This window comes from Channa argus, chromosome 7 (assembly GCF_033026475.1).
Source record: "Channa argus isolate prfri chromosome 7, Channa argus male v1.0, whole genome shotgun sequence".
Taxonomy (NCBI): Eukaryota; Metazoa; Chordata; class Actinopteri; order Anabantiformes; family Channidae; genus Channa; species Channa argus.
Window position 1 is genome coordinate 20546140 of NC_090203.1, and position 72089 is coordinate 20618228.

Genomic DNA, 72089 nt, shown 5'->3' on the forward strand with positions numbered 1-72089 from the left:
TGTTATGTTGGGCTGAATCCTGTCATCTTCATTAAAGAAAAATAAGGTTGCATCTCTTAAACCAAGATCCTTGAGCGATAGCACACTTGCATCACCCCCGTGTCAGTTTTTTGTTTTAAAGAGAAGTGGCATGGTTTGCGATTACAGGAGGTGCATATGATGCTAGAGTGCATCTGAACATTGTCCTGGCACAGGACAGAGCATTCAAACAAACTGGACTTTGGGGATCAAACATACTTGAACATGGTATGGAATGCCATGTGACTATGCCCTATATGTTCAACCCCCTTCACCACATCAATACTTTTCATGCTGTAACTTACCAACAACATCCCTATGTCCTCCTAGCCTTACTATAGTGCACAATAATCAAAAACCCAGCAATTGTTCTTCAATGACACATGAACATGTGCACTTCGGTGTAATGTGAGTTGTGTGCTTGCATTTTCTTTTCAAGGAATAATACTTGTTATTACTCAATATTGAATTAGGGAGCAGCAGGAAAAATATAAAAATCTTCATTGGCACAAGCAAAGCCATAAGCCTTCTCAAATAAGTAAAATACCACAGACTAAATCCAAAATAACAAGAAATCATGTGTTTTAAACACTGATATGAAGGCCAAATTGCATTGGTTTCTCTTCTTTCAGCCAGTCAATCCTCATAAAAAAAGGTGCTCGGGAGTTAGCATTTTGGAAAAATGTATCCCCTACTTCTGATTTAGTTTCAGCTGTTTTTCCAAACGCCACATAAATGCTATTTTGCTGATAACATGCTGAACTCAGCAAAGCATAAATATTTGCTCTGGCATGTCTTCTCCTTTACAGAATGGAATGTTTAGGTAATTTTGTAGATGCCGTTATCTTTCCACTCCAAAATGATCCTTGATCAGTCTAAAGAAATTTTTACATATAGTTGATGTAAAACAATTCAAACTGCTGAACCTTAATGGCTTGAACTATGTCAACCCTTGTTTTTTAAAGGTGCGGTGCCAGTTTGGTTAGTCATCCTATAAAAAGGCAAAGCCATGAATTGCAAAGGAAACTGGGATGGGGTGAGTGAGACAAGCAATAAAGTAATTCAAGGTGGATGGATGAAAGCGGTTTCTTGTTGGACATCTTTCTAGCAATATCTTGAGCATCAGCTATATTAATTAAATGTTAATAAACTGCGTATAGCAGCATCTGGGGTGGGGGTGGTGTAGAATTCCTGTAAATCAATCAATTTAAAGTGTAAAAACTTAGCATTGATACTGTCAGGGAGTAGATGAGTTTAGACTTAAAAAAAAAAAAAAAAACTTTTATCAAACCAAGCCAAACATTCCCACTGCTTAAAGAAATAGTTTGACATTTTGGAAATCTGCAAAAAGTTAGATGAGTAGATCAATAGGCCGAACAGTCATATTTGTCCTTTCAAAACAGATATGTTGGAGCCTGCAGGAGTCATTTTGGAATAAACGGTCTAGAAACTGCATGGGAAAAGCAGCTAATCTCACTTTTGTGCAAAAACATAACTATAAAAACAGCAAAGTTTACATTAAACAAAGGATTATGTGCAGAATATTTCACGCAGTGGATGAATAAATTCTTGTTTTTAACTTGTGGTTGGCAGGAATTCAGTGCTCCCAGTCAAGAAGTAGTTTGAGGTAAGTCTGAAACCTTCAGACGTGGGTTTTTGCATGAATTAAACAGACAGTACTTGGTGGTCATCAGAGGGGCTGGTAGGTGGATGTTTCCAGACTTTATGCTAAGCTAAATTAATGAGCTACTCACTGTAGGTTACATGTAGCTCTCAAGAATGAAGGCGGTATCAATCTTCTCATTTCCCTCTTGGCAGCGAAGCGAGGGCATGTTCCAAAATTTCAAGCTATTCCATTAAGGCCAATGCTGTGCTATTATGCACAGTTATTGCAACTGCGAGTCTAATCTCACTTTCCTTTGATTTTTGTTTGTCAGATTCAGCCTCTGTGTGGATACATTTCATGGTGGTCTGTTCACTAACATAGCTATGTTCTGGCAATGTTTTTGCAACTTTTGTGATGTCTGTTTGCCAGTGTGCTTCACGGTCCCACCAACCAAGAAGCTGAATGTTACCAGGGATTTGTTCCTAGCAAGTCCCACAGTAGGGGCAAGCGAGTGAATGAAGAAGTTTGGGCTAAAGGCTTATCAAAACTTTAAACAAAGCTCTTAAAAAATTAACAAATGCAAACAGTCATCCACCTTTTCTGTCTCTGTAAATCAATGCATGTGTTCCGTGATGGATTTGGCCACACGAGATATCCAGGTTTAATACTGGGATGCTTTTGGCAAGACCAATACATTTCAGAATACAAAACAGTTACCCATCATTCAATGTGTTTGTCTTGCAGAACATACTCTTCAACCTTAATGGGATAAACTAAAAGGGCACTGGACTGAAAAGCCAAATATTCCATGAAGAACCTCAGCTCTTGGTTCCCTGAAAGCCTTTTTGGTCAACAAATGAATCCAAGAAGGGGAGAGGAGATGACACTGCCAAAGACACCCACCACTGGCCTGAGTCTAATATCTGTCAAAATATAAATCAATAAGATCTGAAGACAAATGACTCTGTGCTGGACGTTGCAAAGCCAAGCATCCCTGCTCTGAATTCCAGCATCTCATATGAATTTCAATGATTCTTCGGTAAACTTGCATCACCTCGCTCTGAGTGCGTGTCAGGTTATAAATCAGCAGCCCACACTTCTGATCTAGAGCCCACTGCTGACTTCAGCACTGTCACACTCGATGGCAAAGGGATGAAGGTTATCGACCAGGCCTGTGGGCCAGAAAACAATTACAGACTCCCAGCGAGCACCCAATAGCATCAAGCATGGCAGAACATATGCATAACACATGTCCGCTGCGTAAACCAGGAGTGAGTTCTTTCTACACACATAAGCAATATCAGAGATGGCACAAAGGGGAGTTGATCAATATTTGACCCCACTAATCCTTCCTCAACAAACTCAGCTCCAATGCGTGCTCCGTTATGCATAACTTCACTTTTCCTCTGCAATTTTCTTTGAAAACATGACATTACAGAGAACACGGAGAGGACATCTCCAAAGCTGTGGTCAGGAGCATTCTTAACAGAAAAGAAAGTGAAATCTGATAATTCTAGATTTTGTTGTTTAGTAACAAGACTTCCACTGCATTGGGATGAGGGTCTAATATATTCTTCTTCTTGTGTATTTTACATTTCTGTAATATTTGTTATTGTGTGTATTCACAGAGCTAAGTGAAGGCCTCTTGAAGGAATATGATCACTGTTGAAACATTTGAACGAAAATAAGACTAGGAAACAGTAGCTGTAACTTCCATGAAAGTCAAACCACAACTTAGAAGCCCTGGTATGCTGTAGCAGTGCTTAATATTTCAAAGTGTACAGATACAAAAACTTCACCAGCTGCCAGAATAGAATGAAGACAGTGTAATTGTTGGACACAACAAAAATTTTGATATTTGGCTCAGAGGTGTCGAGATTGTCACTTTTCTGCCAAATTATCTCTTAAAGAGTAGATTTTCACTAGATAAAATCTGGCTCAAATGCAACAACAATGAGGAGCTAAACTTACAATAATGTAATTTTCCAAATCCTGAATTATCATAATTTCTAATGATAAATGTGGCAGATCACCTACATTCTGTTCTAAAGTTGGTTTGGAGGTTGTCTCATACCTACTGATGTTAAAATCTTGTTTTAATTTAGTGAGATCAGACAATTGGCTATTGAAACCAATCCAGCAACTCTAAATGTGCTAGTACTCCAATTCACAGTAAGCAGTCACTCCACTGCACAACGTGTCAGGGGAGCGATATATCCTAAGCTTCAGACTGTGTGAGTAATGTCAATTACCAGCATGGTGCTGCTTTGACATGAGTTTTAATATTGTTCTTGGAACTGAAGGCAAGAGAGAGACAAGCAAGAGAGTGAAGAAGCCTAATTGTGATGTGCTATAATTCCCTGCTCAGGGCCTCACACTCAGGATATGGCTGAGGTCAAAGGCGCAATAGAGGGAATCCATCAAAGGCAAAGCCTACTGAAGTCATCTTTACAGAGGGAATCGCGGTGAAGTGAAAGCAACTTGGTCAGACAGGGGACCTAATCAGATTTCAAAGTAAACATAGTTTTGCCGGCTCCAGAAGACCGAGTCCAAACATTGTTGCTAATTGCATCTGTCTTCATTTTCCGCTACTCACTGTACAACACCATCAAAAAAAAAATCTAGATGGAACAGGAACTATTACAAAACTATGGAGAGCACCTCAACCTTACCTCAATGTTTGGCCCACAACTGTTCATGTTGGAGATTGCCAAGTCTGATTGGTTCTGTCAGAAACCAAAATATAATGCCTATGAAGTGTTTCTACTGGAATATTTCTTTTATTTTTAAGGAAAATATATGCTGGTACCATGTGCCATATGTGTGGGATTCCAGAGTATGGAAACCTATGTAAGTCCCAGGCTAGTTGTACATTTTGGCTTTTCAGATGGCTGCAACTGATCTCCTTTATTGTGACATTTTAATATGGGAGTCGCTCCAATTTTCACAGATGCCTGATGTCAAGATGGTTTTTGTCATCACAATATTCGGCTGCATCTCAAAGTTATAGACAGGTTGTTCTCAGAGAGTGTTTATCATCATGTTTTAAAATCCTAAGAGTCACACTAACTGCATGGTGTTTATTGCAGTTCACTATTAGCGCCCTGGCCTTCAGTGGCACCTTGGCAGACAGGGGAAATCCCTTTACCCCAGAGCACAGTGTATGATTGTTTTAATGTGGTTTCTTCTGTACTTCATGTTCCAGCAGAAACCCAACCACAAATCAACTGACTGCTGTGTGCAGACTTGAAAATTACATGCGTTCATATTGCCAGAGCTGAGTGTAACTTAAACCATATACAGTGTTATAATTTGTATTCCTGACAAAGCTTGTGCACTTGCCTATTACTGATGATGCTAGGCTGTTACAATATCAATGTCTTGAAAAGAAAATCTCAGTGTTCCCCTTTCATCATTGAACATCAGGAAAGTATGCATAACAGTAGGGTATGTGCAGTGAGCAGCACTGGATATGACATCAGATCTTTGAAATGTCTCTGTAAACAGGTTTGTGCTGAGTCCCCTTCAACACGTGTGTAATGTGGTCGGAGAGAAGTGTGTAAGTAAGCATACACAGCGAGGGGATGAGATTCACAGAGACTCCTGAGGGAAATCAGGATAAAATGGTGTGTTTGGAAAGTACATTTCACATTTTTCAGAGGAAACTGATTCTAGGTTCAGCTGACTATCCTACCCAATACTTAGAGAGGAATTATATAAAAATAGAAATTAATCATCATCTGGATTGAAAATGTCTGATCTAGTCTACTAACTGTCACGCTGCATGATGCTGACTGCTTCACAATGCAGTGAGTTTGCAAATGTGGGTTCATAGTAAGCTGGTATTATATTTGCCTTGTACCTATGCCCAAGAGTGTACAATTTAAGAATCAGAATTACCAGCCTCAACAAAGCCTGAATGCTTTTGTCATATATATATATATATATATATATATATATATATATATATATATATATATATATATATATATATGACAAATCGTAATAATAATGATAATAATATCAGCAGTAGTAGTGATATTAAAAGTAGTAGTAATACTAACGTGTCCGCATGTCGGCCCCCTCCTACACATGACATGTGACGTAGAGGGCACGGTGTGTGTTGTCAAAAAAAAAAAAGATGGCGTCGGTTGCAGAAATGTATGATGTAGGTTGGGAAGGTAAGACACATATTACTGTGGATTTTCCTCAGATCTATATTTGTGTGCTTGAAAGCGTTTGCTGTTTATTGTCCGTGTTAGAGTCGCTGTCCAAGGATGAATATGATGAATATACCGTTACAGCGCACACTCAACGTGTAGAGACGTTACTTGGCTAATGCTAGTTAGCGTTGGGTAGCTCCTAAGCTATATGGTTTAATTTATGCACGTTGCAGCAAACACCGAATTAATAGCTATCCGCTTTAACTTTTCACTAACTTTCAGTGTTGTAGCTGTGGGTTAACGTTTGATAGAAAGTTATATCTGCTAGTATAAGAGACCACCGGCCTTAGTATCGTTTGTAGTATGAAAACCTGCTCATATTGTTAGCTTAGTGATGCCTAACCTTACAGCCAACTAGAGCTACGTTGCAGTAACGTTAGCTTTGTTGTTATGTAAAACACAGTTGTTTAATGTAGAAATTTCATATATTCTCCACTTTGCTTGTGTCTTGTTTTGCTCTAGCTGCATTGCTAATAGTGGCAGAATGTTGTATCTTTTGAAGTCTGCCGTTTAAAGTTAAGCTAAATGCATTCAAAGTTTGCCTAACGGTAGAAGAAATGAAGATGCCCCATTCTCCGTGTTATTTATACATTACAGTGTAGCGTTAGCTTATCATTTGTTTCCCTGCGGTGTGATTTACAGTCCTACAACTGAATGTTTAGACAGAGAAGATGGTGGTAATGCTGATAATCATCTCAGATCAAAAGTGTCCAGATTGCCTTTGTCCACAGAGATGAGAGACAAGCTGCGTAAGTGGAGAGAGGATAACTGCAGAAATAGCGAACAGATAGTGGATGTGGGTGAAGAGCTCATCGGTGAACATGCATCAAAACTGGGAGATGACAGTAAGTGTGCCTACACAAAATCCAGTACATCATATCGTTTTACACAGATTTTTAATATGAGGTGTTTTGTTATGTTTTATGTTAACCATTACATTTGAGATTAGATCACTAGTTGAGACTATACAGTTTGTAATGTAGGATTAAAACGGTACTAAAAGTTTGGGTATAGCACAATGGTCCTGTCCTTGTGGCAGCTCTAAATTCACTTTGTCAAAGTAAAATATACGCTCTAGTTGTGTTCAAACTTTTAAAAACGTTTTTAAACTTCTGTTGTTGGGTTCCTTTAAAAAATCATGGGTCATGATACATATTAAATATAAATTAATATGACACATGTAATCAATCGAATTGATTCATGTACTGAGGTATGAACGCCAAGAACAGCCATGTTTTTTTTTTTATGCATTTTTGTGAGAATGGGACAGTTTTCTCGTCATCTTGAAAAAACTAAGCTAAGTTTCTCTTAATAAAGACATAATTTATGAAATTCCAAATTAGTTTCTCTGCTTCCATAGTTTGTGTAATAAAATTATATTTTATTTTTAACTTTGGTAAAAACAGCCTACTTGGGTTTTTTGCATAATGTGTCAATGTTTTACGATAGTTGTCACTGTTTCCCCTAGAAAATTTCTTAGGCATGGCGGCAATACAATGATTAAGATTGGGCATGCACACACAGAAATGTTTGGTTATTTATTTCTGATGCAGCACTTTTGTAAGCTTAAAGTAAAACAAAGTGAGCATTAATACATTTTTTTTAATCTCTCAGCAAAACCCAACCCTGTTGTGTGATTGATGCAATGGTTCACAAAGGTGTCACTTACTCAAGGAGATTTTTGAGGTGTTTTCATCAGCCCCTCTCAGCGGTCTTAGCTCTCACCAAACCTTATTGGTGTGTTCAGAAAAGTGTTAACTACCTAAAACTCGCAAAAGTTTTTGTGAGACTTCCTTTAACTTATGTTGCAGGTCTTGCTTTATTGGTATATGGTAGATTATAACACACACTTTCACTGTGTTTTCTGCGTGGCATATTTTCAACACATTAATGTGTGCATGATCTTGGCATTGTCTAACTGACCATCTAGGGCAATCAAGTGGAATGATGGTCAAGATGTTTAGTATAAGAAATTCATCGGTATCCAGGGCTGTTCTTGGCTACCGTACTGAAAGACTTGACTCAAAAATATTCTGTTTTGCAGATAAGGGCGCCTTTGAACAATGTAATAAAAGATGCATACAGGCAGGAGTATTATTCTACCGGTTCATTACTTTAAAATTCAATTCAGCCCACACTGTGACATTGTGAATTTAAGTTAGTTTGCACTTTAAAGGGAAGAGGTTTAAAATCTGTCTGTCGACACACCTTTGTCGAAAATGCTAAAATGCGTTGTTTTAAAGAAGGACAAATGAAAATATGTATCTTTGGTTTTGTATTGAATTGGTGAGGAGTAAGCAAATAGAATATAAATTTGAAACATGACTATGTTTCAGATATTCAATAAAAACGACACAGTTGTAAAGAGAGGCAATGCTATTGTGTGAAAAGTGCATTGGTAGTTTTTGTTTGTTGCCTATTAAATATGCCCTAATATAGTACAGTGTTCTATTCTTCAGATTTTATTTTTGAAGTAGCAGTGAACTTAACCTACCATAAACATATTGAAGGTCATGGTTTCCTATATAACAGTGCTGTCCTGCTGCATTACCCCATAAAACTCCCCTTCATTCCCTGGTCATTATGATTCATACACTCCTTAAAAGACTTAAAATGCCATGGTTTATTGAAGCCAGCTCTTAAACTGGCTGTAAACTGGAATGGCAATCATCAAAATAAGAGTTTGCAATCATTAAAGTCAAGAAAAACTTTAGGCAATTGTTTGTTTTGGAATAGTTTTACAGTTTTTGAGTAGTGCTGGATTTTATAATTCTTTTCAATTGACAGGATTTTCATTTGGGTGGATATGTTTGCTTGACAAAGTTATCTGTCTGACATGTTTTATTAATTATATTTAACGGCTTCATTAGCCAGGCTATTGGTCAGTCTGTCATTATGTTAGTTGAATCAGTAAAAAGCAAAAAGCAAAAACAAATCAACATTTTCCTTTTTATAGTTAACCACCGAAAGAAAAATGGTAAAGCACTAAGTGGTTGTGATCTGATGGTGCTCAACATGCTTTTCTCTATGTTACAGTATGGAGGTATATGAAAAAGTACTGTCTATACAGTTACAACCTGGTGCACTGCCTGTTGTGTTGTAGTCAGTTTAAGTTGAAATTAATAAGACTGACCTCAATCCACACTCAGTGACCCAAAATGAAAAATGGAAAACATGGCTATAGAAAGTTTTGTACTTTTGTTATTTCAAATCAAAAAACGATTCGTCGTAATCATATAATAAATATATTAAAAACACAATATGATTTTTATAAAGATATTAACTAATTAATGTTGATGTGTCATCATGAGTTAAACACCTGTCAATACATACGGTTAAAATCAGCTCCAACTTTACCAACAGTAATCTCTTACCCATATTTTTTATTAAGTACTGCACATGTATTGCCATAACCAGTATTGTTTAAAATACATTGTATCCCCAGTGAAGTACTTTTACTTCTGTACTTGTAGTAGTAAAATGTAAAATTCTGCTAGAGATTAAATCTACTATTTAGATTGAGGTGAAAATATGAGGAATAAAGAAACATGCTTCCACTTCAAAATAAATACACAGCCGCTCTCAACTCTCAATCAGCATTGAACCACATATAAGCTACTGAAATTGCCTACAGCTGCCCAACAAACATTTAGTATCCAAGATTTGGACACTTTGTGTCGAGAGCTACACCTCCTCACACAGTTGTTCATACAGTATATTAATGTCAACCCTAGACTGTATGAAAAAAGAGTAAATTTAAATGGAGAACTGCTATATTATTGTATTTTACAATATTTCATTTTAAAACCAGAGTTTGGTTTTAATAAAAACAAAAAGCTACAGCTACCCATCACTGTGAAGGATGAGAAACAGGTCATTGTGACATTACGCAAATGTTTATTCAGGATTGTTCTTAACAATGTTAGCAATGTTTATCCACTGAAAGGTCGTTCTAACACATGTAACTACTTATTTTTTCAGTATTACACTTTATTTACTTTAATTCAACTTTATTACTGAAATTCATTATTTATAACCAACTCAATGCTGCAAATAAATAACACAATTTTAAAGTTTTACACATTTTATGTTACACAAAACAAGTGCTAAAGTTGTGTTTTAATAAAATTCTGGTTTTCAAAAAGTAACAGGATCTTTGTTGTCCGCTATACAGACAATAATAAAAGTGCCATCATAACATAAAATGAGAAGGTTCCTTAAATCAACTCGTAAGTTGTTAATTCATGTCAAGGATGGTTATGTACATTAAAAACATGAGGTGCAGCTGTTTGGGACAGATACAAGTTTGAACATATACTGTACAGTCCAATATCTTATTTTGTTCATGTGACAGAAGACAGTGGAATGAAAAGGGTTTTAACAGTCTTTTTTTTTTTTTTGTCTATTTCTCTTCTACCCAGTATGGATTATTTATGAGCAGGTGATGATCGCAGCACTGGATTGCAGTCGGGATGACTTGGCTCTGGTAAGTTTTTGCCCCGCTTCCTCACACACCCAAGAGCTTCATAAGCCATCGTTCACTCTTTCACAGCTATCCCTATTTTGCAGTTCCCTCTCTGCCAAATTTGAAAATCTGATTCTTATACGACCAAATGGTATTACTCTTTCTGTACTTTGGAAAAACAGTTTGCCAAGAATTAGAAGGAGAGGGTGTAGCAAATGAGTGGAGAAGCATACTTCTGCAAGTGTAAGTTCAACTTGGCCATCATTTATGGAGTTCATCTAGTTTTCCCCTCAGGAGTTATTTGCTATCCTAAAGCCTTATGTGATTTTTATAATTTCATGTTTTGAAATACTCACAGCTCTGAAAATGCTAAAAACTGCACGGGACAAAGCAAGACAAGGGATCATGGTAAATGAAATGGTTCATCTGCAAACAGTGTGGACATGATGGCTCCTTTAGCAAAAAGAATGACTCCTTAACTACAGAAAACACAGAACTCAGTCATTAGAAATATTTGCCTGTTGGCTGTCCTTTCAGCCCCGCTGCCAGAATTAGGGGAGGGGGCAGATGGTCCAAACTTAGGTTGATGGATTACCTAATGAGTCAGATTACACTGCAGGCTTTGCTGTCTCATTCAGGATAATGTTAAGGATAATTATAACTATTTCTCACCTTTTTACTCTATGATTAAAATAATAATTCAGCTATGGATAGAGAGTGTCAGAAAGCATTCTTACTTGCCTTTTGGATGATAGCTACCATTTGGCCAAGTGATTTAATGTAAAACCAGCCAATTATGTTGTATATGTTTTTCTATCAGTGTATTAGGTTTAAATAACTGACACATCTGGCATTTTTAAAACAGGTGGTTCATATCTGAAAATCAAGAGTGTCTGTAAAAGTCTGTGAGAGCAACAGCATAACACAAAGTTTAGTTGTGACTATAATTGGTCTCTCTCCTCTGCCCACATCCTTGCAGACCTGTCTACAGGAACTGAGGAAGCAGTTTCCAGATAGCCACAGAGTGAAGCGATTATCAGGCATGAGGCTTGAAGCTTTGGAAAGGTAAGCATCAAGTACCAATGCTCCTTAGAGAGAGAGGCGGGGAGAGAAAAAGAGGGGAGGCCACAAAAAAGCTTAACCTCACTGTTATGTATGGTACTCTGGGAGGCTTGGGGGCGAGAAACTGTTAGCAGATCCTAAGTGGTACAATGATCTGGGTGTTTGTAAGTACAGTATGTGTATGTTGGGTAGGGTGTGTTTATGTTGGATCAGCCAGCTTTCCTCTGGAGAAGAGACAGAGAGACGAAAAGGTTCAGCGCAGCATAGTCCTGTGGCCCTTTAGCCTGAGTTAGGGATTCCCGGGAAGGAAGTGGTCAGATCCCACTGGTATTCTGGGGGTCCCTCAATCTTCTCTGGTTTCTATTTCTGCTTATTGTTTCTCCACATCTCTCTGTATTTTCCCCTCCCCATTTTCATGTTTTCTTTCCTTTCCTGTTATGGTCTCTGTACAACTTGGTCCTGTAAATATTGACATGTGACCACAATCTCAACTTTGTTTCCCCCCTTCCTCAATGATGTTTTATTCTTGAAAGTGTAGTTTATTAAAAAAAGTAAGCAGAATGGTAAGTGTGAGCAAGGAAGATAAACAAGGAGTATTTTTTTTATGTACTGAGTTGAAGTAAGGGTAATTCAATCTGTTTACTGCCTCGTTCAAATTTCCCACCCTGATCATCGAGGCTGGTTTATCTTTTATGTCAGAGTTTATGTGATAATTAAGAGTGATTGCTTCTGCGCCGTCAGATTAAATAAACTGCACACTGGGATCTAATTGGCAGCAGACAGAGCTGCACAAGAATGACACAGCTTGAAACAACGAGCCCCTTCCCCTCCACACATGCACACACACGAACAAAGTTGTTCCTAAATAAATAAATAAAGCAAATCAAAGTCATGGCACGTGAGTCGTTCCCTAATGTCATCTGAAATCTACCAAAGTGTGGCTGAGTAATAAAGTGAATGTTAGGAAAGCAGCAGTGCTGAAAGGAGGGCAACCCTGGGCTAATGTAAACCAGAGTTGCTTTTGTCAGTTGCAGAAACAAATCCGGTTTGAAGGTGGACAGTTTCTGATCACTGAACCTCACTTTCCCCATTAGCTGCTAAAACATTAGGATTGGAAATTGTTCCAAAAAAAAAAAAAAAGTCTGGACATAACAGGTTGAGTGCACATGCCTCTTACTCCCAGATTTCTTTAACATACGATTGAACATATGATTACAGCTTCTAAATTTCCCTTTAAACAGAATCACATGGGCTAAGTCCAATAATGTGAGTTTTGCTGCTTTAAAAATAGTTTTTTAATTTAGGTTATATGTGTGTATTTTGTAATTATGTATGAGCCAAGAGAGGGACAATTGAACCAACAACCTAGCTGCACATCTGGGCACATGTAAAAGCACCTGTTTAATTTTGTTTAAAGAGGAAACAAACTGTACCCAATTAAATGAAATTAAATCTTCAAAACAATGTTTTTTGTTTGTACTGATTTCATAACTCATTGTGAAGGCATATAAGCCTCTGTGTGTGAGTGTTTATTTCATCCTTTAGATCACCACTGATTTCTGTGCAACCTCCCTGTAATTACAGGAACCTGCCACATTCAATACAGAAATGCAATAACCTTGAACTCTGATTTTCCCGCTGCCTAATTTTGTTTGCCTGGAATTGGTTAGAAAAGAAAATCATAATCTTTCTGTCTCTCTAAAGGTACGATGAGGCCAACAAGCACTATGATGCCATTCTCCAAGACGACCCCACCAACACGGTAAGAGAATAGGAGAGGAAGACAGGGAAAGAAATCTTCTTTGTATCACTTTGGTTTCTTAGCTTTTTTTGGATTTGGAGGGCTCCAATTCTGAGGCACATTAGCGTGAGTGGTGTGAGTTTACAAAGTTTAACTCCGCTTGGCCTTCTGACCTAAGCCACAGTGCAAAACTGAAAGGTTGTTCAACTGAGTGGCGCTGAGTGGGTGGGCGGTGATTCATAGACTTAGTCAGTGGCAGACCAGTTTGGTGGAAGCAAAGCACAAATAAAGGTCTTGCCTTTGAAGATGGTGATTTACTGGACCTTTGAGACCCCTACCCTAGGTAGACAGGACTGAGCTCCTGTACCACCTTCTTTATTGTGTCCTGGCCTCACGTGCAATAAGCCGGTAGTAGAGCTCTAAATAACCTTCTCTTTAGCTCTCTCCTTGCTATCTTCTCATTTCTATTTACTATTCATTGCTGTAAAATTACGTACTGAGGCATGTCTGGTCTGTCCTCTGCCAATACCACACAACCAATCCTAAAACATAATGTACCTGCTGTTAATTGCTTCCATAACAACATGTGGCCATGTGAAAAAATAAATCTTTTAAAGGGGTTTCAAAAGAAACCATAGCTTTATTTATTTTCGTTATATTCCCACCACCCCAAAGATGTTCAACAAGTTCTCTATGCCATGCTGACACATGGATGGCTTTAAATGGATTAAACTTTTTCTCTCAGCTGACAGCGTGCTACAGACACCGCATACATTTGTGCGCCCTTGTATGCCATGTGGAGATTCTTCACATTGTTGAGCTTCAAACAACTAGGAGCCTTACAGAATTAACCCATAATCCTTACCTTGCTCTGTACCACTGTGTCATAGAACAATGGCCTTCTTGTTTTCATCTTCCACTGTGGGTAGCCACAGCTGCTGTCTAACATGTTGTTCACTCCCAGTTTCGCTTTGTCAGGATAATATATGTTTATTTTACGTTTGTTTGAAGGTTGCAGTTGAATTGGCAAGTCGGGTTTTAAAAGCAATAGGTCTGTGTTAAAAGGCAGGTCCCCTCAGTTATAATTCATCACAGGCATCTTCTTTTTAATGTCTACAACGAAAGTCTGCATGAGTTGTAAAAACATGTAGCCTCAGAAAGAAAATGTAATTATTTTTTTAATTATTTGTAAAGGCACACCACAAGTGTGTAAATTTCCATTGATGCTGCCTATAATAAATGCCACCCAGCGTCTAAAGGACTGCAAACTGACATGATTATAACCTCATGGTGTACGCCACTAAAGTGGTGACATCAAAAACAGCAGTGACTTGCAAAATGTCTGGGGATTGTCACCAAACAGACATGACAATTAATTTCAGTAGATAAGACTTTACCCATTCATGCTGTCCATGAAAAGATTGAAGGAAAAGCCGCAAATCATGTTGTTTTCTTGCAATTTGTATGTACAAATGGCTGTAGCTCCAGCAAACTTATATCAAAATAATTGGTTTAATCTGGAACAAATTTACGCACATTTACCCTCAGTTTTACAATGGAAGTTGTAATTTCAGTGAATCCCAAAGGCACCTCCCCAACACGGCACTGATTCTCTGGGGATTACAGACGGCCTCGGAAAGGGACTGGTCTGTTTCCTGCTTTCTAAATGCTGGATACTGCCACCCTAGTCGGCATAGGCTGCCAGTCAAACCTGGGGCCGGGACTGGAAGAAAACAGACAAATTTCTGTCCCTGGGATGTTAACCTTAAACCTTTTTCCCACAGCCCTTGTCCTAAATGATTTGGGTGTAGTGCTATAGGGTGAGGCAGTGATATGACATCATTTAGGTCACCTGTCTTGCAATGAAGTCTTTCTTCTCCCTACATGTTGTCCGACATGCTCTAAGAAAAAGGCAGGGGATGGGCCTGAGAAATGGCGGAAAATTGGCGACCACAAGGAAGACTTGCAAGGCATCCCAGTATCCGAAGCAGAGATTGGAAACTGAGCTGTTGTAATTACAGGCTGTGGAATAGTTGTGGTACCCATTAACCAAAATTGTTGAATCAACAAAAAGTTGCTCAAGGTTTTTTTTTTTTTTGCCATGGCAGTGTCCAAAAATTGTTTCAAACTCTTAGCCCTTCCATTGCTTGCAGTGTTCCAATACCTACAGCAATGTACTGGCAAAATTCTTGTCTGTGTGCGTAAATGCATTTTTTTCCACCTTTTGAGTATTTGTAGATTCTGCAGTGCCTAAAACATTTGCAATTATTTATTATATATGTATATTTATCAATTTATAGTCAATTACCATCAAGTGGACTCAAAGATTGCATTAATATGGACTTGCAGTGCCTTTATTTCACCTGAGGTCCTATTGATGTATTCTGAGAATGATCTGATACCATATGCAATTACAGATTCATTGTAGGAATACATTTTATTTATATCAATGAAGTTAGGTACATTTTAAAACTTCAAATCAGAATTTGTGATCACCTAATCACACTCCCACATTTGAATTTTTTTGTAACTCTTGTAAATTAAAATAATGTTTGCATCTTCTTGTATTAGGTACATATGTAAACAACTTCAAGACCATTATGAAAACGTTAGGTCAGATTAGACTTTTTTTTTAAATTTAAAGTAGCCTACTGATTGACCGTTGTTCATCTGTCCAGTTTCATGGGACATGCTTGTAATGTTTCCTACTGTAAAGGATGGTTGTGGTACATTGTAGCAAAGAGCTAGGGTTGATGTAAATAATCCAGTCCTCACTCCTAAGGTCTCCTCAGAGTGCTAATTAAAAAAAAATCACAACAACAGAGGGATCAGCCCCACTGCCAGTTTTTTTCTGGATCATTAGCTGGAGAAAGGAGGAGGGAGAAGAGTGGTTTGGAATTGCTTTTTGTTTAATAAAGTGCAGTGTGACTGTCTGGGTTACCAAATTCCATATGTTCTTTTGAACCCCAAGTAATTCTTTATCTGGGAAAGCAGGGTGGATAAAAGCTGGGACAGAAGAGAGGTGGGTGTGGTGATAGCGAGAGCGCATAAGTCTTCACATTCAACATCATTGTAGTTTTGGAGTTTTTCATTTTTTTCCGGCTTCCCTTTGTAGCATTGAATGAATAAAGATCCCACATGCTTGTAATTTAGTCTGAGTTTAAATCCCGGAATCTCACAGAGTTCTGATGAAATGCACTTGATATAAAATGTTGTAATTTTGTTTTTTTTAATCAAAGTACATAAGATTAAGTACAGTAACAATTTGATCTTCTACCGCTGCGTGTTACTTGATAATTTCCTGATATATTTTATTACTTTTCTCTCAATTCAGCTTTGGACCACCCTTGTACTAAAAATACACACTTCAGTAGATGTGTACTGTGTGTTTGGGAATATGATACATTGTGGGTTAGGTAGAAATCCTTGCTGTTAATGTTGGATGAATTTATTTTATCAAGATTGTCCTGTTGCCTGTATCCCTTTTTTTTTTTTCCTGCAAAAGCCTAAAATATTGCTTGCTAGTTGAGGCTGGAGAGCCTCTGTATGTCACTGTCTCATCTTGATGTATAAGCACATATTTTGTGATGCCAGTGTCAGAGAAGGCCCAAATTTACAGCCCCTTAGACGTGACTCATATGCAGCACTCAATAACTTTGGTTATGGATGCAGGATAGGAAGCCCCATTCAATCAACTGCCAGTCCATAAATTAAATAGGCTGTGGCATAGCAGTACACTTCTAATGGAGCGTCAGTCTCCTGTTAAGGTTTTCACTTATAACTATAAAAGGAGGGGGGGGGGGGGGGGGGCATTTGGAAAATTCAGAGCAGCAGAAGTAATACTTTCTAATTCAGATTGATGAGAATATAATCCACCTTAAGGTCACTTCAACATCAAAACGAAGCGGAAAGCAATTTTCAGTTGATGTAAGTTGGGCTGGTTCAGTGCTAGATGCGTGCTGTGCCGGCAGGAAGACAGGCGTTGGGGCTTAGGCGAGTGTGCCATTTTCCCCACTTGGTTAGAGGATGACTCACCACTTTATCTCAGCCACTGAGCTCATTCCAACTCCCAAACATTGACTCATAATGTGTGTGTCCATCTCCCATTGGACATGGCCACTAACTATCTCCAATTGTGTCTTCGTAGGTTTATATTCAGTTAAATTTCCAAAAAATAATATGAGTAAACTTCAAAAATGTGAGTTAAAAAAAAAGTGTGTTCTGCCGTGTTATTTCCATGTGCTGATTTATCTTACATTCAAAGGTGAGTCGCCATTATTATTGTTGTTGTTGTTGTTGTTGTTGTTGTTGTTGTAGTGAAACTGAGCAGGATTGTGTGTTGCATTGGAAGAAAAATACTAATGTAGAGACTTAAAGTCTCAACTGTTACATTCAGGCATCATCTCACCCCTCTTCAGACTAATACTTAGGAGTTGAGTTCCTAATTCTGTTTATTTTCTGCACTACAGGCAGCAAGGAAACGCAAGATTGCCATACTGAAGGCTCAGGGGAAGAGCACTGAAGCCATTCGTGAGCTCAATGAGTATCTGGAACAGTAAGTGTGTCTACAAGACAGGGAGAGGGTCCGCTAGCCCTGGCTTTTATTTTAATTAAAAACTGTCTGCTTTCAATTGAGCTGGCACAACTGGTACATACACTTTGAAATTTAGAAGAGACATTATTGTCATTATTAGTCATTGTAATAAGTTATGGTACTTAACTGTTAACTTAATATATGGGGCTGTGTAAAAAAACATTTTTTTATCATTGCATTTTTCAGGTTTGTTGGGGACCAAGAGGCGTGGCATGAGTTGTCCGAGCTATACATCAACGAACACGAGTAAATATTTTGTTTTTGTAATTTAAAAATCATAGTTTTATCATTTGCAAGCTTAAAATATCTTATCATTAATAAGAAAGGATGATAGTTTGCATCTCCATAATCTCCATAAACAACAAACAAGATTGTTTTAATGTTGCATTGAACTGCGGTTTTCAAGCTTTATGACAAAAGTAAAACATCATGATGACTTTATTTAATTAGTTATGGCGAAGTCAAGAAGCTTCTATTCATTTCTTTGCCAAAGTCCACAGTATTAAATGTAACAGACGGTGTCCACAGCTGCAACAAATCTCCTTGGGATGCACATATACTGTCACGTCAACCTTAAGTCCAGGAAATAGTTAAACATTTTTGCCAAGTTCATCTACGCTCAAAGCGGGAAGTATTGCTTATATAACTCATAATTTTTTGTGACGTTTGAGACATGTAAGTGGCTACAGCTTCTCCTGAACATTAGCACCAGCCTTCTGCGTCTGTTACTTTGGTGTTAGCATGTGCCTAGAGAAGTACAGACCCACAGCTTTATGTTGCTTTGTTTATCACGCCAATTGAAAGCCATTTGAACAATTATTTCTTCGTTTTTGAAGCAAGGAGGGTTGTTATGTTTTGCACAGAATTTACTGGCAGTCAGCAAGCAAATGTAAGATCATTTTGTAAAACGGGGCAACACCTAGTAGTATAATCAAGCACCATAGCAAACTACAGAAGATTTTTGAATTGGTTTAGTTGAAACTTTGTCATTGTCCAGAGTACAGGTGAAATCTAGTAGCATCTAACCACAAGTGGAAAAATTGGTGTTTTTTTACATAAAGTGGAGGTATGAGTAGATACTGTGATACCAATTATTATAGTAATTAATTCAAGATATACATTTGCTACATAAATATGTATCTATGCATTACTGCATACATATTTACACACATTAGTGTGTTTCTGTTAACTATATCTGGATGTGGATTCATATTTAATCTGTTAATCATTGACATACCTAGAATGTCATGCCGGGCTTCACCAAAACAATGATATGAATTACTTTATCGCTTAGCTTTTAACAACTGGTAAAGAGGGAATATGTCCAAACATCCTGTGTAGCAAAATGCATCCTGAAGAGGATGTTTAAAATGTATGTTCTTTGTTATGTGTATTGTTATTTTAGTGTATTGTTATTTTAGTGTGGACAGCCAATAAAGACAGACGATTTTCATGAAAGAGCTTTAAAAGCGAGTCATCTGTTTCTAGTAAGGCAGCCATGTGTTGGAGGTGTATCTGTCAGTTTAACAGGGTTTCACATCACACTTGATGGCTTGATCTCCAGAGGGCCATTGGATGGCCACAATTGAAGGCAGTGAGAAGCCTGGCTCAGCCAGGGGTCTGAATGAAGCCCTATGCATATTTGTCACATAGGAGTGGTTTAATAGGATTTTAGTCTTAAGATCCCCTCTCCTACATATGAGAGCAGAAAGACTCCCTGGCCTCTCATAGATATCTCAGTTGCCAAGGAGATGTGCCTGACACAACAGCATGTTTTAAAAATATATATTGTTTGTGTCACCTATTATCCCTTTTTAATTATCCAGAGCTCAGAAGTTAGTGAAGCAGTGTATGTAGTTCAACTATAGTTTTGTATATGTATGTATGTGTGTGTGTGGCACTGATCCTGTGGTTGCTTGGTTGCTCTGGTACGAAGGCAGTAGCAGCAGGAATGTGTGGCGTGGTGAGAAGGCTACTTATTGGATATTTCTTGCTTTTGTCTGGGAGGCTTTATTGGTGTAGTAGCCAGAGGAAATCCAGGGGTGAGCGGATTATCTCCGAGCTTATCCCAACACTTGTAATATCACCACATTCACTCCCACAGCTTCTTATCTACAGGCGTGTCAATTTCTTTTCTTTGTTTTCTTTTTTTGGGGGTTACAAACTCCCTGCTTTCCCTCCTCCTCCTCTTCCGGATAGCCCAGCTTTATCGCCACTCTTTTCCAGAGGGGCAGAACAGGAGGCAGCGAGAGGGAACACTTGCTGTGAAATTCCCAGGAGGAGGTGGTGGCACTTTTTTCTTTTAAAGCTAGAGAAAACAGAGGGTGATAAAGAAACAAGCAAGAAAAATAAACTTTGCTCCCGCCACTGTGTAATGCACTGGAAGCTAAAAATAAACAAATCAGTATGTCTCTGCACTGGCATTGGTACAATTGGAGCAGGAACCACTAGTAACACATTAAAAACATAATTAATAGCCTCTGGGTTGACACTGTTGAAACAATCTCTTATGCCAGTGGTGTGTAGACTGGAGATTATTGCACAGATCCACTGTAGGAATCTCCTGTTGGCTCCTATTTAGAGCCAGCTTATGAAACTGTTTAACAAAATAGGACTGCTCATCCAAAATTACAGGATAAATTGTAATAATTCTTTTTCAAACATACTTCGCACAGTCTGAATCCATTTCTGTTATATATGCAGTCAAAATGTGGTATTGAAATAGGGGAAAGCCACTGCTGATGGTTTTGCGAACTGCCAAAAGAAACAAATGCCATTCTCACAGTCTTGCATGTGATGGTGGCTACAACCTTGCATAAGTGCTGTGGTAAAGAGTAAGCTTAGGAGCAACTTTAAGAAGTACCCCTTTGATGGTGGGGTTAGAAGGCTCTGAGAGAGTAGAAGAGGTAGGATCCTGGCTTTGGTTCAAGATTCTGGTTGATAGCTGATCGAGAGAGCTCGGTTGCAGGCCGTGGCCAGTGCACAAGCACATCTGAAAATCTTTATAGAGAGGAAGTGGTAATTGTAAGCAGTCTTCAACCTTCCAAGCCCTCAGATCTCTCTCTCTCTCTCTGTGCAATCCCTTCCCCCTGTTTATTATCATGGTTTATTTAGTTATCGTTGACTGATGAGTTTGGATTTTGTCACAACATGAAACCATTTTTGCGCGAACAGTTGAGCTTTTACCTCGCAATGAATAGTCCCAGTATTAGAAGCCTGTTGATTCAGACAAAGGTCATTTGGTTTTTCTTTTAAACTGATAAGGTTTCCTCAGAAACAAACAAACAAACAAACAAAAAAAAACTGAAAAGCTTACATTTAAATAAAGATCTCTTAATTGGTGTGAAACTGTTGATAGATGGCCAAGGTAGCCCCATTTTCTTTTGGGAGGTGTGCTTCTTCCCTGGTTTGTGTGTTTTGGCTTCCTTTCTGTTAGGTGCACAGGCATTTATGGCTGCGTGTCCAATAATATACTGTATCTTAGCTCGTCTTGGCCTGATCCTGTGAAGGGGAAACTGAGTATTAGAAGTGGAGTGGCAGCAGATTAGTGTGAGGTCAACAGCTCAGCAGTCTTCTGCTGAGAAGTGATCTCATCTGAGTATAGGCAAAGTGTGCCAGCTCTTACTGTAGTGCTGACCTCAGGAAGGTAGTTAACTACATATTAAAAGCTGAAAAAACACACAGATGGACAAGATTGATCCTTAGTGTCCCCAAAGGAGGGAGAATCACCACATTAGATATGCTTTTAACTTTGCCAGTCGTCTAGACTGAGTAACCTTTACTGTCTGTAAATAAACTTGAATTCATGTGGTAGATCTCCTCAACATAGGCTATAAGTCTGTTGCATGTAAGCTGACCGCTGCTTCATGCTGTTTAAATTCAAATTTATACCTGAAAATTTATTTTCCATCAATGTTGTGTTTCACAGTTGAGCAAACTGAAAGATGACACATGCTCACCTGTATCAATCGACATACTGTTTTCCTTGTCACTTTCACAGCTATGGAAAAGCCGCATTTTGTCTGGAGGAGCTGATGATGACCAGTCCTCACAATCACTTGTACTGTGAGCAGTACGCTGAGGTAGGTACCCACCTGGATGTCTGTCATTAAGCACGGGGGCAAACTGTTAATAGTGCCTTTCTCCAAAGCAGAGACACCAACAGGCGCTTAACGTCACTGGGAATATAGAGTCATGAAAGGACGTGTTTACACAGGGCTGTCATGTATTGCTTATTCAGATGTCATGCTGTCATTGCATGAGCTGCCCTTTAGCACCGCTTATTGACCGTGTTTAATGCCTCCTCACAGGTGAAGTACACTCAAGGGGGGCTGGAAAATCTTGAGCTGTCCAGAAAGTATTTTGCCCAGGCACTGAGGCTGAACAACAGAAACATGAGGGCATTGTTTGGTCTGTACATGGTGAGTACTGCTTGGGATGAGGAGAAAGAGGGATAGAAAGGCCAGGACAAAAAACAAAAACTGTAGAACCTTTTTTGTAAACCTGTGGTTTGTCAAGGTTGAGGCTGACCACTGCATGTATGAAGTAAGACTGCATTGTGTGTGTGTGTGCGTGTGTGTGTGCGTGTGTGTGTGTGTGTGTGTGTGTGTGTGTAACTGGGTTTTGGGGGGAAATGAAGAAGGGGCTCTCAGACAGGTCAGCTCTCTGCTGACTCAGATGGTGAACTCCATCATTGGAAAAATCTGCCCCTCTGGAGCTCTTCATTTTAGTAATGATACCCCTTTAGTAAGACCTTTTTTATGTTTATTACTTAAATAAATAATGTAGTCAGAAGTAAAAAGAAAAAGAAAAAAGAAAGCATGAGAAAGTGAGTAGCACAACTGCTGCAAGCATTTTGTCACTGGCAAATTATCCAATCAGGTGCCAGTTTGACTGTAGTCTTGACTGAACAGCCTTTTTATAAACATGTTTGTTTAAACAGGATGTTGTCTGCTATTGCCAATGCATCAAATGTAAGGGAGACTTGACATAAAAACACAAACGAAGCAGTGCAGGAAATAAAAGGTGGAGAGGGGAAGCTGGTCTAAAACAGAGAGCCCCTGTGTTTTACTCACTGCTGCTGGGATTCTTGATGTGGTCCATACACCTTCAGAGCACCGCATACCCTGTTAAACAGCTCAGAGGTGTAGGCATCACTGGAGGAGCAAGGTAGGGTCAAACTGAAACATTTGCTTCTGTTAATTCTCACATTCATCTGGAGACAGAACAGGCCCTGACCAGTTTCCTGACAAGTCATCTACTGACACTCGAGTCCGTAATGGCTGCTTCAGGTGGCTGCTTATTCTTTAGGGTGTGTTTTTGCAGATTGTCAGCGAGTCTCGGTGGCCCACATCATGACAGGTGCAGGGAGTTCAGTAAAAGGACAAGAAACTTTCACCATCTCACTCCATCTGTGTCAGTTGGTACTGACGGCCTGGCAGCACTGACCACAGTTGGGATGTGGGTTAGTTACTCACAACGCTTATGTGGGGATTCCCCTCCATAATGGTGCACATTGTTATGAGGGGATAGCCTGTCTGGGTTGACATCATCTGAATTGAGGTTTCTCTCGAGTTTAAAAAAAATGTAAAACGCAAATGCTTACTGAAAGATACAGAAGCCAAACCATTTATAGAAAAAGCAGGGCCAGGTTGATTGGTGTACAGTTAAAGTGTCAGCGCTGGTACAGAGGACTTTGAAGTGCAGGCACAGTAAGCCCTCGGGTTTGCTGTGTGGAGATGATGGCAGGAACATGGGAAAGACATGGGATTTGTGGTTCGAAGGGGAGCTGTCGGTGCAGGAAGAGCCTATGATTCACAGCGCCTCTCTCACTATGCACACCCCCATTTCTTTTTTATTTTTTATTTTTTTTTACTCAAAGACATACAAGGTCCTTTCATCACCAGGAATCAATGGCGTTGGAGAAATTAGGCCCCCGTTAAGTGACAATTTACGTATGAAGCATTAAAATACTCACTTTTTCCTCCCCATAAATGATTCTCCCGTGTCATCAGACCAAGGTCTGCTTTTTCTCTTCATTCTGCCACAATGACTAGTAGATGGTAAGAGTGGTTGCACATTCATCTCAATTACACTTTTATTGCTGTTTCACCAAGTTCTGATATAAGAACACCCCATTCCCCTGTTCTCCTTTTGCTTCTTCCTCCCATTTTCTGTTTTTCCTCTAGTCTGCAAGTCACATCGCTGCCAGTCCTAAAGTTAGTGCAAAGGTCAAGAAGGACAATATGAAGTATGCTGCTTGGGCTGCCACTCAAATAAACAGAGCCTATAAGGTGAGTCACTTACAGATGAGCATTAACTTTAATTACCTTGGTTTCCAACACATTTCTTTTTGCATCCGTGTCCTCCATGTATCTATTGTATCATTTCACCAGACACTGAAAACCACGTCTCATATTATATTATGAATTCTCTGTTGTCTTTTAATATCTGTGCACAATATCAAGATTTCTACAAATGAATTATTTCTTAATTTGCATAGTATGCAGAAAGTATTTGACACCACCAAATAACATCCTAAATTCACTGCAGTCCTCATGATCTCTTTGACTGAGAGTGATGTTTACGGGAAAAAACCCTACTGTCTTTCATTGTTTCTGGGTCTATTTACTGATAATGTGTATAGTTCGGGCCACAATGTCTGCTAAGAAATTGTCCCACACCGTAGGTTCACAGATGAGCTTCTTGCAGAACCATGAGCTGATCCTGTGAGGATGGCAATCTTGCTAGAGTTTATTGAATAGCCGTCTAGTTTGTTATTCGAAATGGGCATCAGTGAGCCTCAAGTGTCTTTAAATTGAATCTAGTAGATCTCTGGCAAATTCACAAACCTAATTACAGACTTTATAGGTATTATTTGTCCACTTAACACAGAGAGTAAGAAAGTGGGCTGTGAAAAAGAGATAAATGTTGAAAATATGTGCATGTGCGCCTGAGTGCCCACAAATTAGTATCCACACATGCAGGCAAAGTGAAGAGGGGGAAAAAGTGAGGAGCTGTTCAGATGGTATCACTAAAATTGTTCATGCCGTCGTCATGGTAGCAAAAGTATGAAAGCAAAATTTAAAAAAAATCTTATTTGCCATAGGGCTATATGTGTTGCTTATTTGGGCAATGACAGTTAAACATGTAATAAGCGGTTCCTAATTCAACATGTGTGGGTACTGTTGGGAGAGAGAGGCTCCCCGCTGAGCCTCTAAAGACCCCGTCTCACCACACTCTGCTTTCAATGCCTTTCATAAGTTTGAAAGCTCCGTTGGAAAAAGTGTATTAAAGTAATGTCACAGTGAATAGCTGTTCTCTTTTGAAGAGAAGTGTCATGGAAGAGTGCTAAGCTTTTACTTGTTCCTTTAGGTTTGAGTTTAAGTGGAATGAGCTGTCATGACCGAAGAGGAATGGCTTGTTTTGTCGAAACTCTTAAAGTGATGCCCAAAGTTCTTGTTACTTTCATAAGTATGCTTGCTGACCTTGGCTTGCTTTCTTGGGAAGGCTTTGATCCCAACAGGGGACAAGATGGATATCTCAAACTCTTAATCATGAGTCACAGGCCCAGAAGAGGCAGAGGGTGTGAAAAATGAAAAATCTTTTTTGTAGGCAACTTGAATCATACAAATATGTTTAAACTTCTGACAGACTCGTGATGTCATTACTTAGGAAGTGTAGCTAAAACAGCAGAACCAGAATTATCTCCCAAATATTTTCTTCATTGCCAAAGAGATGTAAGATGGTTCATCCACAGAAAGACAACAAACATCTGTAATTAATAATGTTGGCTATAATGAATCGATTTAATACCCACATTCTGTAATTTTACTTAGTGCTAATTGGGCATAGATATGAGAATTTATAGAAACATGTTACATAAATGTATTATTGTCAGAAAAATGGAACTCCTTTACCTGATTTCACCATTTCTCACACACACCACATCACGTTTCTGCTACTATGAGTGAATTATCCAGGGTGGAGGTTTTATTTCAATCACTGTTTTGGAAATTAATCTGCTCATCACTATGGTAGGTCATCCATGCTCTAGTGGCCCAGAGGAAAGTGATGTTGGATGATGACAGACAATAATGTTTCACCTACTTCTAAAGTTGTTAAACATATCTTAACTGATAAAAAAGTTGGATTCTATTCGGTTATGAGTCTCTGGTGACAACAATGAGTCCTTATGAGACCTTAGTCAATCAGAACTGATGAGAGCTCCATTTTAGCCCCTCTGCTCCTGCCCTGTTGTATAACCACTTTTATTGGATTTAGCTATAAGTTCCTGATTGGGTTTCACTCGTTGTGAGTGTATTTTTGTACTAAGGATGAAATGGTTCACAAAATGCACGGTTCAGTTCATATGATGCTCCTGGAATCATGGTTTTCAGTTTGGTTCATTATTTATTTGTTAAAGCAGGAGGAAGGGTATTTCTAATTACAACATGCCTTTCACAATTTTCACAATTGCCTTAAAACAATAGTTGAATTATGGATTTTACCCTGTGTGAATCTGCATAGAGAGGCTGTCTTCTTCCTGCTTGACTTTCTCCTCCCTTGTCCTGTAAACAGAAACAAAGAGGTGGTGGTTATTGGAAGTATTGCTGCTTGCATAAGCCACACAGGCGGCACAATGCTTTGACACTGCTGCCATTTTATCAAACTTTGTTTTACCACCATTGTTATTGGTACTGAAACCCCCCCAGACTTAAGCCTGTCCTGAACATTGTCTGGAGTTGCGTTTCACATGTGTAACATAAAGCCGGAGATCACCGTCTCACTCACACGTGCGCTTGTTTTTTGGTTGCTGTGTAAGACAAGTTAGATGACAAGGTGTGAGGTTGCCTTCTTTGTTTTTCTGCCCCCCACCTCCACCTAAATTTCCTCAACAGTGTCTTTATATAGGGAGCGGCCGTGTGGACCGCGACCAGGCAGCTGCAGGCTGCTGTGGGCTTGTGCTGCCTGATTGATGGCCCCTTTAAAGTGTTTCTCATGTCAGTTGTCTGCTTTTATTAGGCCCCTGGTACCTGGTGATTGTCATACCTCAGTGTGAGGAAAAAGGTGGGCAGGTGAGAGCAAGTGGGAACAGAAGTCAGGGAAAGGTCACAACTGACTGGGCCCCCTTTAAAAAAAAGGGGGGGGGGGGGGGTAGGATGAAGGAATTTTGTTGGTTGACGGAGGAGGTTTGGGGTTGACGGACATTTAAAAGACGTGGAAATGTGTTGGGTATGGGTTGTAGGTGCAGGGGGCATTCAAGCAGCCCTACATGGCCTGCCCCCTCACCCTAACTCTCTAAACAGATTCTGTGATTAGCTCCTCTGTCACGGACCACAGGCTCCCACTGTGTCATGACTCTATTATCAGATGCTCTAAATAGATGTGGAGCTGTCTGGTCTGCTCCTACTGTTGTAGAACAGGGCAGGAGTTAATGTGGTGGTCTCACCTCAGGCTGAGGAGATAATTGACTACTGGGCCTGGGGTAATGGCGCATTAGGCAGCAAGGCAATGAAATGCAGTGATCATTATAACTTCCCCACCACATACACACACCCTCAATCTAGGAGAATGAGTCACCCTTGGAAATTACGTAGCCCATAGCACACCTTAGCCAACTGCCCTCTCTAAGTTGGAGTTTGGCAAAATAGAAAAGAGAAAACCATGGAAATACAGTATAGTCTACAGTTAGTTCCTGTTTGTAGAAAAGTCGAACGAATAAACATTTCACTACATTAACCCTTAGATGCATAAACATCAAAAATGACCCGGTGATGTCGCAATATGTTTGTAATGAAAAGTTATCATTTCACAGTCCAGCTATTTCTCAAAAAACATGTTTTTGATATCACCCCAAGTTGCTCCGGATGGGTCAGGTGAGCACCTTGCATGGCAGCCATCGTCGTCTGTGTGTGTGTGTGTGTGTGTGTGTGTGTGTGTGTGTGTGTGTGTGTGTGTGTGTGTGTGTGTGGTTTGAACAAATCCATTTTTAAATATAAAACCATAACCATAACCATCCTCATTTTTTCCCGATTTATTCCACAAATGAATAGAATGTAGAGAAGACAAACCGTTTCTTCAGCCAGTTGTGTACGTTGGAAGTATACAAATTATGCTGTGTGTGTGTGTGTGTGTGTGCATGTGTGCTCACCCTTTGCAGTGTTTATCTGTCAACCTAAGGACATGCAGGATAGGCTCAGTTGTACTGAGGCATGATGTGGTTGAAACTATATCCCCTGTTTGTGTTTGACTCAGGATAATGGTGTTTTCATAATAATATAATTAAAAGGACCCTGTAATGCTGTTGTCTCCTGCTAGCTCTCTGCTAGCTCTCTGCTATTCAGCGGTATTGACATTTTCCATCATTTTGGCAGCCTCAACAGCAAAGGTTTTAAAACTGCAAGAGTGTCAGTGTCTTGTGCTGTCTGCCACTGAGTCTGTCTTGATATTACCACTAGTAGCCTCCAAAGTCATAAAGTGGCAGTCGACAGTGCATCTACTGCATTTGAATCAAGAAGCTATTGGATATGTAAATTACACACAGTTTTGCAGCTTAAATTTAATAAGGACTTTGATTTCAGTGATAAAGGAAAGTTTTTCATTGACAAGTTTTTCTTTTGCAGCACCACCCTGATTACATTTACATCAGGAGACTGCCCTGTCCAGTCCAGTTTACTGTCTGACCTGCTGGTCACTCAGCAGGTGCTGTCGAAAAAGGAGATACAATGGGGGGAAAAAGGCTCAATAATTTATATTAAAAAAAAGAAAATACCCATTTGCTAGCTTTTTTAATCATAGTTTGCTTGAAGTGTATAAGTTGAACAACAGACATACATTATTTAAAATATTGTTGCTCATCCCTAATTTGTTTTAAAACCAACAGTCTGCTGAATCTACACTAAGCTGGGTACATTCTAAACAGCTCCAGGCAGTTCAGGTCTTCTCTGCATTCACCTCACACACATTAAAAAGCCCATTATACTAGGAAAACAAGCAAAGGTGAAAGTATTCTATTTATGGTCATTGTTTAGAGCAAGCTGACAACAAGAATTTTAGAGTTATGGCTTTGGAAGTTAATGAGCAGAGAGCATTATCAGTTCTTCCCATACACAGTACAGCATCAAGCTGGCAGTTTCCGATTTACATACTCCGGAGGCAGGTTCAGAAAAGCTTCAGTTCAGGGGAAGAAAACTGCCATTTCCGTCCGGATGGACAGCCCAAACATAGATGTATGGGCGTAGTTACAGATTTACTTTATGTAGATGTGGTCTCTGAGCAATGTAAACAAATAGTCTACAGTCAGGATAACAGTCTTATTCCAGGGATAATGAGTAAAACTTGCACTACTCCACTAGACTGATACAACTTACTGTGTGTTTTCAAATTATTTTTGTAGAGATGAACTGCCTGTCCCTAAATGTGGGTGAGACAAGGTTAATTGGACTGACCCTTTAGTATTTCTTTGGTCCACTGCCAAAGGTTAAGGAAGTTGTTTCTCTGTGCTATTTTTTGAGTGGATGCTTAATTGGGTGTGTGCCTGTATATGCACGCGTGAGTAAACTTGAACGTGTTTGTGGATTATAATTTGCGGCACTTCCTGTGAAACCCTGTGGACACAGTGCTGAAATTAGAGTGGAGTGTTATGTACTCCTGTACTAGAGGCCATGGAAGTGGACTAATGTGTGCATCCTGTCTCCAAGCGCGCGCACACACACAAGTAAAATGGCATTTATGAAACAGATCAAAACCCCGCAGATTAGAGGTATTATTTTTCTGTGCATGACCTGTTTACCAATTCTGTCTAATGACCACTCAGATCTGCCACTGTGAGACTTTGTTGAAGTGTTTAGCTTTTTATTACTGTAGCTGGCAGAAAGAACTAATGAGCTGATGTTCTCTTTTCCTCTTCCCTTCCCTCTTTCTCTCTTTTTCTTTAACTTGCCGCTCTGACATGCAGCTGGCTGGTCGTGGGACCAAGGAGAACAAATGCTCCATGAAGGCAGTGGAGGAGATGCTGGAGTCCATGCAGATCACCATGTCCTAGGTTCCCTTGTTTGCGCCTTTCTTCCTTCCTCCTGTTCAAGTCACTTTGCAATGTGACCAGAACCAGATATTTTACGATTACTTTTTTCTTTTTTTTCAAGTTGACATGGACAGTTGAAGAGATTTGTCACCCAGCTAAGTGCTAAGTTTCCCCACCCATCTATTACCTTTAACGCTAAAATCCAAGTACCCCAACCTGTACTTGGTAGTACCCCAGCTGTAAGTTTGGAGTGTAGTGCAGTTGGACTGTACTATCTCTACCCATCCCATCTCCCTCTTAAAGTTTCTGCTTGAACTGTTGGCACTAATTACTACATTAAACCTTGGCTTTAACCATGTGACCAGGAAAAATACCAAGCTGTACAGTTAATTTTATTTATAGACGGTGTGAAGATCCCACCTGTCTGCACTGAGGACCTTTATTGGTTCTGTACTAACTGTAAATGAAACCTCTTTATCTAACAATGTTTTGTTTGTGTGTGTGTCTAATAGGATTGATTGCTTGATTAAAAAAAGGACGTTGAAAATAAATGGTAATGAGGAGAAGAGTTAGTGGGGTGTTTATTTTTATTTCCATGTACCTACACCGTCTTGTTCTCCCCAGCACTGACTGTTTATGACACATTTAAACCTGCCAGAGCAATCATGGAGAAGGATGAGAGACATTTGTCATTATGACAGCAGTGGTGGCAACTACAGAGGCCTCTTCTTTCCCAGTGGTTCCAGCTGGGAACTCTGCCTTTCAATTACCCTGGACAGCAGCGGAACCAACTTGAGTGCACTGAAGAACACCTCTGTCAGCTCAGTTTAGAGCGCCTCAGAGAACGCTGCCAGTAATTAACACGCCGCAAGTTGGAAAGGAGAAAAAAACATAGTCATGAATTTGGAAACATTCATGACAGGCAGGGAAGAAAGATGTTAGTGCTGTGAGAGGCAGCCCTGGTTTCATCTGCTCTGAAAGCAGCATACTCACTTCACTTAGGTCTGTAATATCCAATTCTGAATTGACCCAAAGATTGTCTAAAGTTGCCCATAACCTGTGCGGATTCGGCTGTCGCTATAATTTTTTATTTTGATTATAAACTCTTTCCATTTGTGTCATAATTTCACCGTCTGCTGATGGAAAAGTTGAATGTTTAGTTTATGGGCTTTTTTCTTTTTTTTTTCTGGTCAGCTTGTAGATGTAGAGGTCAGCACTCAAAGCCCAGTGTGGAAAGTCATTTTCTCAACTTTTTAATATGTTCTGTCCTCAGACAGTGGATACCTGTGTCTGCATTTGATTTGCCTCCCACAATGTGCCGGAACCAAATAAGACCCGGGGTGATTTGAAGGTGTGTGATGGTGAAGCATAGTCTTTGCTCTTTGCTGTAGCTCCCATGTAAATATTGCTGTATTTTCAAAGTGCATTTATGAACTTGTAAAAGAGGAATAAAGGTTGTCAGTCACATTGATTGGTCATCCTTATGAGTACTGCTCTCCATTGCCAACCATACACAGGCAACAGTGCCCTCTGTAGTTTACAAGAAGAGCTTACAAATTTAGTTTATACCTTTGTATGCAACAATAAGTGAAAGTAGAATGTAACTGCCATGCACTACATATGCCTGCATATACCGTTATTTCTAATCTGTCTGCAACTCTGCTGATTTTTTTTTTTAAAAGTGGCTTTTGCTCTCCAAAAATTTTTGAAAGCTTTTAAAACATCCTGATAGAATAAGGACACATAGGATCTTGACCGCTTCTTGTGTTGCCTTACTAATCCTAAACATCGCTTCCCAACTCCCCGTTTACAACTTCAGCCCCTGACGTCCCTTTAAATGCCTGTTCCAATAGTCCAGAGCCTGAACATCTTTTGGTTTGATCTATACCGTAATAGAGCAACAGCTGACTAAGAGACCAATGAAGAAATGGAAATATCCTTCAAACCCCGCTAAACTGTTGGCTGAGCTTAGTGTGAGTAGAGGATTGTCTGTTGGGGCTGCCCATAATCCTGGATTACCTGGGAGATTAGCCACTGGAGAGGGTTGTCTTGTCCTTGGCTTCTCTACAGTGAGAAGTTTGACTGAATAGGATGAGCCCTGGGATGACAGGCTTACATCAGGAAATACAGTAGCTGTACCCGATCAGCCTATTTATCAAACACACGGGAGATAAAGTGATTTACAAAAGCTATTTGCAGTAACTAATGTGAAGTTTTCTAATGATTGGTCTTTGTGTCCTAATATTTATGTGGGGTTTGACTAAAATGACTAACTAGTTATTGGATGGATGCAGAGTCATATCCCGCCCATAACATGAACTTTACTCATTTTTCTCACATTTCTTTCAGCGCCATCATAAAGTCCATATTTATTATTAGAGTACATTTAGTTTTACGACCAATGCCTGCTAAATGTTTTCGATTAGCTTCACCTGAAGGTGTGTATTGCTAGTGTGGGCGTGCTATTACACTAAACCAAGGTAATGAGAATGGTAAAGATTGCTGCTAATGTTGCCAGTAACGGGTAGCTTCTACTTAGGCACACTGCACTGCCAAGGTTAAGCCACCTAACATAACCTAACCATCGGTTGCAATCTGGGTTTCATGTTTTGCTCAGTGCCATTTACAGAACCTGGACATGTGAAGCTGGAGAATGAGCCTCCAACCCGCTAAGCTAGACAACCACCCGCCTACAGAACTGTTATCACGGCTGCAGACTCCAGTTCTGCCTGAAGCAGAGGATGGAAAAGCAGGCTGCAGAGGTGGGAGGAATTGAGTTTAAAGGAGATCAAAGAGGAGGTATATGAAGAGACGAATCAGTTGGGGGTCAAAGAAGGCACAAGAAAGTGCTGCAAGGGAGAAGGAGGAGCAACATGATGCTCTATACCCGAGCAGGGTAAATTTCCCAAGGTGAGGGAGTGAGTAGAAAGGGAGAGCAGGACTCCAGTTAGCTCATCCATCTCTGTCTTTTTTTAGGGGGAGAGACTGGGAGTGCTGAAGATGGATGAGGCATGCAGTGCTAAATCCTGCCCTGTCCAGTCACACAACCAGGGCCTGGTGATGAAATAGTGTTTTGCCTACTAAGAGAAATGGCCTGACCTACTCCCTTTATTTTTTCTCGGGAAAGAGATGCAGAGAGAGTTTGATGGGTGACAATGGACTAGTCAAAAAAATTAATGAGAGCGTGTAGAGCAGATGCCATGTAATTGGCCGTGCAAAACTTTAACATTCATAATAATCTGCGACTCCACACAGTAGGATCCTATTTAAACTAGATGTGAATGTTAACACCCATACACAACAATAAATGCATATTCATAGTTTTGTGTATTTGCATAGATTTGTTTGGCCTGTCAGGTCATATTAACTCAGCAATACTGGACACACATGCATTCACCAAAGATTTATTCATTTTCATATTGTAGTTGTTTTTTTGCCTTTGATACAGTGCAGAGAGTTGACAAGTTTTCATCCAATTTGTAAAACATGGCTAAAGTGGTTTTACTACAATCTATAAAGATGTGTGATGCTTGGGTGAAAAGAAGGTATGTATGCTATAATAAAATGCAAGTGTTACATTTGAAGCATACTTTTTTTTTTTCTTTTTTTCTTTCTGGTCATTGCACAATATCTCCTTGTTGAGTTTGGTCTTATTTTTCCGCTGAACATTTGCACCAGCATGAATGCAAACTTAATTTTTCCTCCAAGGGCATCAATGCTGAGAAACTATTTCCTCTGAAGGCAAGACAACATCCCTAAGCTGTGTGTGTGTGTGTGTGTGTGTGTGTGTGTGTGTGTGTGTGTGTGTGTGTGTGTGTGTGTGTGTGTGTGTGTGTGTGTGTGTGTGTGTGTGTGTGTGTGTGTGTGTGTGCGCGCGCGCGCGTGCGCGCGTGTGTGTGTGTGTGTGTGTGTGTGTGTGTGTGTGTGAGAGAGAGCGAGAAAGAGAGAGGGAGAGGGAGAGCATTTGTGGTTATGAAAGTGTGATTATGAATGTCCAGACAATGTGCAGGCATGCCTTTGTGTCAGCTTGAATTTGTGTGCGCCTGTGAGTGAGCCTGTGTGTGAGACTATGTGGTAATTTCAACAGTATGAAGAGCTTTTGCCCGTGGAATTAAAACTATTGGCTTCAGGCAGTGCTTGTATTCCTAAGCGCCTTGACCAGGAGGCTCCAGACTGCTGCGATCTTCTTCCAGACGATATTCTGCGGCCTCCACTGGCCTTTCTGCTTGTTGCTCCGCGTCTCAGCTCCAGGCTCTCTGGCAGAGCCCGCAGCCCATGCACATGTTGAGGCTGCATCCTGTCTGCAAACTCTGTCACAGTGTGGGGCATGTGTCAAATCAGAGAGGGGCAAGTTGCTGGCTCCATTAGACAGTTGTTCTTTCCAGCACAGGCTTCCCAAACCACAAATCCCCTCTGAGAGCGTCCTCTCGGCCAGAATGCACAGGCTTACCCCACACAAGGGCTGGGGCCTAATTACAAAAAGGAGGGAAAACCAGAATTGGCTACTGATTGAGCTTCCTGGGTGAATGTTAATGGCAACCACAGATGCATATTTTATACCCTGAGAGGGGTGCAAGAGTATGTGGAAGTATGTGGAAGTAGGGGCAGCTTGGGGTTGTACAGACAAAGCTTTACATGGCTCTGTGAATACAAACAAACTATGACATGTTCTTTTATTCCACTGCGACACGTCTCCTCTGCCTGTACACCGTAACACCACCCAGGGAGGGTAAACATCATTTTACTATGGTGCCAGAGGGAGTAGAGCCCCACGGCACTGTGCCAAACCACAGTCCAACTGGGAACAATGGGACACATGTTCCTCATACATTAGAGCTTTGATGTACTAACACTGCTGGCACAGTGTCAGAGCGCGTAGCACTCCCCCCCCCCGGTAAAGCTAGAAGGTCATGGGTTTGAAACTTCCAGCCAGCTGTGTGCAGTGGGCATGTTCTCCCTGTGCCCGAGTGGGTTTCCTCCCACAAAAATGTGCAGGTTAGGTTAACTGATCATCCTAAATTCTGGTTGTTTCTCAGCTTTTCGATAGACTGGCGACCTGTCCAGGGTGGACCCCGCCTCTCACTCAATGACACCTGGGATAGTCTCCAGCCCTCCAGAACTCCTACGACAATGAACATACATAGACCGTGTTATGTGGATTTGGATTAACCAAGCTATGCTGTTAATGGTACAATGATAACTACATAGGCATTTTATGGTTTAATATTTAACAAATATTTAACAATTATTTTCCACCACATAGATACAGTATTTTAGTTCATGCAATGCTACATTACTACACACACCTCTCCTTAGCATCTAGGAGCCTGACTAATGAGATTCTTTGTAACTCTAGACGAAACCTTTACTTTAAAAAAACAGAAAGTTTAGTTTAAAAACAATTAATTATAATAGGTTGACAAATTTAAATGTGTCTTTCAACTATCAAACTAAAGCTGTCACGGGTACTTGTTATTTGCTTACAGGCCAGACTTGCTTTATTCAATTTGGCAGCACAGTCCAGTGGCAATGCAACCTCTACATATGTAATGTCTACGTTTTCCACCAGCCCTGCTGTTAAAGCTTCACTCAGCATTTTTCTTTCTGTTACAGTATAAAGTACGAGGCTAAAGTCCTCAGGTGCTCAACTGCACTGCATTTAGTTCAAACATCATATTTTACGTAGTGAAGTACAACAATAATGAGAATAATTAGATCCACATGAGCACATACAAGCTTAGGTAATGTTGTACATGGATTAAGTTATCGGTTAGCTGGTTCTCCTCAGTGTAGCCATTTGTCTCTCTTGTTCTTTGGGACGGTTAGTCACTTTCACCTGCTCTAACAACTTGTAAACTACACAAGAATCCCCAGTGAAAAGGTCTGATGCCTTCTGGTGTCGTTTGATGTGTCCACAGTTTGGCATCGGCGAGAGGTTCAAGCCTAAATCATACTGAGGTGCAGTGTTGTCTGCTGATTTTCTATGCCTGCATTCACTTCCTAACTTTCACTTGCTGTATGATTTTGCAGCATAAGGTCACTGTATTACATCCTTTCTCACATAAATCCAGCCAAGATCCATTGCTCTTTCTCACTGAGATATAATGGACTGGAAAAATCTATAGTGTACCCTCTGTTGTGGTAGATAAGGGGAATTGTCAAGGGGCCTTTTAAGATAAATGGGAATGAACTTTGTGTTATTGCCATGTACAATTTTATGTGCTTTCATTTACACACATACAATATGCATCAATGAATACTCTGTCTCTCTCGCTCACACACACACACACACACACACACACAGATTCTCGTCAGTGTAAACTTGGCAAGCTGGTGATGCTACCATCTGCTTGTGCAGAGAGGGCTATGGCAGGCAGATGACCACAAACAGCCAAGGTAATGGTGATGGGTTCCACTCAGTCTCTATCTCCCAGACAGCAGTTTGGATTTTCTACAACATGGACCAAGGCGCAATGACAAAGTGCTTCTCCAGCTTGCTGGCAGCTACTGTAGCATTTCTCAGACATTTACGTAGTTTTGTGTAAACCAAAGAGGCTCTCTTATTCATACCGCTCTTACTTATGTAAATATTGGCTGCAGTTTCCGTCAACACGTCCAGGTAGGGATTTTTTAATAATTGATAATTGGGGGAGAGTTCTGCTAGGGGAGGATTCCTTGCTCTTGGAGACACATAAAGTAAGGAAAAAACACACAGAGGGTGTTTTAAACTATGAGGAACAGCCAACAGCCGGGTAGAAAAACGGAAAGACCAAATAAAAGAACTCAATTTATGGGTTGGACCCTTAACCGAATGAACAATTAGAATCCCTTCCAGAGTATAAAAAGCTTAGGCTGCATTAGCTATGGCAACATTTTAATGGACACACGTTTATTTGGACTATAGACAGCAAGTCTGAATTCTACATTTCTCTCTGTCAGGAACACCCAAACACCAACATATTCATAAAATCACTAATGATACTTGTTTAACCTGTGTTTAAGTGATCACATTAAAGTTACAGGCTTTCATCCAGCATCATGTTGCCTCAGTCTAATGTACAGTAGGTGTAATTCCTCACATAAATCATTACACTGGCTTCAATGGCACAGTCGATCAGCTAAATTTTTGCTGACCCGTTGACCCTCCCTCGGTGTTAGTGTTGGTAAAGTTTCTTTACCATCTATTCCTCTTACTTCAAAGTTGAATCTTTCACAAAGCCCTTTTGCTGCATGGAGGATTTCCCATGTTGCAGTTGATCCCAACACAATTGACATTGTCATTAGTGTGTCATTACATTACAAACATTACAATCACTTCTGGCAACGATCCATTTTGTCAAATCCTAACTATTTATCAGTCATGCATTAAATATGAACAAATAAATAATTATAGCATGGAGGTAGACCAGAAACCTATTTTAAATGGCTCTATGGGGTTAAGAATGCAACAACAATGACAATTTGATAACAACATCCCAGGCTAAAAGCTCTAGCTCTAACTGTTTTTAAGTCAAAATCTCAAAAATCCCTCTATATTCTTGTACTTTTCACTCTACTTTTTTTAACTGACAGTCGGACTCAAAACTTGTCAGCTTAAAGCTACAAATTGAGGCTATAGCACTAGTATGAGAATTAAAATCACTCTGCTCTGTGCAGCCCTCCTATTCTCTGCCCCATCAGTGCCTTCTACCACCTCCTATATGCTTCACCCCTTTCTGCACTCTATATATTATTGATTATTAATTAACAATAAGTGCTGCAGAACTTACTAATCAGGGAGAAACAAAATCACAGCAAACAGAGAGAGGAGGCTGGGTTCAACTAAAGTTTCGCTGTTCTTTGGCCACTGAGACACTTTAATCCAGCTCAATAATCACAGTTGCCACTGCCTACTCACATTAAGGCCACTGTACCTTACAGCAATGCAACACTTGTAAAGATCTGGGCAAGTATTACAGTACATATCATATGCTGAATGATGCACACTTGTGAAAAGAGTAAGGTTACCTTTGTGGTGACTGTTTGTCAATAACTGCACTCTGTATGCCTCTGGAAACTTTCTGCGAGCTCGCTTTCTCTCCTTCTCTATGGAAAATAATCATTGATGCAAATTTGTTTTGTTGTGGAGGCTATGATTCAGTCCAAGATTGAGAACGGTCCGGTTTCCTTGCGGCCCAAATCAGGCTATTTTTCCTGTGAGAGGTCTTAGTGAGTGGGATTAAAAAACCAAAACTATTACGTTCCTCGACTGAGAGCATAACTGTTTTGCCCTCGTGCGTCAACACTCTTATGGTTCCTATTTTCTTTTGATACATTGTTGGAGTGTTATCAAGCCCTTAAAGGAGTAGAGTCTAAATGTCTACCTGAATGCTTGGTGGGCACACTTGGAACAGGAAAGACCAAATGCCTTTCCTCTCATGGATCACAATTAGAACAGATGGTAGCATGAGCTTAGGTTGTGGTTTATCTATATTTGAAAAGCTGAATTTGACTTGTTGCATTGCCAGGGCATTCACAAGGAAGAAGGGAATGGTTTAAGCTTTACTGGTAGAGGGAGGATGAGAAGGGGCAGGGTTGACCTTGCTGAAATTACACATTTGAAGAGGTAGAGAGACTTTAGCTGGTTCTTTTCTCCTGGGGCTGGTCTATGGAGAATTATACAGACACTAGACCCCTTAGATGAACATCACTGCAACTCACAGAGAATGAATTGGCACTTTTATTCTACTTGGCAATACATTTAATCTCATTGTGGTACTATTACTACTACTGCTAACGTCATTGTCAATGTCACACCCGCCTGCAGCTACAATAAGTGGAAGATATGTTGAACATTCCCCAAATGCTCTCTTCTGTATACGAACGTGCTACTGCTCATGATTTTTAATATTTTAGGTAATGATATTATAATACATGTTGGACATTTGTTATAATTTCCTGTAACAAATAACCCCTAAGCCAGAGTAATTCAGTCAATGTCTGCTGGGTTGGCAGTTCAATCCCGAGCTCCTCCTGTTTAGGCTGAAATGCCATTGGGCTAGATGCTGAACCCTGAGTTGCCCCAGCACATGAAAATGCAGCTACACCGTCAACTGTTTATCTGTTCATATCAGAGATGTGACACATTATACACAAAGTTTCTATTTTGGCACAGTTAAATAAACTATTAGTCACTAATTCCAAATCCTCCAGTGAATGATTTAAATAAACAGCACATTTCCAAACACACATAACTTTGTAACAGTGCAACAATAGATCATTATGTCAACTTGTTGCTGGCTGTTGAACCTGCAGGTTTCAGGAAATGATGCGTGTCACTTGTTATTTGTGTAAATTTTTTTTTTTTTAGTGGTACAAAATATGCCATTAATTAAAAAACAAAGCAAACCTGTCTATAAACATCTACACAAGTTCCAATATTCTCCATCCCTGAGAAGTATGGATTGTGACATTTGTGTTAACATTTATAGTACATTGTGGCAGGGTTTTATATCTTATTCCTGCTTATTTGAAGTGTCCACTTCCCACAGCAATGATGGTGTGGAGACCCTTCTACTAACAGTTAACAAGTGCAGCCTATACATGCTGATTTCTGTTTAGATATGCCCAGTGTAGTCAACCACAGAGATCATTGCCAACTTAAACAACGGAGGAAAGGAATATGCAAAAAGAGGACATGCTACTTATCAACACACTAAGAGAGAAGAAGCCATTAGACAGGACACTCAAACACAAGTAGAGAAACATTATGCACATGGTCTGGTGTTGTGTAGAGTGTTCAGAGTGTACCGTGGAGAGACCAAACAGCTTAACACGGGATGATGACACAGCACAGGAGGAGCAACACTGAAGAACAAGGACACTCTCTTGAGGATAACTCTGAACATTTTGGACAGAGAAGATGAATATCAGGCATTCATATGCAAAGCCATATATTTTCAGGTAGAAAATCCTCATCCCAGCAGAGGAGGAGGTCTCAGACACAATCAGTTTCCCATTTTTCATGCTGCCCTTTAATCCATCCCCGTAAAGAGTAAGGACCAGGACACACCGAGCCGATCGTCGGCTGTCTGCCAGTGTTGGACTGTCAGGAAGGAGCCACCGGCCTCATCTCTGTCGTGTGTCCAGCAATGTTGTAGTTTGACCCCCGGCAGCAGCCTTTTGGCTGATTTGGTATGTTGAACCGGCGTCAGTTCGTTGGTCAAAGTGACTACTCTGATTGGCAGTATTTACAGTATTTACAATGAGAGCAGAGTATTTACAATGCCAGTACAAGTTGTCCTGTTTTTGCAACTTATCAGACTCCTGCCTTGGCCTTAACAGTTATAAACCATCTTTGGTGAGTAAAAATGGTGTGAAAGTCGTAAACTACGAAGACTTTGCTTCCGATTTGTACACAAAGCTTGTGATTTGTTTTGTATTTGATCTGACACAAGTGCAGAACGTGCAGTGCTACATGCTTGTTGGCCCAGATGAAGCTGATGTAGGTTTTTGACGCTGGGTGGGTCACAGTCTACGGACCACTTCACACAGTCAAAAGGGAGGCCACACACCGCAGTCCCTTCTAGAGGGATGAAGGGTGTTAGAAATCATGATCCTCACATCCCAACAACTTTCTGCTTTAGTTTCACCTCCTAGTATCCACTTAGGAGCCTATTCAGGTCAGGTGGAAACACAGCATGGAGGATCCACATGCCAAGTTTTGTCAAACAAAGAAGAAAGAAATCCAGTTGACATGAGTCAGCTTTCAGATAACTACACCTGACTGAGAACCTTGAGAGATATTTTATCATAATTTACATATTTACATAAACAGTAGTCACTGATTGGTTTCAGGTATTTTATCAGCAGTAATTTAGGGGTCAACTAGGGACAATTATACTGTACATAAATAGGAAATTTCACTTTAATAATGGACATTTTAAGGTTTTAGTTTAACAATTATAACATCTGTAAATATTTAGTGAATCACTTTGTGATTGTATTTAAAATGCTCAGAATAAAGAGGTATAATATACTAGTTAGGATTCCTAGTATGTTTCTTGTGTGTTTGTTCAATATAATCCCATTTTAGTATGGGCTGGTTTTGACAGCATGAGGTCTGAAAAAAGATCTTTAGAGCATTTGATTGTTCCTACAATCAACACACTAAATGAATACAGTCTGATGATGAAGAGGGTGGTCCTTCAAAATTTTACTGTATGTTGGCTAGATGCAGATATACATCAACTGCAGTTCAGCTACAGTTTTGAGAAAACACACTTGTGGAATGGTGTTGGCTTCCCAGTTAGCTCTACGCTTCCCATATAGTCTCCATGTAGCTGTGCAGGTATGTGATGATAAACCAAGGCCCTGCATAACTTGACAGTTTCCTGATGATAGCACATGAACAATTATTCCATTTCATCCTATGGAGAACATGAATATCTGTACCACATTTATAAGGAAGAAAAAAAGTTCTGTCTGTCTGTACAAATCTATCCAGTCAATGTTGAGATATTTGATACGCTGTTGGCTTTACACAATAAGTCATGTTATCATCAAAATCACTCAGATGTTTACTTATTCTGGACACCAAATGTAATGTCAATCCATCAATCAGTTTTCAAGATGTTTAGCTGGAGATCAGTCAGAGGACCACAAATATCTGTACAAAACCTCGTGGCAATCAGTCTTATAGCTGAGAAAATAAAGAAACGCTATTAGCCTGACAAAAAACTTCTATAATCAACAGTTTTTTAACAGATGAAAGGAGGACTCTTGAGGGACACCTTGCACATTGTAATGGAAAGGCCTACATAATAATTTGTTAGCTGGCAAATATGTTGTGGTGGAGACAGATACTGGAGTGATCTGACCCCCTTCCATTGTCTGGAATCTGTGAGAACGTTCTTTGCGTCTCCGTGTCAAATTTGACTCCTGGAGAGTGTTTGGCGCTTATGCGAAAGGCTTCGAGTTATGAGCTATTAGTGTTGGGTAGACAAGTGGTCTGGCCTGAGGGCCTTGCTGAGCAGCGGGGGTCCTGTGGTAGGAAGTCGTGGTCTGTAGAAAGCAGGCAAGACATTTAGAAAGCATGAAGCCCAGTGCACATGGCCTGCTGGCTGGACCGAAGTACAAAAGAGATAAGGTGTCTGGGAAAATATGTGGATATTTTGGCGTCATCACATTTAGAGACCACAGACGACATTAAATCTCACTATCTATCTTCCTCCAGAAGCCTCCTGACAAGCATAACCAGGGAATCACTTTAGCTTGATATATAAGTGTTATTTCGTCCTGCCCTTTTTGCTTTCTCTACGACTGTTTTCCATAGAGAGGAATGAAATAGGAAGATTTAGGCACCATGTGCATGTCACGTTCATATGTGCATGTTCAGTGAATGTTAGCACAGGTTGTAGGATCTTCTTGGCTTCTATCAGTAGAAAGATTTATTTCACAGTTTTCAGTTTCAGATTTTGCAAATTTATGACTCAGGGTGAAGATTAAGCAAAAAGTGAAAATAAATAAATGAAGCACAATTCTTCTTCTTTGTCAGAACCATTTTAGTTTGTGGCCAACAAAAGTAAAATTTCGAGTGAGACAGTAAGTTAAATCTAATAGTTACACTTTCACATGACATGAAGCGAACACGTGAAATATTTCCTACATTCTCTACACTTTTTAATAAAGGTTGTATTATTAAACCAGTTTCATCTAAACAATGATTGTTAGAGCTTATTTTAGTTCTAAAATGTCACTTTAGAGCTCACTTTCATTGAAACGCAAATGTTTCCTATAAGTAAAAAGCAAAAATATATTTATATTTATGCGAGATATAAAAATGGAAAACAATTAAAGTTGCATTTGAATAGGAAGCAGAGAATTATCACTTGAGGAACTGAGTGTTTGGCCCTACTCCAAAAGCTCCACGTTGGTGAGGGACAGTTAGGTGCATGAAACTGGCCATCAGCCTTGGTTATTGATGGTTTTATTTTGAGTACTCGTTGCATTGGGCATCACGGTTACATTGCAAATCTTGCTTTCCTTCTGGCCGTACTCGGCATTGCGCACATCCTCAAAAACTTGTGTTGCATTTCAGCTAGATGCAATTTAGCACATGATCATGGGGGCTAGATAGCAACACTGCTGCCTCCTCTGCTGTGATCTGTGTTGCCCTGGTTTCACAAGGAAGATATTCCGCTTTCGGCCATGGAGGATTAGGCCCTAATCTAGAGTGACCATAATAACTTTCCTAGGGGAAAATAGACTGACAGCGCCATAGGTGAATGTGTGGTTTGATGTGGGTTTTGTGAAAATGTTTTTAATCAGCTGTAGTGGGATCCAGTGACAACTCTCACATGAGTGGTGTCACAGAAAATACACAGCAAAAGAATGAACAGAGCATAGCTCAAGTTTACCACCCTGATTAAAAGTGTGTATTAGATACTGTTTATGAATGTGCATGAAATAAATAACATAACTTATAAAAGCAGTAAATTGGACGTTTATTAGCCTGGTGTCAGCGAGGATGCTGTTGTCCCAGTGGCCAATAGTCCGTACTGAGAAAGTCTCCTACTACTAGCATGTCTTTCACCTCTTGTGTCCTTTTGTCTGTATGAGCTGTGGGTCTGGATGGAGTCTGTACTTTTGTTGGAGAGGGCCAGCAGTCATCACTTCAAACACATACCACATTTTGCATCCAGGAGGGTTTTTACCTTTGGTTGCATGTACTTCCAACTCTCATGAAATCCCACAGACCTAAAGGCAACAAAAATAAATTAAAAAAAACTGCTAATTTGTTTACTTTCAGCAGCTTCATTCACTTTCATGTGATCTCTGTGCTTGGGGAGTTTCTGGCACCTGCCGGGGGTTTTCTTTGAGTTAAGGTTCAGCCAGACTGTCTTCATCACCCCTCACTTTAGATATGCTGGACTGGATGGAGGGGGAAAAAGAAGTCAAGCTGGGGTTCTGTATAAGTCCTGCTGCACTGAAACTGTTATGTCTTTAAAATAATGGCCGCGGTTAGCAGCGAGATGGTGCCATGTATCAAATCCTGATTGATATAATAAATGTTATTATTGCATTAGTCTTTCTGAATGTTCATTGTCATCTCACTATAAAAGTCCAACCATTCACTCATATCGCTGACACACACACAACACATCCTTTTAAAATACTTTTAAAGTGGCTGAGTGAATAAAGCCACCTTAAAGTGTATCTCTTAACATAGACAAATCTAATCAGTGGCATTACTTCAGGAAGTGGTGCATAAAATGAAACACCCAGGGCCCTTGAGAGATGACTGATTCTCCTGGTTTCCTTTTCCTTCACTCCATGTAAAAGAGAAGGAACATCTGAAGATGTTAAAAAAAAAGTTGATGAAAAAAATGGATATGCAGACGTCCAATTGATGCAGCTACAGTACAATGCAAAGGGGTCATCATATCTGTGGGGGTCTTGGCAGGATGACTCATGCTGGGTTATATATAAATTGGTCACAGTGGGGCTTCAAATTTGCCACACTTATCAGACAACCTTCTTTCCAACCACCATAGGGATAAACTCCACATGTGTACGTTAGTTTGTGTTACTTGAAGTATGGGGTAGAGATGGAGGTGTTATCTTCTACCAAAAAAAAAATAAAGATGCATTTCCTGTACAACATAAGGCTGATAAATGGTTTAGGGCAACAAAGAAAAAAATACTGATAGAATAGAAATTAGAAAATAAACCAGCTGGAGTTGGTACATATGCTCGCAGAGATAGAGAAGATGATTTATACACATATAGTAAACTGTGAACCTTAAAACCCCTAGGGATGCTTGTTGCTGTTATTATGTGTACTCCATATCAAGCCAAACCCTCCTTGCACATTTAATGATAACCACAAGTGAAAAACATCCTCTTGGGTACACTTTATTTTCATCCTGACCTCAGAACATCCACTTTGCTGGCTTTTGATCAACTTCAAACTACCATTAGTTCATTGTTAGTATACAAAACATTAGTATAATTTGTGTCCTCTCAAGGAGAAGCAATTGCTTAAATCACGTCAAATCAGATGATGCACCACTTACTGAATGTAATACACAGATGTGTTTTGGTCTGCTGGCTTTCACTGTTGAATGAGGCTGCTTCGGATGAGTCACCCTTCAATAACATCAATGAAATCTTCATTTTCATACTGGCATGAGTATGAGCTTTAATGTATTTGCTTTCCAAATGCAAATCATTTAGAACTTTTCTTGTCGCTGTTGCTTTAAAAACTACTGTGTAAGCTTTGCTATGAGTGGACGGTTGTTTTCTGATTTACTCGGCACCCCCCGACCCACAAATGCTGGCTGTTTATTTAAACACATTCTTTTTTTGTTGAAATAACCTACGTTACATATTGTATTAAACACAGGAAGGAAAAAAAAATCAGGAAACTGAGACGGTACCATCAACGTGACTTTTCCTTTTGTTTTGTTTAATATTCTTTCATGTGAGGTGGGAAACTGACTGTGCTTCGGTGTTGGCAGGAATCCAGATGCACCGGTTTGACTCTTCAAATGTCATGTTGGTGGGGTACTTTTGTCTTCGTCTTGCTCAGAGTGTCCTTAGCAGCTATGCCGGGTTTCCACTGACAATGAATGGCATCTGTTTGGCCTAGGGATTTGTTGCTTTAAGTGTGGACTCCATGTTGGATGGGTCCCTGGTTGTCTAGTGGCTGGGACCATGTGCTTTCACAACCGCTGGCCAGGTTTGATTCTATGTGTTCTATGTGTCCTTGCCTTTCGCTTACAGTTCACATCAATACTTAAATTCCTCTGTCACCCTGAATAAAGTATCCATCCACCAAAGATGGATGTTAGGTATTCTAGGTGACCCCATGGGTTTGAAGACCGTCTGCTTTAGTGGAAGCAGCCACATTTACAATTGCTACTTAGTGAGAAGCCACACTCCAATTTGTGCACAGATTTTGCATTTTATTAGCATTCAAAACTGCTTTGCTAGGTCTGATAGGACCTATCACACAGTGCATTGGTTGGGAACTCAACCCTAGGACAACTGCTTGGGGAGCAGCTATGTTTAACCGCTCACCAAAGCTGAGAATAAGGCTCTTGCCATGTCAGCACAAGTGATGCATGCTTCACTACACTTACTACAATGTGCTTGGGCTTCAGGAAATCTGAATATATACAACACCAGATTGCCACTTTCCATTACTGAACTCATCCACCTCACTAATTCAGTAAAGGATTAGCGTGTGCAGCAAACATATCTGTATGCAGCTCGTCAACACAAAACCCCTTTGCATGGGTATTAGGGGAGCTGAGTGGAATGCTGTCAATCAATTTACTTCAGCACTAAGCAAAGTAGTATTTACACTGTGTCAGTTGAAGGGGAATGTGTGGTTTATCCAAAGGCTGTGGGTTTTCTGACCTCTGTTAGTGATCGTAATATTAGGTGCATAAGTGAATGTGCTAATAACAAATTTCATGAGCTGTGCTAAATAGTATCTTCAGTATATTCTCTGTAAGTGCTTCAGAGAGATTAGGGATCTCCATGGGCATTAGCATTCTTAAAAAGGGAACATAATTTCATGGACTTTCAAAAACCATATTTCTAATGTTCACACGGTGCACGGTGATAAGTTGCTGGGCTCTGACAAAGCTGCAATAGTGTTGGCCTATCCACCCATTCACCGGCACCAGGACCACATATTTATAAACTGTTTGACACATAAAATCTGAATCAAGCACAATATACATGAATATTTATTTAATACAATTAAAGTCTAACAAAAACTTGGGTATTTTTATTTTCTGCTACTTCATCCTTTGAAGGAAAGTAGAACGTTAGCACAAATTCTCAGTCGGTGTTCCTTTTTGCTGCTGTGTATGCACCTGCAGGACATGCACAGCTTAGTGATGTGGTCCCCTCACTCCATACAATAGAAAGCTCTGTCAAGCTAACAAATGACCTGATGCTCAGTTCTGAATCTGTGACCGAGGTGGATTATTACTGACAAGAGAATTTTAGGAAATGATTTAGTGTGAAAGTTTTATTGAAAGGGTAACAAACCTGGTCTTACAGCTCTCCACACTGTGACATTGTATTTTCCTAAAGTGATTATCATTAACCACTCATTAACTCTTCCAGGCTTTTTATTTTGCATGTTCAGCACCACAGATGATGCAGTTTAATGTTGGGCTAGAGACCGTTCTGGAACTGTTGTGTATATTTTGCCAGTCCTCTAGTTTTGGTTTTAATGTCCTGCCTTCAACACTTTAGGATTTATGTAGGAGCTATTCTAACATCCACGAGAGGTTTATGAACCCCAGTAAAATGTTATTTTGTTCAGTCTTCCAAATGGTCAGACCACAAACCATCCAATCGTGGCATTAACAGTCAGTATTGACCTGTTTTTCTGCTGCGGCCTGCTCCCATGGCATCCAGTCAAGTTTCTGAAGACAGGCCTCCAGCTCTAATCTTTGTTTGGAAAGTGAGCCAAGCACTTCATATTCTACAATAGTCCAGAAAATTTGGATATCTTCCATGTTCTTTTATTGGTTAAGGCCCTCTGGACTCTTGCTTTGATCACAGCATCAAACTTTTAAGTTTCTTGGATCTTTTTGTGTGAACCAAGGACCACACGAGATCATTTAGAACATGGCATGTGGTGTTTGCCATGCGTGTTTGTCTGTGATAAAATCTTCTGTTTGATATACTTGCTCTGAAGTAATGTTTATTCTGACTGAGGTGAATATGTATATTGTCATCTCGGCTAACCCGCGAGTTTTATGATTTTAACACTGAACAGAAGACTGAACTCTATAAAGTTCTCAGAATATTCTATTGCAGTAAGTAATAGCTTCTGCGTTGGCTATCATTTTTTAATTTAAATGCAATGTTCTATCAGATTGTAAAATAGAAAATATACAATTAACTTGTCAAATTGAAGTCTAGCGTGAGTTTCTTAGTTATTGATGCTTATTATTGCCTTAGTGCTGCAGACTGATGCTTACTTTAAAGTCACACAGAATCATATTTTTGCACTATCCTAGCCCTTCCTTGTGATTGAAAATGACACGAATGGAGACAAACCAGCGCCATGTCTCCATTCACATCAATTTCAATCATAAGGAAGAGCAATTCTGTGTGGCTGTTTATAAAGACATGCTTGACAATATTACTATCAAGAAAAGGCATCTATATCTACTTCTGAGTGGACAAATCTTGGATAATACAATCAACATTAGTATTATTTTTATCTCTAGGAAATCTCTGGTTACTTGTGTCAGATTTCAGATGGCATCAACAGTGTCACACACACACACAGTTATCATTTCCAATGGGCAATAAATCCTACAACAATCCTATGAGTGCGGTGTCCAAAAATGTGGCATAAAGAGTGCAACATCTTCAACTGCACAAGTGAAAAATACATTTTCCCACCACAAAAGGATTATATGAAGGAGACATGACTAGAAACAGGCAGTGGTTTGACATAGAAATAGCACAGTGGAAAGTAAGGCTGTTGTGGTTGTGGTGGTGGAGGGCCATGTACTTTTGCCTTAAACTGCAGTGACCCAGGTTCAGTTCACAACTCATGACAAGAGGGTTTCAGCTATAAGTGCTTTCAGTTGTGACTCTACTTCTTAACTGTTACCAAATCATTACATACCTGTCCAAAATGGCATTTTTAGTCTACGCTCAGGTATTAATGACCTCCAAACTGTTTTAATCCATGGTTCTTTATTGATACGTATGAAATTGTCTTTATATTTGGTTTTAAAACGTATTGTTTTCTTTCAGGCTTAGTGCTGTTATCAGTGAACAGATGAGGGAACAAGCAAAGAACCACAGATAAACCCACTGTACACTATAAAGCTTGGGAACACACTGGAGCATTTAGAGTAGTAGCTACAAATATTTCCCCCAGGATTTAGGAAAGATCAGAGCTAAAGCAGGGGATAATAGATTCACTTTCATTAGGCGGAGACACCTACGCCTCAAGCAGGTTATTGTTGCTCTTATATTTTGCTTGATGTGTGAACAGGCCACTGTTTGCTAAACAGTCACGATATCCACTTTACAAATATGTCAGGGGTGATGTGTTCTTACACTGCCCACAATGCAGGTTCATCACTGGCCAAAAGTTTGGCTTGTTTGGTCTCATCCAGACAAACTCTGGCACGGTTGGTCTGTTAATATGATTCATTTGACCGAAATAACTGATAATCAGTCAGTCTCAACCCTGATCGCTCTTTTCTGATGAAAATGCATAAGGAGAAACCTCAAACCTCTCTTTGTTATTTATGAGAGATGTGCCTCAACATTTCCATGATATCTGGTTCTAATCAGACAGCCAGGGAGTATAAATAAACCCTTTAAACATAGTTCAGCACGGTGTGATGCTCTGTCAGTTACTCAAATCAACATTTCTCTAATGTTGTAAGATAACAGGCTCCGAACATATTAAGTGAATTATTGAGTTAATTTAGTTCGTGTGATTCCAGGTTAAGGTATTTTTAGATACATAAAAAAACAAAAAACTTTCTGTTAATTTCTTTTAGTCTTCTTGTTGGAAGAGATAAGTGTGTTTGCGATGGTGGAACACATTTAATGTCTTTTCTCCCTTTAGGTGTGTTCTGACAGAGCTTACACAGAAAATTACAGATGTTTTATTCACCAGTAACTTGTTGTTGAACCATTTCCAGATGATAGAGGAACCTCTTATTTCAAAATTAACTCTTGTTCAAACTTGAGCTTGGCCTTCAATCACAATTGTTTTGTTTGAGAGATGTCCAGATTGATGGGATGTGTGCAAACACTTACCATAGACAAATGTGCCCAGCAGCCCCATAATCTGTCCATGGTAATTGTGCAACTACTGTATATAGCCAATTTCCCAATGACTAATATTTAATATCCCGTAAGGGGAGACAGATCAGACCCTACCTATAAGAATATACCACTCAACTAATTGTCCAGGCACTGGTGAGATCTCGTCTTAACTACTGCATTGCCCTGCTGACTGGGTTACCAGCATGCACAAGCAAAACCCTCCTGATAATCCAAAATGCAGCAGCACATCTCATTTTCTATTAGCCAAAAAGGACCCACATCATCCCAATCTTCAGATCTCTGCAATGGTTTCCTGAAGCTACCACTTCAGGTTCCAAGCTCTGACTCTGGCCCACAGAGTGATCAACTCAATAACACCTGTCTACCTGAACTACCTCTTCCAGGTCTAAAATCCCTCCCACCCACTGTGCTCTGCCAATGAACGCTATCTCACGGTTTCATCACCACCCAGCAAAAGATCCAACGCAAAGTTCTTTTCCCATCTGTCCTATCTTACGGGGAATCATTTCTTCTCATAACACTTTGGTTCAATGTTTTCTCCTTGACTTTGATTTTTTTTTGGCTGCCTTGTATCTCACTTGAAAGGCCCTGTGGATAAATGACTAAATGTAATACAAACAAATTAGTGAATATGTTTACTGAATGTAAAACAGCCCATCCCCAGCCGCGCCCTGCCGGTCCCAAGGCTGGTAGAAGTTGAGGAGGGTTTCCCAGGAAGGGCATTCAACATAAAAACTGTGCCAAATCAACATTTGGACTAAAGATCTGGTTTTATTCTTTCATCTTTTACCCCTTATTCAGACAGGGGGGTCGCGGTGGCATCAGGTTCCGCAGTCCAAAATGATCCAGCTTCTGCAGAGGGAACCATGAGATGACATACTATCTTTTCAGCATCTTCTAAATCTACCCTGGATCTTCCTACTGGTTCAGCATTTCCGATCTAAAGTTTTCTGGGAGACCAGGAGGCATCATGAGATGCCTAAATCACCTAAACTGGCTCCTTTTGATGCAACACAAGAAGCAGCTTTATTCCAAGCTTCCTCAGGATGTCTGAACCATACGTCTAAGGTTGAGCGCCGCATCCTACAGAGGAAACTTATTTTGGCCTTATTTTATTTTGTATTTGGAATCACATTCTTTCAGTCATTATCAAAAACTAATGACCACAGGTGAGAGATGGTATGTAGACCGACTGGTAAATTGAAAGGTTTCTGGTTCAGCTCTGTTTTTACCACAATGATCTGGTGCAATTATTTTGACCAGAATACAAACCAGAAAGTCACATCAAGAACCATAGTCAACTCAATGTACAGTATATGACTGATACTACACAGCCACCATTGAACACATTTGGCACTGTGTAAGTGAGCTTAGTGCTTGGAAACAGTAATGCTAGGGTCACACACACACTGTGACAAGTACATTTCCATGTGTTCTCTCCTCATGGCAATGAATCAATCAGGTTTACATGCAATAAAAGCAAAAAGGGAGTGTGATTATTATTGCACTAAATACCGTGTTGTCAGATTGCCCTTCTTTTTTTGCTCTACTGCTTCTTTTACTGCTGGTCACAGATGAGTGTTTTATGGCCTCATAGCCCCTAGCACATGATCTTGATGCCGTAATGGGGCCCTCACATTCCTGTAAGACTGCTTTTTAAAGTGGCTGATATTGTAATTATGCCTGTCAAAGGGCTATGACGCAGAATAAAGCAGTGCGACTATCTTCATGCGGCCTATCCAAAAATTTATCTAGGACATCTGGGACCACGCGACTGTAAGAAAGACCTCTGCATCAGAGCTCACAAGACCCTCAATGATGATATGGCCATTGAAAACCATCCTGCGTATGAGTGTGTGTGTGTGTTTCTTTTTAGGTTCTGAAATAACAGTGAAGAACAATGGAGGCGCCAAACCACAGCCCAGGCTCATCTGGCCACACCTAGTGTAGTGTTCAACTGAAGCCCAGCACCCTACTCTGAATAACTGCAAGTATGTGGTGTTTGCATTTTCACAAAACAAGGAGGATGAATGAAAAGCGCGTTAGCAAGTTATGCGCTGGCTGATTGGGCTGTGGTTGGAGACCCTCGCTCAAGTAGAAGTTCAAGATTTGGGGTCATCGGAACAGAGGGTGAGATTTTTCTCACTGGTGTCCATTGCTCAGTGGGTGGTGCACAGCAAAGGTGGGGGCCTACTTATCGGCTGTCATACTTGTACCCACAGATTAGATTTTATTGAAATAATATTTGGATTTCCCTGTGACTCCTACTGCCCAGTGTTTGGCTCAGACTGTTCGCTTCACCCCAAAACCCAGGGGAACTATGTGAAAATATGAAAGATAGCGCCTCAAAACCAGTGAGAATGTGTAACAATACCCAGAAGCCACACTTATGTTTCCTTCTATTTTATCCACTGCCTTTCTCCTGCAGCCTGGCTGAGTCTGATTTATTCTGAAGTTACAGTTGGATAAGAATGTATTTTATTTATTTTAATTGAAACCACATCACAATGATGGAGAAATTATGAATGACTTTAATAAGACGTTACTTGAGAATAATATACAGAATGTCTGACTGCAGTGTGACTACCACTGTGAGAACTTTCTGCAAGTCTCCCAACAAAGCGAGGCCTTAAAGGTGATGTATGAGGAGATTTTCGTAGAATTAAAAAAGAAACATTTGATTTCTAAAACTGCTTTCACTTCCCATATTAACTTTGCCAATTTGTTAACTTTGCTTGTGAAGTGTTGAGTAGCTTAAAACCAACAAAGCAAGACAAGCCATGCAGTGTGCAGCACAGCTGTGAGCCAGAGGAGCATGTTCGGAGGAAGGAAATGTCGGAGATCTGCTCTGCTGATGCTTTGTTTCTGGACCCAGTCAGCTTTTTAACAACTAGCAGTGTTTTCAGTATTCATGGCCTTGGTAACTATTGTAGCTCATTGTTATTTGCTACAGCTGGATCCAAAAGTTTGCATCCTCTTATTTAATATGGCAAAAACAGGAAAAAAACACAATGCACATTGAGCTAATATTAATTAGAAATCAATTAAAGTTAGATTTGAAACAATTTATCATGTGGGATGAAAACTTTTGCCATGATAACATTTACTACAGTATAACACTTTTTATACACTCATCGACCAAAGGAGTGTAAAAATAAATCCAATGTAATTCAGTATTACAATGTTAAAAAAGGAACAGCAGCTGAGCATCTGAGGTCTCAATATGTTTTGTTGTAAATATCACAGTAGAATCTAACTCTTATTCCAGGAGAGCAGTTGCATCTATTGCAATAGCAAAGCTCTGCTCCAGAATAATTTTACATTTTTTAAATTTTCTCTCAAAAGGCTGGTATTGTGGCCCTTGTCTTCTAGTTTTTATTTCATTTTAACCGCATTTATGGCATTTTGTTGACCCGAAGTTTCTCAAAATTCATCTTTACCTACGGCCTCGATCCCCCTGTGTATTCCAGCAGACCATTTTGGAAGCTATCGCCATTAAGTTTGCATTATTAATGAGCACTGTATTATTGTGTTTTCCTAACAATGTCACATGGCTCATTGTTGTTTTGGTGTGGGTGCTACGGATGTGACGTGACAATAGGCACAGTTTTTACTCGGCTCACTCTCAAGATGAAGATTAAAAAGTATACATAAGTTCCATGAATCCCATCATCAAGTTAATCCATCCCGAAACCTTTTTTTGTTTTCCATCATACAGCTCTTTAATGCTACCTAATTAGCTCTTGCTTATTCATTACAAGAAAATTCCTGAAACATGGTCCTGATTTCACTCATTGGACAGAGTACCACAACGCAGTAGAGAGACCTCACCCCCTATCCAGTAATAGTATAATGGGAATTACCACATTTCTGCCTGTCTGACTGTGAAAACAGTCGTGGTTAGCAGTCACAACCGAACAATAGCAAACCTCCACAGCCATAGTTCTGCCTCGGAGGCAACTGAGGAACTAGCACGAATACAGCCACTGGAGCTGGGAATTAAAAAAAGACACTGTCAAGGTCACAATGCCACAATCCACTCAAGCACGTTGCTATGGGAAGTGGGTGATGTTGAAACAGATGTTTTTCATATTGGCTTTGTGGCGTGGAGTTGATGAGTGCTCTGTTACATTAACGCAGCATGCTGCGCAGCTGTACGAATCGCATTCAATTTCATCTCTCCTTAATTACTCAGAGTGGGCTTTCACTCTCTCAGTGTCAATTTACACCAACCCCTCTCAGGATCCAAACTGCCCTAAGAGTCTTAAGCCACCCTGTACTCTCTACATAGCTAATATTGCTACATTTGACTTTCCTCTAAAGGTCTATTAAAATTCCCCACAACAACATAATTTAGACAATTTACATTTGAGGATCAGGCAAAAGCAGTATGTGTTTCATTTTTCGAGCTTGAACTGTTCCCACAAGTGATAGAAATGGAAACCGAGCATTGAAACCCTAAAATAAATAGCCTTTTATGATGAACTTTATTGAGCTGAAGCAGAGGTGGGAATATGTAAAACTTTCCAACTTGGACACTGTCAAAACCTCTCAGGTCTGGATTGCCAGTGTATTTTTTATTTGTCCTGCCATGCCCTCAGTGCACCTGGCTGTGTAAATAAGATTTGTGCTGTGTTTGTTAATGGTGTTTGAAGCCGTGCTTCGACATACAAGCACTAGTAAAGTAATAACAAAAGAGCAGATCTATTTCAAAGTAGACAGTCATGTGAATCGATCTGACATTGTCCAGTGCTGTCAGAAACATTTGTGTTTGTCCTCTGTAATCTTTCTGCAACTCTTTTCTTTTAAACATGCGCAAACAACACGTTGTACTTTCCCATGGGAATACTAGCATCTCAATCCTTCAAACCAGGATTGAGAACCCTTGCCAGGGAACAGACATAAAGTTAACAATATTAAAAGAAGTGTAACGCTGCCCTGTACCTCTGACTCTTTTTGTTTCAATAATGAAATGGTTTGTTGAAAAATTACAAAATCATTTGCACTGCAGAGATGCAACAAAACAGGCTCAACCATCTATCATTTGTGTTAATCACTGTCAGAGGCAAACATGATGCTTAAAATGTAAGGCAAATACTTCATACAGGAAGTACTGCAGATATGCATTTTGTTGAGTTGAAATAGTATATCTAAGTTGTTATAATTGGACTGAGTCAGGGTTGCTGTTTCTTAAGGTAACTGATTGCCACCTGTAGCTTCATAATTAAAGATCCAACTTGTAATCTGTAATCTTGTAATATAGATGTGCACTAATCAGCCACAACCTTAAAACCGGTGGTCTTAATAATGTCATAGATAACGTGGGTCAGCATAGCCACTCTGGGCCATTCGCAGCAAAATGTAATGCACTATTTGCAGAAGTGGTAGAAGTACACAAAGTCACTACAGAAGTAAAAGTATTAGCCTAAAAATATTCTTCACTAGAAGTACCACTTTAAACCTTTTACTCAAGTTAATGTACAAAAGTTAAAGTACTCGAATAAGAAAAAAAATCAAAGTCAAACATCACTGTTTGTAAAGGTAGAGATTATTTTAACCACTTTATGTTCTGACTGGTGGTTAACCCGTATTGATACATCAGCATTTATTATCGCATAATTAAAAATATATAAATCATGTTTTTGCATAACGAACCAGCTGGTGGTAGTAAAGTTGTGGCTGATATTACATATTACAGTACATCTTATGAGAACTTGATACTGGATCCACAGAGCATGGACATTAAGCAACCTCCAGGTTCTTCTCTCAACTCACCACACACTGAACAAATTAATCAAATTCTGATCTTAAACAGAATCAATGTGCAAGGTTTGTGACAGTCATAAAATGTATTCCTTGGTTTTATAGCAACTGTGTGGCCCACTGTGCATCAATGCTAAAGTTCCCATACTCCTATACCGTACTGTTTTGGACACCAGAAGCCTGGAAGACTCTTCAGAATTTTGTCTAAACATTGTCAAATTACTCTAAAGACTTTAAAATTCATGATAGGCACAAGTTGGGTCCAGGTCACAGGAGCCTTTGATATGTGATTAAATGTATAGCACTCTGTTATTGCAAAAAACTCGTAATATTTTTATGCTAGTGTAATTTAGAACGTTCCTCAGGAATAAGACCACCATGTTAAAGTCCTATAACATTCACAGTCTGACATTTACTGTCTGAAAGGAGCTACTGGTGAATGGAGCTAGAAGCAACAAAAACAAAGAAAATAGTATAAGACAAGAAAGGTGAAATGAAGGAGCTCAAAACCACTGACCACTTTAGCACAACACACACACAGAGAGACACAAAGAAACAAAGTAGAGGCACAGTGGAAAATGTGCTGTCATTTGGTATCAGTTTCTCAATCCTGTCTGGCCCTTTTTTTGAATGCAATGCCAATGGAAACAAGTGCTACTTCGGACTTCCAGAGCTCCCAATATTACTCCATTACTCGATATAAAACAAGCCAAAACGTCAACCAACCAACCCATCCATCATCTTCATATCATGTTACACATTATCTCTCTCTCTATCTCTCTCTCTAGCACATTTGCAGAAAAGCACAAGTGACTCATCATTTTCACAAAAAGCATCCCCAGTACACATCAGAGTTCTCTTCCCCTCTTCATCACCCTTTCACCCCAGAAGAGGGTTTATGTATTTCAGTTCAGTACAACACGCCAACAGCCCTCAAGCCACACAAATGCTCCTTTTTTCAATGCAGCCTCTCTATGTCTCTTTTATGAGGGTTTTGCCAGAGCAAGACGGTTCTTTGGTTTAGGAAAGAAAAGGCCCAGAAGCTGCCAAAAACGATCGGTGGTTGAGAAACAATGGCACGCCCTGTGCGATTCTCACTGCTCCTCGAACCCCAGACGTCCTCCTCGCTGTAATCCGCTGTTCCTTTTATTTGTCAGATCATGGTTGACTCCTCCAATTGGCTGTGTCAGCTTTGGCCCTGAAACTCTGAGATGATCTGACCAACATAGTCGCGCCTCTCGCCAAAAAGATGGAGAAGAAAAGAAGAGGGAATGAGAGAAATGCTTAAATTGCTGCAAGAATCTAGACAGTTTGAGGAAAATTTGTTGAAGCAATGTGCAGATAATAAGACAAAGGCGAGGCAAAAAGTGACAGTGTGATCCAGCAAACTTAGATGCTGCACTTCCACTTGCAACTTGTTTGGCAGACACTCTTCAGCTGGTCCCAGGCCATTCTGGGATAGCAGCACAGAATCGAGACCAGTTATAAAAGAGTGGGTTTGTGTGTTTGTGGCAGTGACAGGGAATAGTGGCGGTATGTAGATGGAGGGGAGCCATGAGTAATTGACAGTGACAGATGAGGACGGGGTCTCTACGTGCAAGATGCAAAGGAAAGCGACTGAGGAAAGACGCCTCGGCTACGTACATGAAGTCAACTCACCGCAGCCTGCTAAAAACATTTGAAAAGATTATTTATTTTTTCTTTTATGTATGCAAATAAGCCAGATATAACTGGGTTTTATGTAGCGTACTAGGAGTTTGGGATGATTATAAAATATAAGGTCTCTTGCTGATACTGGTAGAGTTATTCATTAGTATTTCTACGAGCGCACACAGAAAGCTGCATCAACCCTAACAGTTTGGGGCTTACAGTGAGGGCTGTGAAAGGGATTACCACTGTGGTTTGTGTATGCATTTCACATGTCTACATCAGTAGTTCCATCCAGCATTCAATTCTGACAAAAGACATCTGAATAAAGCACAAAATTGTGTCATCAAATACCTACACATTCATTCACGTTAAAAGAGGTTTGGAAGCAAAGAGACGTTTATGTCTATTTCAGTGAGTTTATTAGGAGGAAAGCGTGGGGAGAACAAGATTAATGGATTTAACTTTATCTTGGCAAATTAAATTCCAATAAAGCTGAAAGAAAAATTTAAATCGTGGCAGCGCAAGCACTAAAATGTGGCTTGATTGATGTGTGAGGGTGAAGTAGTTCCAAAAACTTGCAGGTGATTCTTTTACAGCCATGATATCCAATTCAAACTGGAGGTTTTATTAGCAACCAACTGTTGATACGGGTGATGCTCGTTTCCTAAATTAAGAGCTGCTTACCTGGATAAGCCTGTCAGAGGGAAAGATTTATAATCCCCTGGATATTTCATTTCACGCTATGAACTGTTGGAAATTTAATTAGAAAAATCTTTATTCTTTGTTAAAACGTGGATAATTTGACAAAAATGAGCCCAACCAGCTGGACTTTTTTATGACTGATTATTAAAAGCTTTTTGTCCTGCAACATTCAAGCAGGGCAATGTCTCCTTTTGAGTTAAATGTGCAGCAAAAGACGCTTCTACTGAATTCTGTACAAGCATGGGATCTTTTTGCAAAAAAAAAATAAAAAAAAAATTGCTTCAATCAGATACTGTGATAGTTTTGTAACTCAGGCCTTTCTGGGTGAAGAAATCATGTAAATTCTTTAAAGGCAATTCACAAGTAGATGACTTATGATCATTTCACAATAAGTTCCTTTCTCAATCGTCATTGCTTTATGACTGTATGGTTCTCTTTTTCATCCTGATCTCCCTTTCATTCCTGCTGTCCTCCCTGCATCAGTGCTGTCTTACGGCGACCATTTGCATTCTGGAGGGTCATACAGTAGGTCAAGTATAGGCTAGCTCTCCCACAACTCCCTCCCTGAATGATACCCTGCTGGCTGTGGGGTTCAGGAGAAGGGCAACCAAGTGATGGCAGGGCTTTTAGAGGCACTCATCGCCGAGGCTAGAAGAAGGCCAGAGGGAGGCCTGATGGATGGAAACTATTATGGGTGTAGGGCCCCTTTAGGGTTGGGTCAGTGAGGGCCAACAAAGAACCAGACTATAAATGTGGATGACCTGACAGGAAAGCATGATTGTAACCTCCTTCACCCCAAAACTTTGGACAGTTTTGTAAAATTAGTAACTGAGTGGCCTTTCAGAAGGAAGAGACAACTGCACGTGCACATGTAAATACCAGGAACACACACACACACAGAGCTTTTAACATCTCTCGGAAAGTATCATGTTCAGCATACCCATGTCTATGCTGACCCACATTTTTTACTTTATAGCTTTAACAGCACTTTAGGATAATACTTATTAACACCAGTGTGGAGTCTTTGGGCAGGGAGGGCGGCTGGGGGCGACGAAGTGAATGCCGATGTGGTGGCCTGTGGTCGGGTGCCAGTCAGGCCATCATTGAGAGAAGGCCAGCCCCGTGAGAGAAGATATCACCATAGCCTGGTTGGCTGACAGCTTCAGGGCCCTTATTGGAAAATCAATGTCCATTTGTGCATCTGAAGTCACCTAATGAAGCCTGATCCCGTTACCTGATTCCTGATTTACTGAGTCAAAGTGACTTTGCAGCTGAAGTCATCCACCCATCAGGGACCAAGGGGCTGAGTTCAACATGAACCATGCAGTATGTTGTTGTTGTTTCTGGTGTTGTTTCAGTTTGCATTGCTCTGCTCTTTTCAGTGTAGAGCACCACACTGACAAGCAGATCTGCTGGTTTCACTGATCACATGACATCACGGTGAAAGATTTAGCTTAGGATCACAATTGTTAGCGCTCATCTTAGTTAAAATATACTTATGTACATATTTGTTTCCTCTACATTCACATACATCTTTACATCTACTTTATACTCACTGCCCATGTACAGAAACAAACTACTTTCTACTACTTATATTCATTCTAAAATTATTTACATATTAGTGGGTTAACCCACACAAAACTGTAAAGTCAAAAAGGCATCTTGAGTCGTCCAATGATATGTATATTCACATGAATTTTTCTAATTTTTACAATCCCACATTTGTCATGTGAGTGCACTAAAGCTTAGTACAGACACTATGTGTGTTACTTATGTGTCAGAGCTTAAGCATTGGCTACCATGACATTAAGCATGCATCAGGGCCAGTTATCAGTATTTTACCAAAGTTACAAGTGTTTGGGGTATAATGACCATATTAACGCACAAATATTTTAGTGTAACTGTTTGAATGGCAGATGTTCCGCATAAAACAAATGTAAAAATACTAAAGTGACCTTTTAATGTTGATAAGACTGAGTGAGAAAATGTACTCTAACAATCACTGTGTTGTTCTAGCATTGGAAAACTTGGGTAACCCCTCTGTCTAATAGCATACCGTAAATGACTCATACCAGGATGGATTGCTAAAAGCAAAATGCAGCCTGTTTCCTAGACTATACACTGTACAGTAGATTGTAACTGTGGTCATCTTTGTGGATAAACCACCGTAATATCACAGCTGAGACTGAGGCTTTTCTTCCAGTCACTCCACTCACAGTTTACCATTAGCTGGATAGAGGGACTACACTATGGTATTGTGTATTGTGATTCATTTTTAGCCCATGCAAGGACTGTGGTCTAATTGTGTCCGGGAAACCTTTCCCATGTGTAAACGTTCGGCCACTCTGACTGATCATTATGTTAAATGTCAGCTGGCTTTAAAGTTGTGGCTCAGGCAGCTGAGCAGCAAAGCCACCCTTCTTCGGTGGATTACTGTTCCCTGTGAAGTTTCATCTGTCCACGGATGAACGGCCGACAGCGGCAGCAGGCTGTAATCCTTCGGGCCACAACAGCAGTGCCTGGTCCAAGGTGGAATGACACAGCCAACTTTGAAACTCCAATCAGAATTAAAACCCCAGTAACTCTAGTGGACAGCGGGTTTTGATGATGAACTGTTTAGAGGAGCATTCCTGATGTACCTTCACTAAAGGGTGAGTCATGGTTAGGACGGAGGAGGAGTGAGGTCAGTGAAGGAATGATGAGGAGGAAGTTGTTAGAGGAAGGTGAGGAGGAAGAAGAGGAGGAGGAGGGGAGGGAAGCACTGCTGAGGGCATCGCTCAAGATAGAAGACACCATCATCCAGGAGGAACAGTGCTCTGCCTTTAAAGTGGCCGATGGTCTCAAAGTTGAGCTGGCATTCATTACCCGAATGACGTAGTATGTCTGTGCACCTTGTCTGTCCTCGGTTTGACCCTGAATTCACAGTGGCCCCTGCTCTCTCTCACAGAAGGACAGCCATCTGAGGAACAACTTTTAGCAGACCTGAATGGACATAAGGACATAAGGTTCTGTCCACAATTTCTCTAGATATTGGAAATGCCCTCTCGGTGCTTCCAGCACCCCTCCCCCCCCAGCGCCATCCCTGCAACTCAGACTCTCCTGTCCTCCCTTCCCCTACACCGTGGAGCCTCACGGAGGAGGCAGTGTGTAATGCAATTTGGTTGATTAAAAGAAAACATTAAAGCAGTACCTTATTGAATTTGACGGCACGTACGGATCCGGATCTCACTGGCCACTCTGTTTTATTGGCCAGGATAAAGGGGATCACGTCATACCCCCCTCCCCACCCCACCTCAGCACCACCCTCCCCACCCTGCAGCCCCGCCTTCCTCACTATTCATTCCAGTCCTAGCCAAACCTTGGCAGGAGGACATCCTGGCAGGACAGAGATTTGTTTAGACCCCCCTCTCTCTCTCTCTGATTCCCCACCCTTTCTCATTGCACCTCTCTAACCTTGGCCACCACATCAGAGAGACGGGGACAGTGAGCAACATTACGCAGGGATAAAGACCAAAAGGAAGAGGGACCCTTGGTATAATCTAAGAGGATTCATTTTGTTTTTGTCAATAAACAGGCAGATAGGTCATTAATCTCATGAGCGAATGGGTTAAGGGTGGTCACCTTCATCACTGTCTGTCCAAGATGACTCATCCGTTGTTCCTAACAGGTTCCAAGTCTTGTAGTCTATAATTTAGACTCAGACATGCCTGTCTGGGGGCATTGGGGGACAGAGATGTAGAGGGGGGGGGTTAGCCTTCTGTGAATATCAATCACCTGCCAATCTTCTCAGAGAAGGCCAAGTATGCTCTCAGCTCACCATATCCAGTCCATTTATTAGAGTTATGGTGATGGGGCTGGTCTGCCCCGTCGTGTACGGCAGCAACAAAACAACTTCTGAATGGAAGTCCTGTGTTTAGATGACATCATCTGTGGCTGCTTCAGTTACGCTGCAAGAAATGGATAACAGCACACAACGGGTGATGTAATGTATCAGCACTATGTTGAGCCACTGAATGTGGACTTTTAATCCATATTGGGCCCAGTGCATTGTTGACTCTCAAAGACTTCATTACATCATCTACAGCCATTCCTTAGCAGAACAGTGATAAAAGAAAAAAACTTTTTTGTCCGCAGGAGAGACAGGAGACTTACTGTGCAGATTTTTGTGATTGAAGTTCTCATTGAACAACAGATGATTAATGTATAATGGAATCAAGGTGTCTATGCTCCACCCAAAGTGCTTTTTTAAATTATCGAACAACATCTGTAATCATTGTTTTCAGCAAAATTAGAGTAGGGGATGGACATTCAATCGTTGTGTCGTTACAGTTCCTGTAATGATCTGTTAATTGAAATGTTAGGGGTCGACTGTTTTGTCAGACCTAGAGGTGCATGAGTGGGTTGATGTCATTTTTGTCTGGTCTGGTGAAACTGGTCCATGACGTTAATGTTATTTAATTTGCCATGGTGGTGCATCTTGATGCCGCAGTCTTTTCTGGACAAAATTTCAGTGAAGTGAAAAAAAAAGCAATAAAGTATTAGGGACACATTAGGAAAGGAGAAAATCATGTTGAAAATAATGTTGAAATTTCAAGATTGAACAAATAATAATATACACAAATAATAACATTTTGAGGTTACAGCCAGATATTAAAAGAAATGGTCAGGTGCGGTGATGTTAAGTCTTTTGATTTAGAATTTATATGATACTATTATTATCTATCATATTTGCATCATATCACATTATCACAATGTTTACATGTGCAATTATAAAGCACTTAGAACAAAGAAAAATTGACAAAATGTGCAGGCCTCAAAGAATTCATGTGCTCCTGCATGGGAGGGAGAATACTGATAAGTCTGTATGCAGGGCAGAATTGTGTGGTTATTGTAGAGCAGAGTCGTGTCATTGATCATCCCTGAATTAATTAAGTAATGTCATTGGCGCGCTACGATTGGCTGTACGTTGATCTACATGTGGCCTGCAGTTCTGCCTTCAAGTGTCACAACTGATAATCTGTGCACTGGAGCTGTTAAGTTTTTATACTTATCAACACACCGTTTTTATGTACTAATAAAAGAGAAATAATTTCCATGGTATTAAAAGCAAAAAGTAGGAAAGTCCAATTTTTTCAGTTCATATACAAAAAGCTTTTATATTGAGACATTTCAATTTGTTCTTGACAGACAGAGAGAGCTTGTCAAACTGCTTCAAATAGGCATTATTTCTGTCAAATGTGAATCTGAATGACCTCGAATGCACAATTTAGCCGTCTGGGGTTGCTTCCAAAACTAACAGCACAGGAAATAAATACATCTGGTTAAACTGATCACTCTGTCATACCTTTCAAAGATGTGTGCATAAAAAAATGTTTGACTGAATTTCTGTTTATTCGGAGCACTCTGCAGGCTAACTTGCTGCCCATAAATCAGGAGTTTAACAAGCTCTGGATCTCTACAACAAAGGCAGTGGTAACAAAATTAGCATTAGCAATTGAGTCACTATATTCGATTAAAGGGGAAATGTAGCAGATTCACAAATATGAAAGCCAACTTTTAAATCAGGTAACTCACCTGAGATCAGTCCAGCTAACTGATTTTTCCTCTGATGAGTAAATAGCTTAATGTCATTTCTGCTGTATAACCCAATGTGTAAACAACTGTAGTCTTTCTGTAGGGGAAGTCATTTCTTGACTGAATTACATTTATTACAGAATTGGTATGAACTTTTCTAAGTGGGCCTGAAACATGAAGCAAGGTGCGGTGGCCAAGTGGCCAGGCATTGGTCTTATGAAAGCACATAATGAGGTTCTTAAAAATGTGACCAGTTCTCATTATTGCATTAATATGCAAAGTTACTTTTGAAGAGTTAGTGTTTGTAGTTGTACTTATGAACAGTCAAGGTGAATGAGACTCTTAGCTTACTATACACACTTTACCTTGCTGTTAATTAAATAAACTAGAATTTTGTTTGTACCAGCTTTTTAACCAGTATCAAAAATTGATTTTGACAGGCGCAGTGGCCAAAATGTCCTTGGTCATACACTGAACCGTAAGTTACCCCAGCACCCACCACCAACCTTGGGTGGTGAACGTTTATTTACATTCCCATTCCAACATATCTCTGTAGCCTTTCCAGACCACACGTACCCCACGTGGACTAACAGCTCAGATCCTGAATACATGTAACACCAGACTCCTGTGTTCTGAACAACACCCCATAAAGACTGTCACCTCACCTCAGATCAGGCAACGTACATATGTTCCTCACACAGAGATCAATAAGGTAGTTTATACAGTGTTTTCCTTATGTTGAGTGTGCGGGCATTTAGCATGGCACTTGTGTGAGGTGTTTACTTAGTAGTCTCTAAAATATGATTATAAATAATAACTGTTCCTGTGAGCACACCCACCCACACATCCATTTTTAAATGAAAGAGAGGGTATTAGATCAATTAGCAAAGGTGGAAAGTTTTATCAAAGCTAAATTCCAAAATGCTTAGTAGAACAGATACCCATGTAGATACATCTCTGGACGACAGAGTTAATGTCTGTCTTTACGATCAGATAATTAACTGAACATGCATTCATTCAATTCCTCACGGTCACTTTTCCAGAAGAAGTTGATGAATATGGGAAAGAGACATATGAGAGGTAGGTGGAGGAGGAAAAAGTTCTAGAAAGATGTAAGAGTGAGATGGTGGTGGTGAGGAGGAGGAAGGGGAAAACAAATTTGAAGGTTAGGATGATGAGAATGCATTGCCTTGCATCAGTGTGCTGTGCCACTGGGAAACTTGAGATGTGAGCAGATACAATTGTATACTAGAGTTTCCCGCAAAGAGCCCCCTCCACGGCGGACCATCGAGGGAGGTGGGGGTGGGAGGTTAGCAGGGTGGAGGTATTATTGTGTTAAGACATCAGATCCAGGGCATCATCATCTACTGTATATTGTATATCAGTTGCATAACACTTTTGGTGCTGAGGCAGAAAGGTAGAAAAAAAAGTGAAATGACAAAGTAAAAGAGGCGGATGAAACTGAGGAAGTGAAGGAGAAATGGTCAGATAGGGGGTCAAAGGGTCAGATAGACTGGAGGACAGAGGTCAGAAGAAAAACAAATCAGGAGGTATTAGGAGGTAAAGTAGTGTTTTATAACCTCTTGTACTGTACCCGTGCGGTATGATGAGGCACAGGCCTGGATAAATTATTCAGTTTCTGGCTGGTCGATCTCCCCTGGGACATATGCTTGTTCTCCTCGAATGTTAGAGCACCACTTGACGGTAAATGCTCACCGGGACAAACAAGAGGTCCTTAAAAAAAGAGACCTGTGCACTTAACTCACGCTTACAACTCCCCCCACTACTACACCCCTTCCCTCCTGACCTTAGCCAAGATCAATACACAGATGGAGCCAGATGTTGCAAAATACCACACTGGGAAAGGAACAGTTCTGAGAGGAAACCTCCAGAGGAACTTGTGTGCCTGCATTTATAAATGTACTCATGGGCATGCCAATAGAATGCAGAGGGTGAATACATTGACAAGAGAGGGTAGAGTGGCTTGCATGAGTCTTTCACGTGATGTTTTTTTTTTTTTTTTTTTTTTTTTGTTAACCATGAACATTTTTACAGAACCACAGTGATTTGCAGAGCTCAGTGCTGTAATCCAGGGATTTCACACAAACCATTCTCAGAACATCAGACTCTCAATGCTGACAGAGCAATAAGTGAAATGCTTGGCGAGTTCAGGCTGCAAGTTCCATTGTGAGGTCCAATGCTGCCATCTTCAGGCTGTATTCAGGCTGTATTTATGAGAGATTGTTAGTAAATTGATGTCATTTTAAGGATCCTTGGACACGAAAAGATAGTCGTCTGTGTCTCTAGTAAAAAGCTCACTATGACTCTTTTACTTTCATAGCTCTCTCCAAAAGTCTGTATTTGTATAAAAACATACTACCTCAGTTTTATTTGGAACAATGGAAACAACTCCAATCACTTCTGGACTGAGGTCTCAGCGCTGGCTTCCACATTCCTGTGTTTGTCCATAAATGGCTTTTTGGAGTTGCCCATATCACTGCTTAGGTGGTATAAATCCATGAGTTGGTCGATCTCTCAGATCCATAGAGTCTCCGCTGCTCAGGCTACAAAAGATGCAAGTCAAAGCTGCTTTTTGTCTTTCAGGAACTTATACTTTTAATTTCAAAACTTTTTTAGCAAGGGTTTTACCTGGAATCTAACTGAATTTTTTTTTTCATTAAAGTCTTTTAATATTTTAATAGTTGTTTAAATAGTCTGCTTTTATCTTTTTGCTTTTTTCATTTGAAAAAACAAATGAGTTGCGTTTTGTGCAAAAGGTATTAAGTTCTACCAACACCGCTTCTTTTGATGTCATGTCAATGAGTTCCATTGTATGCGACAGTGGTGAAAAGTAATTATTCACATGTACTTAAGGCGTGTTTACTTTAAATTGTTACTTTTGTTATATGCATTAGTAGATTTATCAGTATTAATGATCCAATATTAAAACAGTATAAAACCCTGATCGTGTATATTTTGGAAAATATATTGCTGTTTCTTGTATCTAAATTTGTGTTCTTTAGGTTTGCAGTGCCTTTTTGTCCTGGAGCTCATCTCTTTACTGTTGTAATGACTCTATTTGTCCACAGCAATCAATAAATTGAATCTTACCCCGAAAGAGGCATACTGCTGAAACCAGCTGAAAGGAAATGTTTCAAACTCCATATGTGCACATGTGAGGGCAGTGAGGCATATAATGGCTAATTCAAAGGGCAATACAAATAGTAAAGTCAAAATGAGATATTTATTTACATTTAAATTAGCTCAAATAAAAATGAAAACAGTTAGAAATAACTCATTTAATATGGGTAAAATGTGATAAAGCAATAGTCAAAAGTGTCCAGAAGAAACAAGGAAAAGGGAGAAAATGAGAGTCAGAAGTTAGAATGCAAACAATATGGAGGTGGTGATGGAAGTTGCTTCCTGCAGCAGGCAGAGGGCCCATCTCCACAGTCACGCTATTGGCCAGGCGAGTTTCAAATTACTCACAGGTGTTGGTGATGAGTTGCCATTAACACAGGACAGGAAGTGAAGCAGATGAGGCATCAAAATAAAACACAAAACCATGCAATATAAAATCCATCAGTAACTTTAAATGCATGCAAATAAAATAAAACAATTAATTCATGACTTAAAATATGCTCAAGCCACTGTAATAAAAAAATCCATTAAACATTAATGTCACTAAAAAAGCTAAAAATATTAAAAATATTCGTGACACATGCATCTATTTGTGCCAAGGCCTGACTGAGCATTCCCATGTGTGTGCTCATCCTGTTGGAATCCTCCCTCTCCACATCCTGCTGGCTCTCCCCACCAGCCTGTATCATCTCTCAGCAGTCCGATGCTCGCTGGTAACACAACACTCGAGGCAAATGAAATGCAGAGTAGACAATCAGCTTTGCAGCGCCTGCTTTTGGCCTCACGCTCAACACTGCCGCTGATTCCTTCCACAGTTTATCCCCTATCTGCTGCCCAGCTGTAAGACTAAACAAAGCTGATTGTGTTGAGCTGAGTTCTTCTCTTCAAGCTAAAGGCCAAAGCACACGGGAGGTGCTGGAAACCACGACTACACACATGTTAACATGCACAAACCCCCAGGCTACCATTTTCTTGTCTGAGCTTTGGCAGAATAAATGGGAGAAAAAAGTGCTGATGTAATAGAAATTAAATAATGATGGCAGTGGCATTTTACCCATTCCTTTATCAGTGTGGCATTCATGGTCTGGTAAAGGCCATGAATAATTAAGTGAATATGGCCAATTTAAAGTTGGAAGGTCAGCTTCCTGCTGTTCCTAACCATGATAGCAGAACGGCTGTGGGGATGGTAATGTTGGTCAGTCTGTAGCCCTTTGATCCAAATACTGTAAATCAACAACTATGGCATGGATTGCTCTTAAGTTTTGTACACTAGTTTGTTGTCTCCAGGGAGCGGATGCTGAGGTCTTTGGTGATCTGCCGACCATCCAGTGAAAGCTTCAAACTCTACCAGATGGACCGGGACAATACACATTCATAGTTTCCTGATGATGTAGCCTAATGACTCTCGTTTTGTCTTTGGTTAAGATGAGGTTTGACTCAACCAGTAAAGTAGTTGTTACTGAAGAAATATCTGTAGATAAGACAAACACCCAGACGCATACACTCGTCAGATTGCTTAACTTGTCTCTCCATTGTGTTCTGGTGCTCACATGTTGTAGGAGGAGATAAACAAGCTGTTTTCCTGGCTTGCTGATGTCTTTCTAAAGGCCACGCTCAAGCCCACTTACAGCATTTACTTCAACAAACTAGCAAGCAATCATTATTTACTGTAATTAGAGGTAAATGCATATAGGCATAATGGGGAAAAAGAAGCATGCATGATGAATAACTGCATTAGCAACATGATACAAATTAAATCAAAGGAGCCCAGCACGACTGTGTGATTTACAACAGAAGGGGCTAAACAGCAAGGTGATCAAGAGGTGAAGTGAGCTTGAGATTTGTTGGTGCAATCTGTCTACATTACCCTTATTTACAGAGATGAGGAGGCATTCAGCTCATTGAAAATATGATGGTACTGTTATTGTTAATGCAACCACTGTGTAACCCCATTGCTGGCAGTGGCACAGTCTCACCATCGGGTTTAAAACTCACTGCAGTGGATGATCAGAGAGGATGAGAGAGACACAGATGTAACCTGTATTGCCTGCCTGCAGCAGTTGAGTGGTTTTACTGTAAGATTGATCCAACCAATCACCTCATTTCCTCTCTCATCTACCATAGCAGCCAAAGCACTGATAGTTTATCCGTCTGAGAAAGTGATTTTAAGGTGCCAAGTACAACACAGGAAATGGCTCCGCAGACGTTCTCATGTCGGGTTATGGCAGGCCTGATTGCCAACTGCGGGATGAGGCAGCTGAAGAGGCATCAGTGAGGTTGACCGACGAGTGAGTGACAAAGCGCTTCTGAGGACTGTTTCAGTGTCAGGCAGTGCAGAGCATGGCTGACCAGAGATGTGAGATGAGTTGACACCAAGAACTAGTTGTGCTGATTTCTTTGTAAGAATAGTAGATTGTTTGCAGCATAGGAGTGCTCAGCCACTGAGGATTTAAAGTATGACATTAGAAAAAGGACAGGACAAGAGTGTACTGATGAGGCAGGGGGGTCTAGTTGAATAGGACACACGCGCACACACACACACACAGAATAAACTTGTTTCGTAAGCTTTAATGCCATGTAAAAATGAAATGAACAAAACCACAGGAAAGGGTTGGATAGGGCCCAAAATGAATCTTCTTGCAGGCTAAATGTAAAAAAGCCTGAGTAAGTGAATCTTGAGCAATGAGCTTTGTAGACTACATTTACAATACAATGAGTTTCCAAAAATTCAATATGCACAATGACTAAAAATATCCTGTCTGAATATGGCTGTGGAGGAAGCGACCAAGAATGAAGTCATATCCCTGAGTAGTTTGGCTTTAGTCTTCCACTCCAAAGCAATCACTTGGAGTGGAAACTTTTTTCTTTTGGCCTCAATGTCCACAGATAAATGAAGGGCAAGCTCACCGCAGATATGAATATATCTAAAGACAGAGAGTTCTCTCTACTTTTAGCTAACAGCATGATTTCATACCCTGCAAGGATGCATTTAGACACAAAGCTATGTAAGGAATAGTTCAGCATTTAGGGGAAATGTCCGTTAGCTTACCTTAGAGGCTGGAAACAGGGAGAAACTGATAAGATGGTTTTGTTAAAACCAAACTGCTCTCAGCAAGAGAAACCCAAAAGTCAAAAAAAGCTTCTGAACTATGTTTTTTTCATGTTAAATACTGACAAGCCTGAGCGCAGAAACATAAATTTCAGCATGAAAGCCAAACCACGTGCAGTAGCTTCCCTAACCAAGAAAAATCAAACATCCATCACTAATATCAGTATATAAATGTTTACACAAATTATACATAACAATAACGTACATAATACATTTAATTAAATGGGGGCAGTGGCTCAGTTGGCAGAGTAGCTGCCTACCGACCATAGGGTCTGAGGTTCGGCCCCCCCTCCTCCTGCCCACATGTCAAAGCGTCCCTGGGCAAGACACTGAGACCCTAACAGCCCATCCACATCCCCAGCCACACAGTGCTGGTCCCAAACCTGGTAGACATCAACATGCAGACTAATGGTCCACTGTGGAGACCCTGAACTCACGGGATAAGCCAAAAGGAAAAAATATAATAATAATAATAATAATAATAATAATAATAATAATAATAATAATAATAATAATAATAATAATAATAATAATAATAATAATAATAATAATAATAATAATAATAATAAATGTAATTAAATCATAACTCCACCATTTTAACTGCAAACATCCAGGTGTAAGCCACCATTCAAAACACTTTAGAGATTTCATAAGAAAGGAGGGATATTCAGTTTATCATTCATGACATTTGAGCCTAAGCTGTTTAATCTATAAACAACAATCTGCTTTCTTGGTTTAATAGTATTGATACCAATACTAAGACTTGCAATTTGAGTTTTCAAATATATTTAACATTTTGTTCAGTTTTGATTTTTCATTGACCTCCCTTGCCTTTTGTCTTCAGTTGACACAAATCATAACTAATCAGTGTGATGATGCCACCTGTATTGGTCACTTTGCCTGGCTATGTACTGGAGGTGAAATGTCCTTTTCGTACAAATTAAACAAAGTAAAGTTATTGTAGTTGCACATTGTATCAGTCATTGGATGTTTCTTGCAGAAATGAACTTTAAAGTGTGGAGTTAACTTTACTCATATGTTTTTCTGAACACAAACTTATACCTTTGACTTTTTCTCAAGGAAACAAATATTGTCGCATAGAGCTCTTCAGTTTTTCCAATGATGACTGAACAATCACCTGATTCAAGCTGAACAGGTGCTCTTGTGAACCATGTAACATTGTCTATGGGGAAACTAATGAAGACTTTTACTTGTGGGACCAGGGGGAGACAAAATAGCTCTTCAAACTTTGCAGCCCCAGGCAACCAGCAGGGACTACAGAATCTCAGTGCACCCGGCCAAGATGTAATCCTGTGCATATCCTCTTGAGCTTTAGAGGTGCTGGTTAGTGAATTTTATTATCTACAGACAGAATTTTTACAGTTTCAACCAGAAATTAATAGCATCTTCATGAAGGATATTTTGTTGTATTAGACAGAATTAGTTATGGGTTTGTGCACTAAAAAAGCTGCCAAGGTATTTCCCTGTTACGATGCTTTCTCTTGCTCTGCCTGTCTGAAATTTCCAGACTTATATTCTTTTCAGCCTTGGACACCAAATATCTCCATGGAAACAATTTGAAAATGAAAGGTCAGCAGCTTTAAGGTGACACACAACATCTATTCAAAGTCATATAAATACTCTCTGCACAAACATGGAGTATTAGCATTGTCAAGACGGGGGAGTGCAATAACACCTTTGGGAAATTAGCTGATGGCAGCAACTCAGCTGCTTTTTGGCCTTACCTGAAGAGATCGACTTACAGAGTAGCAAACCAAATATCAATAAGGGATGATTTAGCTGTGCACTGCTCAAGGATAAAGAGCTTATGCATGAAACCTCTGGAAATACACTTTGGCTTGCTGTGTAAAATGCTGTCGCTTCAAGCTAAATCCCTGATTAAATCCCCCAAACATGTTTAGTTGGCTGTGTGAGGGGAAGCCTGGTGTTGGCTGTAAGGCACCGTGCCAACCATTGAGAAGGACAAAAAGAAGGAAGGGGGAGGATAGAAAAAGAAGTAGGAGTGTGGGAGGAATAGTATATGTCTGAAAACCTACAGCAAAGTGCATTACAGTACATGCTGCAGATAAATCTGTTTGAAGTCAGTGTTAATTCTCCTCAGACATTTATGATCTGACTGTGTTACAAGAGTGACATCTTCATCGATGGTGCCACCTCTGAATATGACTGACTGTGGAGAGAACTGCATGCGGCCAATATAAACCTTGAGTTTTTAGTAATAACTCACTTTTAATAATAACATAAATTGGTACAATTGTTGTTGGCTGCCCTTTACATGTCGAACAAGCCCAATGTTTATGTGCTAAGAGGAAGTGAGAATAAATGAATGTCCACTGCACCTATAGTTTCCACAGCCTACAGCATCCAGAAAGGTTAGTAAATTAAATATCATTTTAACATCTGTAATACTGGTGATGAAATTACTGCTTCTTTGAAGAGAACAGGACAACATTGCCTCATTTGGATCATTAATTTTTATTATAGTCTGGAAATCTCTGCATTTGGCAGTTTATTGCCATTTAGAAGTGTAATGGTTGTTTTTCAGGGATGCACACACGTCAG

General features: G+C 40.0%; 2 protein-coding genes across 3 annotated transcripts in view; one reads left to right on the forward strand and one right to left on the reverse strand.

Moving 5' to 3' along the window:
• The first annotated feature begins 5707 nt into the window (after window positions 1–5707).
• Window positions 5708–31210, forward strand: emc2 (ER membrane protein complex subunit 2). Its single transcript, XM_067510717.1, has 11 exons — window positions 5708–5805; window positions 6579–6692; window positions 10269–10333; window positions 11292–11377; window positions 13079–13136; window positions 17585–17670; window positions 17896–17955; window positions 21710–21791; window positions 22020–22130; window positions 23898–24002; window positions 29669–31210. The coding sequence occupies exons 1-11, from the start codon at window positions 5766–5768 to the stop codon at window positions 29753–29755; spliced, it is 894 nt and encodes a 297-aa protein (XP_067366818.1). The 5' UTR covers window positions 5708–5765; the 3' UTR covers window positions 29756–31210.
• Window positions 31211–71978: 40768 nt separating this feature from the next.
• The window catches only part of LOC137131020 (transmembrane protein 74), a 3505-nt gene continuing 3394 nt past the window's right edge, over window positions 71979–72089 (reverse strand). For both annotated transcript variants that reach the window (XM_067511774.1, XM_067511775.1), the window contains exon 2: window positions 71979–72089. This exon is cut by the window's right edge and continues 2617 nt beyond it. The gene's annotated coding sequence lies outside the window, so the exon portion shown is untranslated.

Coding starts and splice junctions, on each gene's coding strand:
- emc2 (XM_067510717.1), top strand. CDS start 5,766: ATGGCGTCGGTTGCAGAAATGTATGATGTAGGTTGGGAAG. Junction 6,693..10,268: donor ATCAAAACTGGGAGATGACA/GTAAGTGTGCCT, acceptor TCTTCTACCCAG/TATGGATTATTTATGAGCAG. Junction 24,003..29,668: donor AAATAAACAGAGCCTATAAG/GTGAGTCACTTA, acceptor TCTGACATGCAG/CTGGCTGGTCGTGGGACCAA.